At 46.6% G+C, this 66,032-nt stretch overlaps 1 protein-coding gene across 1 annotated transcript; it reads right to left on the reverse strand.

The window, feature by feature from the left end:
* Positions 1-17,908: 17,908 nt before the first annotated feature.
* On the reverse strand, positions 17,909-34,847 carry LOC125941329 (integumentary mucin C.1-like). The gene is made up of 5 exons (XM_049658358.1): positions 34,822-34,847; positions 29,034-29,134; positions 25,845-25,933; positions 21,740-22,040; positions 17,909-18,144 (listed from the first exon to the last, which is right to left on the reverse strand). Exons 1-5 carry the CDS (start codon positions 34,845-34,847, stop codon positions 17,909-17,911), a joined length of 753 nt encoding a protein of 250 aa, XP_049514315.1.
* Between the last annotated feature and the right edge of the window lie 31,185 nt (positions 34,848-66,032).

The raw sequence follows: 66,032 nt of genomic DNA on the forward strand, positions 1-66,032 counted from the left end.
ATTGCGAAGGCCGGAAACACGTCATGGACGTCGTGATTCGGACATCACTTACTCTGTATGTGTCGCGAGCGCGTGCGTGATGACTGCGGCAAGGCGACGACACGACAACGGTGGATTGACGTCACCAGTGACGATGACGTCATGACAGGGCGTCAACGGTTGCGCGCGGATGAGATTTGTTATAAAAGAAAGGCACTGGGGAAACGTCATAGGGGCGAGAACGTTCTGCGTGGTCGAGTGGTCTCACACACACAACTATAACGTAGTGAAAACGTTCTCTAAAAAAAAAAAAAAAAAAAAAAAAGCCGGCAGATCCCACGCCCTGTGGGAATCGATGTTATGGGAAGCAGTGTGCACGGAGCCTACCAAGTTATCAAAACGACCATGAGAGCACCAAGACGTTGGCGGCTCTTTCATGAGCTACATGACACGCATGTCATTACATTTATGTCATGAGCATGACTATGACTTCGACCATCAACCTTTAGCCTTTTTCTTCAATTAGTACCACATCCGAATCCATTCCATTGGTTTTTGAGCGTTAATCTTTTTTCGCTGAGTCATTCTCATTTCTTGCTGAATCATGGTCATGACTATGACATCTACCGCAATCCTTTAGTGTTTCCTTCACTTAGTACCCACGTCCGATTCCATTTTAGTGGTTTTTGAGTCTTAATATTTCTTCTCTGAGTCATTGTATTTTTTGCTGAGTCATGCCCATGATTATGACTTCTAGCATCATCCTTTCGTGTTTCCTTCACTTAGTGCCCATGTCCGAACCCATTCCAGTGGTTTTTGAGTGTTAATATTTTTTTCGCTGAATCATTGTCATTTTTGCTCAGTCAACTATGACTTCTACCATCGTCCTTTTAGTGTTTCCTTCACTTAGTACCCACGTCCGAGCCCATTTCAATGGTTTACGAGTGTTAATCTTTTTCGCTGGGTCATTGTCATGACCTACATGACACGCATGTCATGACATTTATGTCATGACCTATCACTTATGTTCGTGATACGTTCCTGTCATACTATGCCAATTTTGGTACCTACCAAGTTAACGAAACGACCACGAGAGCACCAAGACGTAGGCGGCTGTTTCATGACCTACATGATACGAATGTCAGGACATTCATGTTATGACATATCATTTATGTTTGTCATATACCCTTGTCATAGTATGCCAATTTTGGTGATTACCAAGTTAACGAAACGATCATGAGAGCACAGAGACGTAGGCGGCTAGATAGATAGATAGATAGATAGATAGATAGATAGATAGATAGATAGATAGATAGATAGATAGATAGATAGATAGATAGTGTCAAAGTAGCAAATGTTCCCCTAGAAATGCTTCGCATTAAAAAAAAACACAGTTGTAATAGCGAACATGACTTACGGCTTGTACGTGCGCTTTCTGAGGGTAGGCTTCGACTTTGCACAGGTTGCCAGGGCGGAACTTTCCCGCATATTTAACGTTTTGGATATCCGGATTCCTTGGCTTGTACCAACGCCCGGCCATCGTCGCTGACACGGCGAACATGGTGTTGATGCCCTCCGTCACTTGCAAGTGCCTAACCGTATTTAGGACGTCAGTCTGGAGAGGAAATAAATGAGCGCACCGACACGTTCTACACTTTGCGGATGGAAACGTAGCTGACTGTCAGACAATGTCTTTTAAAGCGGAGGTTTTAAGGTGAGTTCCACAACTGTGTTCGTGTGGTGATGAAGGCCTGCGTACGGTGGCGTGGCCGCTGTCAAATGTGAAATAAAGAACAGCCAGCAGCGCAACCTGGCTGGGAGTCCCGAATTTTCGATTTGAAACTTAATTAGCAATGGTTATGAAAAGAGTGTTACGTTATGCATACCGCACTAGAATCGGGAATTTTCATTTTATCATGACGAGTTTTACTGGTTACACTGGAAATAGTGTAGGAGTTTCTCCGGCTGCGCGGCGGTAATTGCTGACGGCGTGGTCCAGCAACGTAGTAGCAGACCACGCCGTCTGCGTAGTAGCCCCGAAGCGGCCGTATCAGTTATGACCGTTGTCGGCAAGAACCCGAAGGCGATTTCTATGACATATCATTCATCACTAAGAACAGTCAGCAAACATGGCATGGCCCCTGGCACTTCCGAAGGGTTGAGAACTCACTTAGACAACTTCGATGTCTTTCATGTATCAACTGCTCAAATTACCATACATTGGCGAAAGTTTCGTTTCTTCCGTTTTCCTTTCAAATAGCCAGTCATGACATCATAGGGGCTGTAATAAGCGCGCTATAGTCTGAATGGGCTCACATCTTATGTGCACATGCTCAAGGAGCGGCTTAGTTATAGGCGTTGCCACGAGTGTTAGGCGAATACATTCAAGTTTCTTTATAACGAAGTTAGTGGGAGCCGGAACTTGTTTCGGCATAAATACATGTCACTTCGTTCAAAAGATGCGTCCCGTAGTGGAGTAAATAAAAGCACACTAAGCTTGATCCACCGTGGTAGCTTAGTGGCTATGGTGTTGGGCTGCTGAGCACGAGGTCGTGGTATCGAATCCCGGCCACGGCGGCCGCATTTCGTTCGGGGCGGAGATGCGTAAACCAACGGTACTTAGATTAGGTGCACGTTAAAGAACCTCATGTGGTCCAGATTATTCCGGAGTCCCCCACTACGGCGTGCCTTGTAATCGGATCGTGGTTTTGGAACGTAAAGCGCCATAATTTAATTTAACACTAAGCTTGCTGAAAAAGAGAGTCGGGCTTTATCCTGTCCATGGTAAAATATTTGAAAAGTCATTGGCCATATTTCCCCCCCTCTGGCTTGGATCCCTTCACAGCGTCATTGGTGTTAATAATATTGCCACGTGTGTTTATTTCTGCTTTACCGTTCACATGTGCTATCGCTTTTCTGTCTACGCGGAGCCTCTCGATCACGCACGCGTCTCGAATATTCCGAGACGCAAGGTATAAAAAAAAATTTAGTCACTTTAGCATATATGTCAAAAAGCATGTGCTAGCAATAGTATATGCTAGCAATAGCATATGCCAAAAGGATGAAGGCTAAAGCCTGCGCGCTCAAGAGACATTCATTAAATTACTTGACATTGTCATTCGAATGCGTTGTTACTTCTTGTTACTTCTTTGCTCCGACCAAAGGAGCGGGTTAGAGTGCGTTAATTGACGCTACCGTAATTATCTTTGCCTTAACTAACCTCGCGCTAATTAACACCAAAGGCCGTGGATTCGACTGCCACCAAAGGTCGTGGGTTCGAATGCCTTAATTATCTCTATATTAATTAACTTTGACTCCCACATTATCAACTGTTTGACTCCCACATAAGCTCGAGTGTTTGACTCCCAGTGAAGGTAGTGGGTTCGAGTGCCTGAAATAACTTTCTCTTATTAAAACACGATGACGAGGGTGACCCGCGCACCATAAAAATTGTTGTGCGAGCGTTGATTGCTTACTCATAGAAGACGACGAAGACGGTGACCCGCACACCATCACAATTGTTGCGTGAACGCTTGCATATACGTAAGACATGATACCAGTTTGGTTTAGCAAGTGAATTACTACACCGAGTCGTCATGGTGTACGATTTCACTTTGACGATACGGATTTCGCTCAGGGATGTTGAAGGTTGACTGAACGATGAGACATATAAGGCTTTCGCCTTAATAAAGGACCACCGCTTGCGCTGGCTCAGTCCGATGAACGCTGTCCGCGCTTGCTGTTTTCGCCGTCGCCGAGTTGTTCGTTCGCTTGCTTTCGGGCACACGTTCGCCCAACAAATTTTCATTAATGCCGTAGTGTCCCTTTCTGTCTGCCCGTGTACCAGCCAGCTCGCTGTCACCTAGTGACAATATAGTCAAAGTGATATTACAGCGAAGCTATTATAGGCTATGTTATATAGGAAATTGCGTCCGTAGAAAACTGGACGTGTTGTGTACAACAATTTCAGACACGTCGCGCCACTTCGTGGAGTCGTATGAAAATGCTGGGTTGGCGGCGTTTTCAAACTTAGGATTGTAAAAGAAGTGTGCATTATACCGCGGTTCTCGCCGGATCTCACGTTTGCTTCTTCATTGCGGCGCCCGAGGAAAGCTGCATCGTTTCAAAGCTTCCGGAAGTGTAGTGTACAATAATTTCAGGCACGTCGCGCCACCTCGTGAAGTCGTATGAAAACACCGGGTTGGGGGCGTTTTCAAACTTAATTTTGTAAAAAAAAAATTGCGTAGCTTGCACTAGTGGCGCAAGGCTAAAGAAAGAGCTGAGCGGATGGGCACCTAGCACTACCAAGTCATCCCCAACATTTTCCGCAATTTATTGAGTATTGATCGATTATTGATTAGCTATTGATTGGATATTGATTGGCTATCGCAAGGTATTGGCCACGTATTTGGGCTAGGCTTAAACACCTTGGCTAGTTCACAGGGGTATGTTCCATTGCGCTTGGACCCTTTCTGCACACCGCTAGGATCGGCCCACATTTTCTCTTCGCTCTGCACGGACTAACCGTAGGTTGAAACATCTCTGCTGTTAAAAAGCGTGCATTATACCGCGGTTTTCACCGGATCTTACGTTTGCTTCATTGCGTCACGTAGGTCGCCCTAGCGACCACGCTTGTGTGCGCGCCGCGATTGGCGTAGCCGTCTTTAATAAAACGTCATATTTCTCCAACAATTTGTGTGTGGGTTCTTTGTCTGTGCATTAGCGCACATCGCTTTGGGGCGTCGCGCCACCCTTCGGCGGCCGTGGAAAGTTGCAACACCTTAAAGCGTAACGTGATGACGGAACAAGGCTCCTCAAGGTGCTCGAACCGGGAGATCTTGTTAAAACGCCGCTTGCTACCCCGCCGTCCTGGTCAGCGTCCATGGCATCTGCCGGAGATAACTGGCCCGATCGATCTGCATTACGGAATGCGTACTATCGGAAGATCTGGGCCGCATGGACAGGCCTTCTGTGATGATGACCTCGGAGCCGCTCAGGTCTTCAGTAATGGTGATAACAGCCGTGTTGGTCTCCCAGCTTACTTCAGCGAGACGTCGCTAGGCGAGGCGTGAACGTCTCCGAATTCGGCCAATGACTGTTGTGATGTCCGGAGGTATGGGTCCTACTGGTCGAGGCGTATGTTGTTCTTACTATCCGTCGACATATCGGTGTGGTCCTGTAGTGTTAGCGCTCTATTCAGGCCAGGACCGCTGCTTGACGGCTTCGTAGTTGTCCGCATGCCTTCGCAGCACCGCAAAGCCGTTTTGCTGCATGCAACCAGCCATATTTTGCGGTCTGGCCAAGCTTGACGATAACTCAAGGCATCGATATTTTGAGCCCAAGTGATGGCGTTCTCTTGATATCGACGAAACGCCAGTATTTCCACGAAAGCCGGCTGCTAGGACGTCGCAGCGCCTCATCTCCGCCAGGCTGCTTGTCCAGCTGCCCGAGGAACCAGGGGTGGTGCCCACGGACAGTGCGGTCGTTGTGGTGGTCACGGCAGCCAGTTCTATGACCAAAGAATCATCGATGGTATACCTTAGTAGCTTGGAGGTCGAAGTAGTGCATGGGAGGATATCCTCGCCACGAGCAGCGTGGACGGCGTTCCCAGGGCGTACGGGTCCATGACAGAGGGCCTGAAGCGCTGTCTCAGCGTAAGGTCGAAATATGGCGCAGGCGCTCGTCATAACCCGGAGCTGTTGTGTCATCTTGGTGAAGGCTTTGGAAGAGATCACCGGTGGAGTCTTTCCCCAGAGCAGCTGAGGAGGCTTGGACGCCGTCGTCGGATGGTGCGGTGGCTACTTGCCACGCCCGAGGTAGGGTAGCGGACCCCATAACCGAGGAAGCGTGTTCGGCGTTCCTTGGCAGGAGTGACCCGGCACGCCGAAGTACGAGTACGCACTTAAGGCTCGAAGGCCTTAAGGAAGGTTCGCTGTAGACTGCGTCATTGTAATGGAGAGAAGCACACGAGAGGGCAACGCTCCGAACGCCTTATTTACTTCCTTTTCTCTTGACGCGCCCGCAGTCCGAGCGCTCGAACCCAAGTGCGCCTCTTCGTCTTCATGAGATACATTACAATAAGTATATTACACCCAGAAAGCCGCTACCGAGGTTGTCGTTCTTCTAGTTTAGTTGTCTTATTTCGCAAAGTTTCATCAATCTATAGGGATCCTTCGTTGTCACTTCAAATACCGATAACAAGTAGAGCAAGCTTATTCCACACTAAAGATTCCTTGTAGCTGTAAATAAAATGTTTATTTCTTAATCACGTATCGGGTCTGTAGATTCAACGGAGGGGTTTCCTTTCTTCTTTTCACCGTCACATGAAGCTTGACGTCGCATGTTACGCCAAGGAGAACCGGAAACAACGCCATGAGTTTCAACGCTATAAATTTCTCTCACGAGTAGTTGGATGACAACTGCAGTTCGCCCGACCGTCTACAGCTATAAAACAGAAGCTGAAGCCGAATAAAAGTGTTTCGGTCCCTTTCCTGCAATAAAAAGGCTGACTGGCGCACTGAACCCGTATTTTTCATCACATAAAAGGCAGCCTCGGTTGCAAAAAATAAATAAATACGCAGCAATAAAATTACAGGTATTGTGCTTACGGACCAGACTTTCCATTGCGATCGCAGAAATACACCGCAAATGCAATAGCAATTTCTGTCATTACCATAGAATATATCCTGTATTGTGTCTTGGTACAGGTCATCAGCAGATCGAGTACATTTATTTTCGTCACTGGAAAGGTCGATAAAGTACTTCGGCGGTACACAACCATGCAATGTGTCTTACGCAGGAACTTTATTGTACAGCTGCAGCGCAAGAAGATCAGCACAAGTGGCCGATGACTGGAGCAGGGAAATTGCGGTATGCGGCGCACTTTTTCCCGTGCACACTGGTATCTATGGTGCCACATGATTCATGTTTCAAAGAGGGGTGCTTGGCACTCTCGTTTTCGGCATGCTAGGGAAAAAGAGCGTCGCGCGCTGCAATTTATCTGCTCGGGTGATCAGTCACTTGTCTGCTCGGGTGCTCAGTCACTTGTGCTAATCTTTTTCCGCTGCAGCCGTACATCCACTTTCAGGTTCATCATACTACTAATTGCAGGAACACCTGCTTTCTGAATATTTGAGACTCACCATCGAGTACATATAGGTCAAGTTTTTCCACTCCTTAACCTGCTTTTGCGGGTCTTCGTAGATGCTAGTCGGCAAGATGGTGCAGTCCGTGATGTTGTTGTCGTTGTAAGATATGTGGCCCAAGACCACGATACCGTCCGGTATGTACACAGTCCTGGAAAAAAAAAAAGATCTGACGTGGAGATCGACTGCACATGCGTGGTGGGCTGAGGCGGGCTTATTGTGTGCTTTTATGTCGCTATGGTAAGAGAGTGTAAAGAGATACGCATCACGTGACGCCGTGGCCATGTCAGATGTGCAGGCTTTTTAGCCGTGTCTACCAACCCATACCTTGATCGACGCCATACAATGAGTAGACATGCCTTTCGGATCCCCTGGACGCCCACTGCGTAGAACTGCCTCTTAAATATTATACAAGGAATGCTTATCATCAGGGGCTCTACTAATTCTTAGTGATTGGTAATCCTTAAAGGAACACTGAAAACAAATATTAAGTCCAGCTTAGATTAATACTCAGAAACGTGATAGAATTGAACATTTTCGAGAGCAGAGTTTCAGTAAGCGCGAGATTGGGTCTTAAGACACGATTCGAGGCTAACAGCACATTTTTGGTACACAGGTCCGATGACGTAACAACTCATCATTATAATTATGTTACTAGTACTGAACCAGTTATAATACAAAATAAAGATAATTGAATTGCATTATAAGATGGAAGTAAATGATTCTTGTCGAGTTCCTAATCGATTCGTAGAAAAAAAAAATAAAACTCATGGACGTTGCCTTAGACGATGATGCGGCGCATTAAGTGGAAAAGAAATGTGCTTTTTTTCCACCGTACGCCATCCACGCTCTGGTGTTTCGGTAGTTTCTAATTCGTGTAGCCCTGCGTTTCTTTGGCTGCCTTGCGAGGTTCGCGCTAAAGAGTCAACTACATGCACGCGAAATTCAAGCGACCATAACCCGACAGACGCACTCTGTACCGCTGTCGCTTCTCGCTGTGGGATTATTAAATCGGGGCCGACATCACGAAAAGAAAGAAATCCAGCCCGAACTCTCTTTGTTGCCCAAATAAAAAAATAGCAGTTTCGCCCTAAAGGCGAAACATCAAGTGTGATAGCAAATATTAAACTGCTATACGCAGTAAGTACGCAGGGCGGCAGCAGTGGCGAGCGAATTATTGTTCGTGCTGCCTCTCGCTTTAACGCAAACTATAGGCCCGTGAGAACACAGCGCACACAGTGCCACCAGCTTTGTGTGCACTTTGTGTATTTGGGGGCGGCTGGCCTTGGTACCCACCTCCGATTACCTCCAAAATGGGACGCGCGCGGCCGCGCTCAGACGCACTAAGCGCATCCGCGACCTGAGTAGAAGCGCCAGACGCGCGTACTCTTACCCTCCACCCGCACATCCCTCCTAGCGCACACCTTCCTCCCTTGCAGGCGCGCGAAGACGTCGCCAGATCAAGCCACCATCCTTCTCGGCTCACCCTCGCATGTCTTCCCTCGCAGCAACAACATACGGCGCGCTGCCGTAAGCTTACCGCACATGGACTTTGTACGGGACATCACGGCGACGGCGACAGGGACGGCGGAAATTCGCCTGGAGTGTCCCTATAATCATTATCGCAATAATACAATCTGAGTGACCGCCAAATTGCCAGTCACTATTTTTGCGACCAACTACTGCACACGTTTTACCTCTACCGTTCCAAATTTTGCAGCATGAATGGAGCACAATTCTTTGGCGATCACTCAGTTGCATTTCCCGACGGCTGATCGCACAGTAGCTGCCCCCCCCCCCCCCCCCCTCCCGGTAGTGGTTTCGCATTCATGTGCTTTCACCTGAGGCAATGTGCGGCGCGCCACGAAAAGCGCCTACTTGTTCCCCTGGCGTCAAGTACTCCGCGAAAAGGGTCTAAACTCGCCGTGCACACACACACACCGCACCGCGCTAGGCCTTCCTCAAGGCCGGCCACTCTGTGGAGGTCAGTAAGGTCAGTGAGGCCGGCGCGCCACTTTCGCGCCCGCGCGCACTCAAGGTTGACAGAGCGCATGCGCACTCAGATGTGCTTCTCCAACCCAGCTCCCCTCCCCCACCTCCCTCGACCTCCAGGGTGTTTCGATGCGCGCGCGCAGCGCAGCACCGTGTCGAACTCTAATCGAACTCGGGCAATCGACGCCATCTGGTAGAGGGCGCGTAAGTTGGACTGCACTTGGCGGCAGCACGGCAGAGGGCGACAGAGGCACAGAGACTCGCATCTCACCCTGTTTACGGCGACTTACACTCGCTCAATAGATCCTTAGTTGCTGACCATTGCTTCGTATTCTCGATATGACGAGGTATCATTCAATACCATTTTATTGCGATAGCAATTATATGGACACTCCAAAGCAGATTTCTGCCGTCGGCGTCGCCGTCGCCGTGAGGTTCCGTATGACGTCAATGGAGATGAAATCGTCGCCGCGCGCCGCCAAACGCTGTATGTGAGAGTGAAAGGGCGCGAGGGACGCGCGCTTTCACGGGGAGTGAACGCACGGCGGAGAACAAACACGCGCTCTGCGCCGTGCTCCCTTAAGGGCTGCAGAAGTAGGCGTCTCTGTCTCTTTCCTCCTTTACAATCACCATATATGTAGAGCAAACGCGCCCTCTTCCGACGCGCGAAAGGCGGGCGGGGGGGGGGGGGGAGGCGACGTTTAGCTGCGGCACCAAGTGCCTATTTATACCAGAGGCTCCGGCAACAGTCACCAACGCCGCACGCATTTTGTGCGAACGCGGGCAAAACGCCGACGGCGTCAACAACAGTTCTGCGTGTTGCCGGTGCTGCTGCATGTCCAAGTTTACACAGCTGATTAAGCTACTATCATTACTCCGTATAGCTCTCTACAAATTTGCTATCGCAATTGATGCTTCGCCTTTAAGGTGAAACTGCGCCAACTTTTTTATCTTCATACGGCATCTACAAGTGATCTAACCGACCGTTTTTACAGCGAAGCTGTTTATGACTAGGCTTCCATGCATTTTTGCTGTGCGTGTGCAAAAATGTGGGCCGATCCTGGTGATAGTGCTGAAAGGGTCCAAGCGCAATGGCAAATACCCCTGTGGACTCCGGGTGGGGGTCTCCGGGACCTGTACCGCGCACTTGAACTACCCTTGCCACACCTGGGACCCAAAGAGGTCACAGGAACAAGGGTAACAACGATCGGATCTTAGCCCAAAAGGCGCCGACCTGCGTCGGCCATGCCTACGTTCGCACTGCCCTCTCTTTGTCGGCGTTCCAACCGCTTACGTGCCTAGTTTCCTGCCGCTCTCCCGAGGCGGCGGCACTGTCGCGCACGTTTATTGACCGTTTTCGCGGAGCAGTTTGTTTTAGAGAAACGAGATGGCGCTCACGGCGGCGCGCCATACGTCTCCTCAGCGACCGCGCACGAATACGAAACCATTACCGCTTCTACCTTGCTTCTGTGCGATCAGCTGTCGGAAATGCAACTGAGTTTTCGACAACACACTGTGCTCCAATCATGCTAGATTGAATCAATTGGATTGAAGACGTGTGCAGTAGTTGGCTGCAAAAATAGTGACTGGCATGTTAAGGAATACAATGAATCTGTGTGGCCAAGTTCGCGGACCGCTGCTGCAACTGTCCGAACGTGTTACCGGCACTTCGAGATGTACGACTTTCCTCGAGGATACAGAAATTTGCTCATCCGCCAGCCTTGTATCGCTAACCTTCAGAGAAAGGGCTTCATCCCCAGAACGTCGGCAAGAGTGAGTACCACTCGTTAAACAATTACAAAGGGAGTAGCGCCGCTTCCTGTCATAGTAAGTTTCGCGCACGTTATCTATACACATCTGTCCCAAATGGCAGGAAAACTTACGCCCACTCTATCGCCGACGTATCAAGAATAAGTCAATGGGCGCACACTTGAATATATGCGCACTGTATACGCAGAATAAATGACGGACTACACCGATGGCACACGAATGGTCGAAGCTGAACGTTTCGTGACGGTCCACTAGAGTAAGCGAGTTACTAGCTGTAATCTATATTTGCTACAAGGTATTACAATGTACAAAACAGCTACGTTTAAAGCCTTGTGCGCAGCAAGAACAAATCTATCAGAACTGAGCACACCCGCGAGCGATTAGGCAGAAAATAATCAGATAGTGGCCGCACCGAGGAACTTCACTGAGTCAGAAACTGACAAGCCACTGCTTCAAAATACTTGCCAAATAAAGAACAAAGAGCAAAACATACTAATCCTGACTGAATTCATGAGCGGAGTGTTAGGATAGCTTGGAATACATATTTAGCCCCGCTTTTAGAACAAGCACCATATTACGCTGCTTGCGCCGTTTGGACATAGCTTAATCAGCTCCGAAAGCTCTTTTGCATGTTCTCTGAAGCTGTGCTCAAAGCTTCGTGTCGTCCACCTAGTCACCGTCTACGATACCGCCGAAAACAGAGGTTTTCTAAGCCGCGCCGGCGTCACACACTTCCATTGTAAACAAGGAGGCAACGGAGACAGTTGAGGCAAGGAATGGACGCGTCACCACCTGATCAAACATGGCAGCGCCCACGGGATCGCCGCGAAAAGGGTCAATAAGACAGGGTGCCGTTCTCCATTTTGAATTTCACTTCTCATCTGTTGTCGTAATGGGGAGGCCGCGTGGACTGCGCACTCCCGGCTGCGATTGCATTCTCGTCTCTGTTCCTGCCGCCGCTCTTCGTAGGCGCGTTGCTCCTCAGGAGTCCGGACTATACGCGGCCTCCCCCCCCCCCCCCCCCCCCCCTATTTTTTGTCACCTGTGTGTCGTGTGCTAAACAGCTTCTCTAATCACCCACATTCACAGAGTGGAATAGCTCATGATTTTTATTCTCGACGTGGTTGCAAGATACCCAGATCCCACATGCGCCAAATCCGCCTGAAATCTGCCGGTCCAAAGACCTTGTCTTCCAGAAACCGTAGCACCGTCTGTCGGGCGCCATTTTCATCACCGACAATAGTAAAGGATGGTGATGGCGTATCCAACGTCACACCTCGATCGTGGCAGGTGACTTGAGTCGCGCTAGAGGAATGCGGACCCTTAACACGCGATGTTCTCTTAAATTAAGCATTTTCCTGGCACAAAAGGTTCGCCGCTGCGGGGTTTCTGGAATGTTTTACCAGTCCACGTTGACATATTATTTGCCTTTAGTGTCCTTTTATTATGGATTAGCGGACATCTTTACAAAACCACCCCATTTAAAGGTGTGTTAGGTACGCCAAGTATATTCCTTAAAAAGACATTTCTCCGTAAAATTTTCTTTCTCTAATGGAGAGGCGTTACCAACAGCTGTTACGAATTTCTTTTTTTTTTTTTGGAATGATTCAGTGGAATCAACATATGAAGCTTAGAACGAAAAAAACAGGAGCGGGTTGGTAAAAAATTATTGTTTCGAAAATTTAGGCACAAAAGTTAGGTGGCGTTTTCTTCTCATTCCACTTGTGTCCGGATTTCTTAAGCCCACCTTTTGAAGACAGAGAACATTTGAAATCCGCTGTGATCCACAAAATAAATAATGAACTACAAATCTATCTATCTATCTATCTATCTATCTATCTATCTATCTATCTATCTATCTATCTATCTATCTATCTATCTATCTATCTATCTATCTATCTATCTATCTATCTATCTATCTATCTATCTATCTATCTATCTATCTATCTATCTATCTAAAATTTACGGTCAGTCGACAGGACTGCTCGTCGATTTGAGTGGACAAACTGAGGAACCTTACTTGAGGTGTTGGGACACTTTATCACAGCCAGAGGGGGCCGTGCAGTAAAGGCCCACAACCATCGAGGCGTTCTTGCCCGCTGCCGTGGCAATGTCCTTCAGCTCCTGCGAGCAGTTGCGTCATAATTGAAATCGTCAAAGGTTGCACTGTATAGAATAGCGCCGCATGAGAATCACTGCGAAAGCCTATGGGTCTTTCATTAATCAGTATCACCCAAGTAACTGTTGTAGCACTGTGCTTTCAATTCAAATAATTTCTTACAAATGTTGCCCGGCAAGACTGAAGGTGCAAACAGCACGAAGACAGACATGCAGGCAAGCAGGGCCAATGTTGGTTCTCTGAACGTGCCGTACTGTTTTCACCTTCTAGCGCTCTGTCTGCTTTCAGGCGTGGTGCGCAGATTTGCGGACGCCGATAGTTATTTTGACAGTTACGTTCACTTGCGGTCATCGACATCTTGACGTCAATGATACCTGCCGCGGCCGCTTAGTGGCTTTGGGGTTGCGATACTAAGCGGCCAATACCCGGCCGCGGCTGCCGCATTTAGATGAAGGCAAAATGCAAAAAAAAAAAAAAAAAATCAAGAACGTCCGTGTACCGTGCATTGAGTGCACGTTAAAGCACCGCGGTCGAAACTATTCCGGAGTGCATTAATTCTTTGATACGGCGCGCCTCATAATAAGATGGTGGTTTTCACACGCAAAACACTGGAAACAAATCTAATCTTTAACGTCAGTGAGATCTAATTCAATTACCGCCAACACTCGCTGTCACAACGCTGGCGTGATGAAGAGCGCCTGCTTCGGCGAGTGAACGGGGGAGAGACTGCGTCTCGCATCAACGCGTGTCTCACACGAGATTACGCGACCTCTAACGTTATATACCGTGCGGGCAGACGCCGCACGTGAAGCGAGTAGCCAATTCGCCTCGCCTACCTCTGCACCTGCCGCAGATTACCCCCAAAACACGCCGCGTGGCCCACGTAAGCGCTAAGCCTAGCGGAACAGACATGCGCAGCCACGGCCAGGGTTGAGAAGGAGCACACGCCTGCATAATTTCGCGAGTCACTTGATCATTAGCCTTAAGAGGAAGCTTTAGCTCGTGCCCAACTCCGATGCGGCCTATTCAAATACACGTAAACCGCGGAAACGTTTTTCTGAGATAAACCCTGGACCGATTTTAATGCAAATTTATGCATATGAGAGAGCAAATTAAATGCTAGTGACTGTTAGAAGCGGAATTTCGATTTAGTTTTTAAAGAATTAAAAAAAAAGTCACAGGCCTGCGCGGCACACTCAGCACAATGACAGCGTAAGCTGGTGGAGCGGCTCAAGAGTATAGCTCCAATTTGGCACCATGCACATCAGGGTCTTCGCGGCAGTCTCTTCGCCTCGTTTTGACGCAAATGATCTGAACTGTCCGCCCGGCGTCGACGGCGAGCTGCGGCTTGTAATGCTCTCTGCACAGCAGTCTGCTGAGCCCGATCAAGCCTTACAACTGCAACTTGTCGAGCACGGTGCGTTTGCAGGCACCTTAACTAGATGGTACCACCATGCTAGTGGAGGCTCGGGTCGTCTGCTTCTGCGCGCCTGCCTTCATAGGGCATTTTTTGGGGTGCCCGATAGCAAGCGCATGCTTGGCTCAGTGGTAGAGTATCTGGCTCTAACGCAGCGGGCGCTGCTTCGATCCCGGCGGGAACCGGGTAATTTTTTCGCATTTCTGGCGATAGCGGTTACGGCGGCGGACACCATCGGTGGCGGCACCATCGCGAACCTAAACGGTTATTGGAATGAGCACATAACAGCTTACGCTGTAAAATTCGAAAGCTCGATCGAAAAATATGGAAGCACGAACTTTAGAAATTAACAGCCCTGCATCAAAAACAGCTATTGCGGTTCTGTAAACGGCATCCATTAGATCATTGAAAGCCGACGAATTCGATATTCCAATTTATATCTTACGTGAATTCGTTACGTTGTTACGGGTTCTGCAAAAGCTGAATTTCCATATTACTAATTTTTTTAGATTAATGTGTAATATATCAATTTTGTTCGCTTTAGATGTACTATCAGATGCAATGCACAGAATCGTGACATTATTTTCATTGCTGAGTTACACAGCTCTAAACTTGATGGTTGCGTTTTCTGAAAATTTCCGGTTTTTGCCAATTTTTAAGAAAAAATTGACAACCTAAATAAAAAATTCGAAACCAACAGTAACCTGATTTTAAGTTTTTCTTTTAAATGGAACAAACTTCGGCAAATTTGGCGCAGTGGCTGACGTAGAAAACGAATTCTCTTTTTACATGCACTTAGGAGCACACGAGCGAAAGCTGCCTTTTAATTAAGATATTTGTTTTAGTACACTTACACGACCGTGAGCGTTCGCCGATGCGTGGGAATTCGCATTATCTTTAACAAAGAGCAAATGTTCTTTCAATCGTTCGCGGATGCATCCGACAGTCTTTCCAATGCACATCTTGCCGCTAGACAATGGAATACAATAAAGAACGCACGTCACACATCGCACGAAGGTATTTGCGTGTTTTATACCGCCACCAGCTTTTATCGACTCCAGGGAAACCTTCCGACATTATGTGAACGCAGGCAGAAACGCTGCCTAACTTCTGCGGAAATAAAAAATGCCACTTGCACACTGTATCGTCCTGGAACATCTTTAGCCGATGTGATAACTTATACACATGTCAGATGGCAACTAATTTGCGGTCCACCCGCCGTGGTTGCTTAGTGGCTTTGTCGTTTCGCAGCTAAGCAGGAGGTTGTGGGGTCAAATCGCGGTCGCGGTGGCCGTACTTGAAAGGGGGTGAAATGAAAAAAAAAAAAAATAAAAAAAAAAACGCCCGCGTACCATATATTGGATGCACGTTGAAGAAGCCCAAGTGGTCAGAATTAATCTGGAGCCCCCCACTGCGGTGTACCTCATAACGAGGTCGTGGTTTTTGGCACGTAAAACACCAAAACATAAAAAAATTGCGATCCAGTTTGTGTTGGTTGGACGAGCCACTTCAGCTTTCAGTTTGGTGACAAGCCGTTTACACAGAAAGTAATAACACAGGAATCGTACCGTGCTGCTTTTATTCCAAAAGTGTGAGAATCAAAGCTTACTTCGAGGTAGGAATACACGACTTACCGAGTGCCGATCTCATACGCGACGATAATATCCCGATTTTTATCAATTTAGAAGCTAAAAATGGGATTCTCAGATCTAGGTTCGTAGGACAGAGGTGTCTTCGTTCATTTTTACATCCTATTCCAATGAGTTCAGGAAAATAAACCAAATTCTGGCTGTGGGATTATTCTTGGGTATTCATATATCCTTTCTTTGGATAAGCGCATAATTAGCGTCGCTGATTTCCCGCACTTTCCATGACTCTGTATAGCAATATTGAAAAAAAAAAAAAAAAAACGTTAACAATATGTGCTCCTTTATGCTAACCTTGAGTACGGTGAGCGACGTCTTCAGGATAACTGGGGTGCTCCTCACGATCATCTCGTGGATGTTGAGGACGCCCCAGTGGTAGATCTTGTGCTGCCAGTGATCCTGGTAGTGCTTCTTGCCGGCATCGGATTTGACTTCGGTGGCGAAGTCGTTGATCGCCCTGTGAAGGGCAACAGAGAAATATGACGACATTTTGCTAAGGTAACCATTTAATACAGTCACAAACGTCCAGCGACGTTTCCCATCTGATAAACACTTTCCCTAGCACTTTCTTGGGAAAGCTAGCAACCGCCTAATGGACGACCACGAACTCCAGTGGTTGTACTTCGATGAATCATGTAACGTTGTTGTTCACTCTTGACAGACGGACGGACGGACGGACGGACGGACGCTAGGACGCTATTCTTTTTCTATTTTAAGGCGAAAGACATATCTCTATAGGTGAGGTCTACGTTTCAAGGACGTTTCCAAACCGCGTCATCGACACGAAATGGTCCTCTTAGGATAAGAGGCGATAATGCGCACAAAACTGCGTTTAAGGGTGGAAGCATGATCAAGCAAGTGAACTGATGTGATAATGGGTATACAGAGAGGTGAATGGGGGAAATTAAAAGTGAATTGACGGTTGATTAAGAGTGAATTGATATTGCATTAAAGGGGTTTAGTTGGGTGATAGGAACCAAACGAAAGGTAACGATGAGATACAGTGAGCTAAGATAATGAAGAGTAAATCAGAGTGAATTGATAGTGAATGAAGGTGCATCAAGTGGTGATAGGGTGAACCAAGAGTGATGAAAACTGGAAATTTGGAGTAATAGAGTAATTCAAGTGCTATGGAAGTAAATGCGATATAATAAAGTGAATCAATGTGAATCAAGCAGTGATAGGGTGAATCAAGAGTGAATGATGTGTGAATTAAGAGTGTATCAACGGGTTATAGAGGGGGGGGGGGGTGGAGTGACTTGCAAAAAATTATGTGAGATTTGAGCAATAAGTGAGAGGGACTCAGCAAAAAAAGTGCCGAGTCACTTTGAGAGTTCGGTGAATCATAGGAAGGATGAATTGCAAGGAAACATGATGACTTGCAAAAATTACTATAAATTGCGGTTTCAGAGTGATGATGACTCAGCAAAAAAAAAAAGTGGTCGTCGGGTCACTGAGTTAACGGTGTTCGGGCTTTCGCCTTCAAGTCGTCTTAGCTGTCGTCTTAGCTGTAGCATAAGGAACCCCTAGTAATTTTGTCTAGAGACTTACAAATCGAAAGGTTTACAGAAACAGCTAGAAAGTTTAAATCCATGGTCCTGCAGGCACTAAGATGTAAATCTGAGCTAGTCGGTAGTTCCTAAACATTCTCTAGAATTTGCAAACGAACGTCCTTTGACTCTATATAGACCGTCTATGTAAAGCGTTATTTTTTATTAGTTTTGCCGTGAGATATGTTCATCACTAAAAGACAAAATTCAATTGCTGAACTATTGTTTCTCACTAGTGACCCCATAAAATCCCTACATGGGTATGCTAGAGGGGAAGCTAGCAACACTGCTCACGGTGCGTGCACGGACATCCCAAAGTGAGTGTTGTGGGTGACGTTGCTCTCCTTGGCGGCGTCGAAGATCGGCTTCAGGTAGGCGTTGGTGAAGGTGCCCATGAAGGTGTCCTCGGGGCGAAGTAGCAGCGAGTCGTAGAAGATGATGTCACACTCTCCGGTCAGGGGCAACGGCAGACCGACGTCCAAGTAGCTCACCGTGCACACGGTAGTGTAGCGACGCAGTCCCGGACCTGTCGTGCGAAAGCCGTGAAAACGCATGCACGGTCAGGCGCACACACAGTCGTGCCTGGATACACAGTAAGTGACGTGCGACCTAGAATTGTATGCGCGCAAACCCGAATAATGTATTCCGCTAGGGTGCAGTACAGCATACAGTTTCCTACTAAATTTTACTAGAAGGGCCTTTATTGGCTCTATATCGCTAATGTCTAGGGAAGCTACGGAAGCTATACAAGTATTGCTGTTCAGCCAGGTGTGCTGTTCTGAACATTCGCGCTATGAACACGCTGTTCTGAATGGCCGCGCTCAGCCCAACACCTCCTATACATATTATGTAGGTGTTGCTCAGCGGCTCCACACGCAGCCGCTGCTGGAGTAGACTTTGAATTGCGATGAAATACACTTTGAATTGACACGCGGGTGTATTCTCGTTTATTGTACTTCAATTGTTTATATGCGTACATGTTTCGTATATTAGCTAGTACGTAGTTTCAGCTTCTTACGTCAGCTTCTTAGACACGTTATTGAAAAGGAAGTCGCCGTGACACCATGGGGTGCGTACACTCGTGCATGACCTTTAAAATTAAGTTCCGTCGTGTTACGCGAAAATATGACAATCTGATTAAGAGGCATATGCCGTGGCGGAGCACTCCGGATTAATTTGGACCACCTGGGGCGGTTTTAACAAGCACCCTAATTTAAGTAAGCGCGCGTTTTTCTCTCTTTCTTCTGTCTATTTTTTTAGGTTTCTTTTTTTTTTTTTTTGCATCTACGGAAATGCGGCCGCCACGGTCAGGATAGAACTTGCGACCTCGAGCTCAACAGCTCAACGCCATGGCTACTAAACTATCGCGGCGGCTACACACGACCTACATCCACGGTAAAAACGAATGTTGACAGCCTATAAGCTTACGCCGAAGAGGATGAAAGCGCGAAAGCCTGCGCGCTTAAGAGACATTCATCAAATTACTTTGACATTCTCATTCGCATGCGTTGTTGCTTCATATTACTTGTTTCTTAGGACCAAAGGTCACGGGTTCGAGTGCTTTAATTAACTATATAATAACTGTGCCCTAATTAACTTCGCCTTATAGGAAAAGGTGGTGGGTTCGACTCCCAAGTAAGCTCGAGGGTTCGACTCCCACAGAAGGTTGTGGGGTCGAGTGCCTGAATTAATTCTATCTTGACACGAACCCGCAGTGGTTGCTCAGTGGCTATGGTGTTGGGCTGCTGAGCACGAGGTCGCGGGATCGAATCCCGGCCACGGCGGCCGCATTTCGATGGGGGCGTAATGCAAAAAAAAAAAAAAAAAACCGTGTGCTTAGATTTAGGTGCACGTTAAAGAACTCCAGGTGGTCCAAATTTCCGGAGTCCCCCACTACGGCGTGCCTCATAATCAGATCGTGGTTTTGGCACGTAAAACCCCACAATTTAACACGATGACAACGGTGACCGGCGCATGATCAAAAGTATTGCGTGAGCGTTGCTTGCTTGACCCGTGCACCATCAGAATTGCTGCGTGAGCGTTTGCCTTATATTGACCCTGAAAAAATATCTTCCCAGCAATGCATTATTGTTTAAAAGTGAAGCCGACTTTAAGGGGATCGATGTAAACTTGGTCTTTGTAAGCTGTCTTTCCCACCTTGTGTGTTGCAGTGAAGCCTACTCATTAAGAAAAATGCGACGCGAACAGGCCCCGACACTGTCATCGCGTTCCACTATTAAAGGCAAAGCTTAAGCGTCCTCCAATTTTTTTGCATTTCTGTGCAACCAAAAATAAGCCGTTGTACAACTTTCAAATCATAATAATAAATAATAATAATAAAAACGTTGCTTGAGGTAGGTCCCCTAAAAAAAAAACGACACGAGAAGGGTTAGGCGTTTTATAGCGCGAACATGAGCTCCGCCTTTTTTTTGGTGCTATATTCTATATATATTATCTATCTATATCTATTATCTATTATCTATCTATATATATTATATATTCTATATGCTATATATTCTATCTCAGAAGTTGCGCGCAGCACTGTGGAAGCTGTAGGATGCTTTAGGTAATAGGAAGACCGAATGCCCCTCACGAAGTGTTTATCCGCACCGAGTCGTCTTCTCAGGGTCTGCTTATCTTATCCAGACACGGGTCCTGGCACGAGCTGAAGCCGCCATCATGAAACACAGCCTGGCAGCCTACGTAGCTTAGCCTCCCTTACCCCTTCTAATAATAAAGTTGACACTCACTCACTCACTATCTTGTCGATACACGTTCCGTGGTTGGTGGATTGACGCAACAAAACTCTTGGCGTTATGAAACCATGAGCTGCGTTTACATGAATGCGACAGATGGACTTCGCTTCATCGATATACGCATTTCTCAGCACTTGCTTGCAGCCTCCTTAGCCAACAGTACGGGCGAACGCTCCCATAAATGTTCACCCGCGCCGCATCGTCTGGTCGGCGTCTATTTGGCATTTGCTCGCCACAGTCATCACGTAGCATACTAGAACTGAGCAGTAAATTAATGATGAAGTGAAACAATTAGGCCTTTATAACGTTCCGCACCACGAACGCATCACCGGTGTTAATGCTGTTGCGCCATCCACGAACAGGAAATCAAACCAGTTCTACTATCCGGTGCCTCCACTGTAGACCTAGCGCCGTAAAAACAAACAGCTTATCTCAATAATAACGGCAAGACATACCGGATCATTTGCCCTCAGCGTGAGATTAGACTAAACGATGACGTATTTTACCATTTATATCTTCCTGTCAGAGCGGTCAGCCTGTGATAAGCGCGAATTCAAATCGAACCGGTCAGTCAGGGCTGTACGGGCGTAGAGTTATACTGTATATGAGCGCTGCCATGTTGATACGTAATCACAGTTACGGTGGCTATTACGGCTGGCGGCGGCAACCGCTACAGTAATTCAGTGGTATACGACGTACAGGCGTGAAGGTTCTAACATGTCGCAGCATTTGTCGCTTGCCGGCCACGTGTAAAAAAATGAAACTCACCATTCCCACCAATGATCAGACAGTTCGGCCCGTAACTACATTCGGCTGCACAATGATGTTGCCTGTGTACGTTTTATACGGTTAGTGCTGCAAATTACTTGTGAGATAGAGTATATAGTTCCGCCGCTGTCCCGTGTCCTGTCCTCCTACAGCGTGCATTCAAAACGTTAGTGACGTTTCACTTCGTGAACACGGGTCACGTTCGCCGTGAACATACAGAGTGAGCGCCGCGTCGTCAAAGACCGCGTTCGCAAGGGTGCGAACGCGTTCGCAAGGGTGCGAACGCGGTCGCTGCGTTGATCTCGACAGGTGTGACGCCTGATGCACCACAGGGATAGCGCATATTGCTACAGATGCAAGGAACAGATACAGTGCCTAGAATATACTTATATTATAGGCACTGTAGAACAGACGCCGCGAGCATGTACAGCGCGCACCGCGGCGTCGAAGCGCGGGCGGAAAGGGCGCGAACGCTGCGATTTTCAATCTCCACTACAGGCGCCTTCCTCTTCCGGCGCTCGCTACCCTCGGGGCGACAAACGTAATTTCGCCGATTTGACAGACGGGGCATCTACGCCTGCGCGTAAAAGGACTTACGTTCGGTCGTGGTCACCACGCCAGGCGTCGTCGTTGTGGTCGTCGTTGTTGTTGTGGTCGTCGTCGTCGTTGTGGTCGTCGTTGTTGTGGTCGTCGTCGTTGTGGTCTTCTTCGTCGAAGCCGTGGTTGGTGGCGGCGTCGTCTTTGTCGGTGGCGCTGGGGCGCTAGTCACTGCTGCCGGCGTTGTCACACTTGGTGTTGATTTAGGAGCGCTAGCTGTTGTTGCCTTTGGAGTACTAGGAACCGTCGGTAGCGTGGTAATCAGAAGCGCAGTCGTTGCCAGGGTCGTGCTAGCAGTCGTCTGCGTTTAGGAACAGAAATGCCTCCGTTGTGCTTCCTCTATATAAGAGACAATGTCGGCGAATGATGAATAGAAAACTTTTGTCCCTATACTTTACTGATGCAGTGATGAGCATGCAGTGCGCCTGTGTTCCTGTACTAATCTTTTGTTCCCCGATTCACTGCTTTGTACAAGGTGTCAAGAGTGCGTAAGCTACGACGACGCTGTCGACATCGACGTAACCAGCGCTGGCTGTTAACAGCATCTCCAGCGAAAACCTATACTCAGGCCTCGTCCTCACTTGTCTGTTTATTAAATGACACGTGGCACGTAGTGCGCTCTTGCACGTGACAACGCCAGCCGCCCAGACCTTGTACACGTTCATGCGTGAGCATGCATGGATAATCTGCAGGGCTGTCCAAATAGTGAAACTTTATAGACTCGAATGATTACGAATATTCGAGAAAAAAAATGTCCTTCGAATATTGAACATTTCTCCATGTCTCAAAAAGTGAAATATAAATTTTGTGAGGAATATGTTGTAGGTGCAGTTTATGCCGTTCGCAAATGGACGACTCGTCGAGTGAGGATATTTGTAACGAAGCAATAATAACTTTCCCTTATCCGTAGTGCCATGAAAATGACAGCTTATAAAATGAGAAAGCAGCACATCACCAGAGGCGCGTAGGCTGTTGTGTTCGTTGATGGCGATAAGTGTGGTAGTACAGCGCCGCACATTGTTTTAAAGGTGCATGCATGCTAAGACTGATTAAATAAATATTAATTGCCTAAACTGATCCAAATTCGTATGTAGGCTGCCTAAAATCAACGCTTTGTTAGTGAATGACGGCAAATCAGTTAGCATATATGTTATCTATCCCCTGGGTTCGCTCAGGAACTAGTGTCTGCGCTACGACCACGGATTGGCTTCTGCACAATCGTTCGGAGCAGTCTTTACTTGCATAGGGCCAATAAGGACAATGGCGAATGATGAATCGCCATTGAATCCTTTGAAGCTGCAATAATTAAGTGTTATCCTTCATATCTACACAGAAACGATTATTGGACAAGTTCGTCAATTTTCGAATCGAAAACGAAACAAACAGCGACCATTTTCGATTTGTGTTCGAAATTACGAAAGTTCTACACAGCCCCAATTCTAAACGTTCTAAAAGTTCTACACAGCCCCAACGCCAAAAAACGCGTTAAAATGCACGTTTTAGGCTATCCCTACATTTAACGTTCTACATTCAATTTACGAAAGTGATCTCATCTCATTGCTCCGCGCTTAAGCCTCGTAGGCAGTCCTTTATCTTGTCGTAGGATGAGCAATGACATCGCCTAGGTCCATGAGCATGGCCTCGGAGACTACCGCGCACCGCTTTGTTAGCAAACAGTGGAGTACTGCTATCTCGGAGGTCACGATAAACCTGATGCACACGCAGAACTTAGACGCAATTTTGCTAAAGCTGGACAGCACCACGTGGTTTCTTACAAAAATAACTAAAGGGAACTGCGGTGATGGCATGATTCATCTACAGTGTTACCGGTCAGTAGTAGTACACATATTTGTCTAATATGCGTGACTGTTGCTTCGAACGTTCTTCCTACATTATTATCGCGATAGTGCTAAAGGCCTCGTGTCTCAGAAAATCCGGTGTCGCCTTTGGCGGCGTTGTCCGTTAGCTAAAAATTATCCCGAACGACGCATCCGAACCACGTGAGCAGGCCCTCCGCGTGGTGCAAAGGCATAACTGAACTAATTGAATTGATCAAAGTAAAATGCGTCAGAAAATCCGTAAAGTACGACTTACACACAACCTACAGAGATGATAGCGTCGGATTGTAATTTGAATATGCGAGAAAACATAATTCTGTAACGTGGAAACTCAAGCCCAAGCTCCTTTTCCAGCAGCCGTTTGAGAGGTTTGTCTTAGCGGGAGCGGCGCGCCCTGCTCTGTTCCTTGCAACATTAACCAGATGGCGCTCGTCTCCACGCATGCGCGGCAGCGGCGGCGCCCGCCGTGTGGGGGAAAGAAAACCAAAACAACCAGAAAGCTGGCCTTCGTGCATAGCGTTCGCCGCCAGCGTTTCCAGGTAGACATTACGGTTACACAAGCTGCAGTTGCCGGGAAGCGTGAGAAGCAGTCGGGGGTCTTAGAATCTTATCGCGTTCCACTCTTAAAGGCGAAGCTTAAGCGTCCTCCAAATTTTTGTTTAGGCTTCACATTTTTCAATTTCAGGGCAATCAGATTTCTAAACACGGCAACGAAACAAGCGTCTGAACTCATACATAACCATTGCGAATACATTCTTTCAATTATGACGCAATATTTTGTTCGAAATAATTAATTAAGTTATATCGCGGAGCTGTGTGAATCCAGAAGGACAAAGTTTAGACAAATCCATGTAGTGCGGCCAACATTCCCGTGCTGGCTAAACCGCCAGAAATGTAGCTCCCGCAGGCAACATCGCCAGAGTTCCCTCGAGTGATGTTTGTGCGAAACTCTAAGGATAGTGCATAGCCTCCGAGATCGAACGGCGGCGCGCGCCAGATCTTGGAGGCCATGAACAGTGCTATTACTTTCCGAGCTTACCATGACGAGCAAGCCACGGCACCAAGAGAAAGCCTTTACGTTGTACAATTTTCCCTTTCATTCGGAATTGAGCTATTGGATTGTTTTACTCCGACGGAACCATTGCTCTAGGGTTGTGCTATGTCAAGCTCACCTACTCTATACAAAAGCAAAATGCCCTTCAGTTATTAAGGCAGAAAGCTGGGATACAAGGGTGTTTAAGTAGTCTGACAAATTTGCAGAGCTAGAGAACGGACCCGCACCATGACAGGATGGGCGCTGAACATGAGTTGGTTTCATGCGATATTCGACAATACTGAAAGCACGAATAGCAGATTGTTTCACACAGTAATAAATAATAAATGTCCAGTCATCACGTGCATGCCGACCACGCTGACTGATATTTTTTTCCCCTCTCATTCAGAGAGAGTGAGAAAGAGAGCGATAGGAGAAGCGACAATGCAGTTTCAGTTCCACATCCATTTAGAACAAAGAAAGGTTCAAGTATTACTCTGTTAATTTCCGTATGATAGTTGCCAATTACATGTGTACTTTCATAAACTGCTCCTCACTTGGCGGCCTCAACCGCCAAGTGAGGACCAGTTTCGGAGGGCTCACGAGCTTCTCAGAGCACACATAGTAATTATTGCCGACTATTATCTGGAAAACGGAAGATCTATTTTCCGGATGATATGAGAATGCATCTGAGATTAGGGCCTTTTCTCAGCATTATAAAGGAAAATTGGAAACCGCGTTATAGGGCCTTTTCTACCGCTCTTTCAAAAGAAAATATATTAAAGGCTCCATGGTCCACATGCGCGATGAATGAAGATTTTTCTTTTGATTATCGCTCTCAGCACTGCCTGTTTCTTAAACAAGTTGCATGGCCAACAATTCAGATGTACCCAATCTCACCACCGGCACACTGAGAAGTAGTGGGGAGTTGCATCTCACTGCATCATGCGCGCGCATGCACGCACGCACACCCACATGCATACATACGGACACACACAACACAGACAGATCTGCACTTGCACACACCGTGCAGTTGTGTGCAACTGCATCCTGCAATGCATCACAAACACGCGGATGTGCACCCACAAACATACTGTGTTTTTCCGTGAAGTTGCATGGCCCACTACCGTCTTCTCGCACATACACGTATAATTGGCGAGACGGGCTTTAATTCAGGCCGCGACATTTTGGACCGCATGGTCTCTAGTGCTTGTTACGAGCAATATAGACTCACCGGTGTGGTGTCCTTTCCCCCACCGCCACTACTTTTCGAGTACTTGGACGAGGCATCGTCCTTCTCGTCATGGCCGCCCTCTTCTTCATCTGCAGGTTCGTGCCAGGGCAAAACGTAGGAGTCAGTCACACGAGTCAGTGAGAAAGTACGGCGCCATACGACGCTGGATCATCGTCTGCGTCATGGAGCCGCGTGTATTCGCAGAAATGTCTTCTATTCGAAAGCATTGTAAATGATTAGAAGGAAAGCTATGGCTTAACAGCCGTGTTTTCAAACGAGCATCGTCTCGGAGCTCGTTTGAAAGAGTCTCGAAACCGAGTTGAACACAGCGTCGCGATTCGGCTAAAAACGTCACCACCAGAAAGTTTTTTCAAAAGATAGGTGATGTCCAAAACACGGCAGCCAGGCCTGTATTTCCAGCTGTGGATCTTGCTTTCTGCATTTGCAGTTACACTGAAGCATAGCCTTCGAGATAAGCTTCCACTCCGAGGCAGCCGTCTCGGGCAGTTGTGATTTGTCCACCAGCTGTATTACCTGGACGGAAAATGGCGCCGCCGTATGTGTGAGTTTCCTAACGAGCGCTTTGCAGCTTTGGGAATACCGGGACATCACTGTGCGAGGCTTCGTGCCGAGCATGGCTTGATCTGAATCATGCTCACGGCTGTACTGGCAAAACTTTCCTAAAATGCAGTTTCCATAAAAGGGTTTCGTTCACCCGTACTCCACCTTGCAATGAGGTTTACTTGCAGTGTGAATAAACAAACGAAGAACACAAAATGGGACGATTTGAATTGCCGCACAGCGAGTTCGTCGGTTTTGGTTGTCTTCCCTCAAACTGCAGCGGCCCGCCGCTACTTTTTAGATTTTAGATAAATTTACACCCCAATACGAGTCCTTATTATCGAACGAATTTATTTACCTAATAGTAACGAAAAAGAAATTGACTCGCCGTCTGGGCCCTGCGAAAGTGGAAGTCCAGCGAAGCTGTTGAAAACCACAACTACAACTGCTGAGGGGGGTATGCAATGCTTTAATTGTTTTAGAGTAATGGGAGAAATGGTAATTTTGGCAGTACGCTTCCGCTGATCGCATTGCCGTTTCTTTTCCCTATGCCGCCCCTGGTATTCACGCTGCTCCTCGGGAGTCCTAACTATGCGTTGCCTACCCATAGCGGTGCTGCAACAAAAGTGAGATCAGTTGCTAGGCTGGTTTTTTTTATATACGAAAGGCAACTGACGTCACTCCCCACGTCGCAAGCTGCCGTCGCCGCGGCTAGCTTGCGCAGCAGTAATCTTTACCGCGAAATGTATGCGGAAAGCGCTACGTGCTTTGCATGGGTATCAGAAGCGTCTTATCAATTATGTGGTTTGCATGCTTGGTTTCTGCTTATTAGTTGTAGAAACGAATGCTGTGCTGTAGATTGTATGCGTGATACCGAAAAACGTATAAACTTTTCGCTCCATTCACTGAATGCATTTTTTTGAATCGCTGAAGGTAATTTTTTTTCCGCGAGGACGCGCTGCGAAAAATCCCCGACCAACTAGAGGCTAACCGCTTCGCTGGAAAACTGAATTTTAACACGATAACGTTAAGGGACCCGTGTCGCAGAAAATCCTATGTCGGAGTCGGCGGCGTTGTCCGCTAGCGAAAAATCATTCTTATACATTTTATGTATCTACGCCTTGCTATATGGCATGCGGTATCTGCGGGTGGCCGGTTGTGGTTCGAGCACAACGGGGTACTCGTCAGTGAAATTCGTTCCGAGGAACACCGAATAACACATGACAAGCATCGCTTACTCCCATTTCCTCGACAGGGCCGGGAGGAACTGCTGATTCCAATACCCAGCCCAACTCGGGACGATAATATCATTATTTAAGTCGAAGAGGGCTTGTTTGTTCTAAATATGTGCCTTTTGCATGCTCACCATATTTAGAATATAGAGGGTTCCTCGTGATCTAGTAATGCTCTTTGGCCTTCACAGCCTCTGGCACTCCAGAATGTCTGGGTTATTACTGTGACCCAGACGCACGACCTGCGCGAATGCACTTCCGCGAACGTATAAGCGCCTGCCTGGAGGTGCAAATAGTGCAAGACGTTGTTCGCGTTATAGCCCTTGGTTGTCGACGTTATAACACTTGACAAAGCTAACAATCTTATCGTGTTGACAATCACTCGAGTTGGTACATGTTACATGTACCTTTCACGTGCTTGTTCTCTGAACTCGTGTGTTGCTAATGAGTGAACTTCCAAATGAGGCAATAAAAAAAAGAAGAAAGTGACCGTAGCCTAGCGGTTAGAGTACCGGACTTTTGTGCTTGATGGCAGAGATTCTATTTCAGCATTCGTCACGCGTAATTTTTGTTTATGAACGCGAGGTGAGATTGCCACCTACCTACCTACCGCAAAGTGCTCGGAATGAGGCAAAGAATTCTTGGCATGAGAAACGCTGCACATAAACGCCACTTTACGTGCAAATGCATTAAAAGATCCAGTACCCTTCCAGTACTGTGAAGATGGAAGCCAGCGAAGCTGTCGTGGGTCTGCTATAGTGAGTATTGCTATACTGAATTTATATATTATCATTATTGACTATATCGAGCGTCTTCCACATGTTCGTCGAAGAGCACGGACACCGGCGTCTTGTTTTCGCCCGGCGCGATGGCCAAGTTGTGCGCTTGCTGCGTCAAGTCCGCCACATCGTCATAGACTTGCGTATGAGCCCCAGCGTTCATAGCCGCGGCACATTGCACTGCATCATCAGTATATTGACGTCAGCATCCTGGTAGTTGTGGTTAAACGAGCGTCCGTCCCATAGCGAGTCCAGAGGGCAACTGCTGATAACAGCGCTAGCGCGAGCTCTACGTCACGAGACAAAGGGGCCCAACGATTGGTGGGACGTGCCGCCGCCGAGAATCGCGACACTTGTGAAAGCGGCATCGGCGGTGGCACGAGGTATAACAATGGGCCATCCACCATCCGTTTTGACACCTGTGCCGAGGCACAGCTGGCGGGAAACCGCCACGCACATGGAGCCGAAATTGTTGATCTACTTCCGGTCTATCTATCTACTTCCGTTGCCGGACCTGATCTCCTGGAACAACAGCTTCGCTGCAAAAAACGTCATCGCAGGTGCCGTGCAAACCGCAACGAAATCGCAAGTTTTGAAACTTCACGATGGGTCATTACCGACGAGCAAGTTGCTGGCCCCGTAGACGCCCAGCAGCAACGCAAGCGCGCCCAACGCAGCGCAGCACGAGAGGACCATCACCATGAAGCGCTTCTTGTCTCTGGACAGGTTCACAAACAGATAAACAGTGAAATGAAAACACAATAGGATAGACGCGCACTGTGCAGGGAAGCTCCTTAAAGGCGTTCTCAGTGATTTTTCGTGCGGTGGCGATGAAAACCTATAGAGTGGCGTTCGGAGCCTTTTGATTGTTTGTTCTCTGTGTTTCGCCCAAAGTGAATTTAGCCCCAAGTAATACTTCGACTTGTCTCACGGGCTTTAGTACTATGTAGTTGGAGGTTTAGTATATTAATTGGGGCTCCGCCGAATAATTGATGCGCAGGCACTACAGCGTATAGGCCTCGGGCGAACATCAACTTGTCGGCAGATGCGACGGGAATAACTGGTGCAACTTGTGAGAACCGGCCGACGGGGATCTTATAGGATATAAATCCGAGTCACGCTCGGTATCAAATTCCAATCAAAGAACGTGCCAGCAACGCAACCAGCGTCGAATCCCCGAAATCGGCCGCATGTCCAGGGCATCGGGGAAAACGCTCAGCCGGACGGGGGCGTCGGCAGAGCCGGGTATAGGGAGCCTACATGCCCAGCGCTGTTTTCGAATTCAGCCATGTAGATTTCAGGAGTGGCGGCATTTTGGGCCAATCAGGAAGGCCCAGAGGGCTGCTGCGGCCTCTGTGATTGGCTCAAAACGCAGCTATTACCAAATTGGATAACATGGTGGAATTAGACAATGTCCAGACTAGTACCCCCGGCGCAGCATGCAGGAACATATGTCGGATATAACGCAGTGTTTTATCCACGCTGTGGCATCAGTGGGTTCATGCCCACCACCACCCCCCCCCTTCCCCCCCCCCCCCCCCAAAAAAAAAAAAAAGAAGTTTCGGGGATTGACAGCCGAGGAAGAAAGACGTATTTTCTGCGGCAGTATAAGACAACCTCTTGGAGGGCAAGTTGGTATCGATTCATTTAACTATTTTAAGGCGCAAGAGAAGAGCACACAAGAGAAGACAACGGGACTAAGCGCCCACCGGAGTGGCGCTCTGTCCCGTTGTCTTCTCTTGTGTGTTGTGTGTTCTTCTTTTGGGCCTTAAAATAGTTGTAATGAACCCGCAGTATAATATCGACACATGTTTGTGTGTTCAGATGTTAGAAACGTGCTAGATGCGTCCAGCTAATGTATGCAGCTTTTCTTCGTGCAGTTAGCAGTAAAATTCACTTCACTGGTGTCAGCTGGAGAGTTCTATATATTTATAGGCAAGTGCAACTTTTGTTGTTAGGTATTCCTGTTTCCTTTAAGCTCTGTTTGCAAACATAAAATGTCATATACCCTCGGATATCTAGGAAGCGTTTTCAACTTCCAGGCAGATTTCGGCCAGTGTCAAAACAAACGCCTTGAACTTCTGATGGGCATGAGGACTGCTCTATACCGGGTGTTTGAGAGAAGACGTTCAAAAATGTTTAAAGGCTGCCTCTGGCAGATGGCACAACTATATTTTATGAGCTGGTGTACTCGAAGAGGCGGACATTACTTGCACAAAAAATTGAAATGCGTAATCGACTTATTAAAAAAAACACGAATTAAATTTCTAACTCATTATCTTATCGCCCATATGGCGATAAGATAAGCCCTGAGTAGTCGTTGCCTTGCCAACTCCACGACTATAATTTGTAAACTGCAATATGGGCCACAAGGTAATTAATTAAAAACTTTTCAGTGAATTTTGTTAATTAGTCAATTATGCATTTAAACCAGCTAATGAACTAGAATTTGCCGTTCTCGTACGCACTAGCGCCAGGGTTGTCTACAGTAATTTTGACAGCAAGCTTTATGCCGCGAAAAAATTAGAATTGAGTTGATGGCGAAGTCGATGATTTGGGAATGATATGCAACAGTCTCTAGAATAAAGCCTCTAGCTGCTGCCCTTTTCCCAGTTTTCAGGGTTTTGCTTAGCCAAAACATGTTATACATGTTTCGCTTACATAGTGGAAAGTATGTGGAATGATACTGAAAGCGTACATCAGCTGTGTTATTACCATTTCTTTTTTCTAAACAAGAAAGTTGGTTCATGAAACCGAACAATAGAAGCAGCCGCGGCCGCTCTCTCAAGTAATATCAACACTTTAAACAGTCGGCAATAAAATTTTGAGACTGCAGATACAACCCAGCGACAGGAAGGCGCCGATGCGAATAACCGCACGATACATGTTAATTAAATTTCGCTGTTTTAACTCCAGCGAGTGCAAACGGCGGCTGTTTACATCCGCCGCGTAGGTTCTTACCACACGGGCTACACAGTATTGGACTGTTGAGGTGGTTGTACTTACTTTCCCTCACCTGCATGTAGGAACGAAATAAAAGGGAATAACATGAAGGAAAAAAAAATTTCACGTATTTTGGAAGCGGTATGTGTGCACACACAGTTCTAGCTTTGCGTGATATTTGATACGCTGCCTTGAAACGTCACCGAATAAACTTCCTGTGCGCATGCGCGCCTTTCTATGGCGTGGCAGTATATCAGCGGTCACCACCAGTTAGCGTGCGTGATTGTGTTACTACATGGCGGCATCCAGACCGACCGTTTTGTCTTTTCTGCTCGCTTAATTTCCTCCGTGAGATCAAGCAATAAACAGTAATATGAACTATCGCTTAATCCCAGCTTTCACTGAGGACAAGTTATGAGCGATGGTTTTATACCGTTGATATTGATATTAACTGCTTGTTCTAATGCTGGTAGGCCTAACGAAACGGAACCGTGGGCCGGAAAAGAGCTTTGATTTCCGCGTGGCAGATGGCGCCACAACGTTAGCGTTGGTGATGTGTTGACTGTGCGGAACGCTATTAAAGCCCAATTCTTCACTGAATCTTTATTTGTTTAATGGTTGGCAATGGCATGCTAAAACGCTGATCATGTGGCGTGTCTACCGCGGTTCTGCGGAGATGCGGCGCATGCTAAGATGACTGATAACGTATCACGTGTCACGCAAAGTTAAACACTTCTTTAGTTATCAAACTTTTTAGTGGAGGGAGTAGGGTTGAAGGCGTGGATGGTGAAGTAGTAGAAGTGAGAAACGCACAAGATACAGTGTCGCAGTTAAATTGGCAAAACGCCCATAAAAGCAAATAACACATGGCCTTTTAGCTTAGCTGACATAGTATTTGCTGCACTGCTAGCCGAAAGTCAGCCAGAAAAAAAATTGCAGTGGCTTAGCTCGGCTATGCCAAGATATACGTAGCATGAGGCTCAGCTGGTTATTCTTAGCTTTGCGGGTTGTCTAGGATTAGCTTGATTATCATGCTTACTGTTTCTTCAATGACACACACATGGTATACGCCTTGACGTCATCGACGGCGTCTTGTTGCTGCTGCTGAGATGGTCGGGCGCGTCGCTCAGCCTCCTGGCGACGCCGCTTTGCTAGACGTACCTCCCTTTGCTCCGGTGTCTCCGCAGCACGTTTAGCCCACTTCTGTTCGTTCTTCCTATGCTCAACCACTAATTGTCAGGCAACGACTTCGGGATCCGATGAGTTAAGCTTCTCCGCTCTTCTGCGTCGCTGAGCAGCAATTTCGCTCTCCTTCTCCATGGCTATACCACACTGGCAAACGCCCCGCTATATGTATACCCCCATTGATACTTTTGCGCATGCGCACTATATGAGAGGCGCTATCAAGCGGCTCCGGCGCAGCGTCAGACTTGACTACTGCGCAATGGAGGCGCACAGCTGGGCACACGCCAGCGCCAGTGCGTCTGCCGCGGCTATGACGTCACTCCTCAGGAATGCGCAGACCGGTGAAGCGCGCGCGGCGGTGGCGGCTCCGGCGCGCCAGCTGTGCGCCGTGTGAAGTCACTGCTCCTCGCGCATGCGCAGCACGGCTCTCCAGGAGCCACGCGAAACTGCTCAGCCTCGGGCAGTGTACCCACGCTAGAAAATTGGAGGACGCTTAAGCTTCGCCTTTAAGAGTAGAACGCGATACCGTTGTCGGGACCCGTTCGCATCGCAATGCGCGCGCCCGGGATCGAATCCCGGCCACGGCGGCCGCATTTCGATGGGGGCGAAATGCGAAAACACCCGTGTACTTAGATTTAGGTGCACGTTAAAGAACCCCAGGTGGTCTAAATTTCCGGAGTCCCCCACTACGGCGTGCCTCATAATCAGAACTGGTTTTGGCACGTAAAACCCCATAATTTAATCGCAGTGCGCGGCTGTAGGTCTGGTAGAAATGCTGGAAAAGGGGTTTGAGTTTACTCGTAGCAGAATTAGGTTTTCTCGTACATTCAAATTACAGTCCCACGCCGATTGGTAAACAATCCGACGGCGAATCCGACGCCGATTGGTAAAGTCGTACAATACCATTTTCCTGACAATTTCACTGTGAGAAATTCAATTTTTGTTCACCAAAACCTTGCTCCACGTGGAGGGCCTGCGCGATTGGGCTGGTTGATTTTCTGCCACCCGCATCACAGGCCGGTTGCCGATGCCGGATTTTCTGCGACATGAGGCCCTTAAGCGATCGCGTAAAAAAAAAAAAAAAAAAGAAACATGCGTTTAAGGATATCAGGACATCAAGGGTATCAAATTATATCAAAGAATGTGCACCTGCGATACAGGTTGCACGATATCGGCGAACAGCGGGTTTCACCAGTGGGCAATTAAAGAAAGAGACAATTCTTAGTAAACAGAAGTTGGCAAAAAAGTAAATTTTCAAGGGATGTTCAATCGTTCATCATCGCCCAGATCGAGGCTCGGTACAAGGAACATACGATAGCGCAAATTTATTCGAACTCTATTTAGATTGTGAAAGGAAATTTTCGTGTTCTGGGTCAGAACCCGAGGGCTCAAGACTCTGAGACGGTTCTCGAGCAACGGTTCCCGTCGATATGTACTTACCTTCTTCCTCAGTTGCTATGAAACAGATGACAATATCAGTCAGGCATTTGAGGCGTATCAGACGACGTGAATATATTTTCTTTCTGCTTTAAGTGGCGAAGAAGTAAATGCCGTATTAGAACTCGGAGTGCGCAGTAATCTAAACTGCGCAATAAGACGAGACATACAGGGGTTAAATTGTGCGCGCGCTCACCTCACATCGCTTCTTTACAAACTAGAAGCGCCGTTCCGGGGGCACAACGGCTTTTACAGACCTATGCCAATGAGTTTGAGAACAATATCATACCCACAGGTACACTAGTGTATAGTTTATAAGGTGCGCTTGCCATAACGTAGCATTTAAATACACTAGTCTGCTAGCACTTGAGTGCTAGTACTAGTACTAAAGTCGCAGTTTCGCCGAAGGGTTAAACACTGATCGCGATAGCGAATTATTGGAGTGCTGTACACAGTAAGGTTATTAGCTTTATCCGCTATATAAACTGCTATAGACATTCACCTACTAATTAAATTAAGAAGCACGTCACGCGCACACAGGCAAACATGAACACATCTCACTCAGTGACAGCGGACATTCGCTGTCAGAATGCCGGCGTGATAAAGAGCGGCAGCAGCGGTGAACAAATTCCCCTTCGTGCTGACTCTTGATTCCTTTTACATTTTACTCGCAACGACAACAAAACAGAAACGCTTACTGACACAGTGCAACCACCTGCAGGAAATACCACCTTTCGTAAAGGTATCGCCAGAAACTACGCGTATATGTCAGTGGAGTGCGGCATACAACGCGCTACAGATCACCGCAAGTGATGACGTGAGACCGGGCTCGAAGCGTACACTCCGCTGACCACCGCCAACGGCATCGTCCCAGCCGCTCAATGCTACGCTTTTTTCGGTTTGACATTCCTCTCCACGTTTTACAAATATGAATGGCTGTTCTGCTGGAGAAGCAGCCGTGGGTGACCCTAACGGGTGTACGCAACCGCTCTACCCGATTTAGTCTGAACATGGCGGATGACACTGACTACGAAGGGGAGGAGGAAGATGTCGCTACTTAAGAAGGAAACCTAAAATGCCCAAGGACTTTAGCTAGTACTTAAATGTACCCATACTAAGGGAAGCATTCATCAGTTCCGCTAGTACAGATACTTTGAAGAGTACGTCGCCCGACATAAATATTTGGAAATTAGATTCACACATTCCGCAGTCGAACTCAATCTGCAATGAACTTCTCTACAACGAAATAATTGGCATGACGAAGCATTCTTTATGTCAGCGTCGAATTCCTACCATTCCGATGTATGCCTCAGCGTCAAAGAATACAACAAATTTGCCTGCTCAAAGAAGGAATTAGGCGCCCCTCGATAGCTAATTTGTTGCTTTACAACGAACGCACCTAAAGGAACTAAGTCCAGCGGTCGGCACTGGCAAACACTTTGACGAGTGGTGCTAGCCTTCCGCGATGCCATAAACTGGCTGCAGTTATATATTCCCTCGGCGAAATGTTACAGAACTATATTAGGGGCGGTCAGGTCAGGTTAGGTTAGGTTAGCATGGGTTAGTTTAGCTAAAAGAGCTTAGCCGGTTCAATTGCGAGCGGTAAGGCACACTGTCTGCATGGACGTCACCTGCAAGGAAGGTGCATGCAAGCGCGATTAGCCGCAGCTGAACCGGTAGACCTGCGCACGCATAATGCGGAAAGTGTTCGTTCTGCTCCCATCGGCAGCAAATGGACTTTTCGTCCACTCGTTTTTCTCTTTTTCCTGTTATTCCTGCGTTCAATTAAACACCGCTGTTTCATTTTGCCCTGTGCTTGCGTTGACTTTATATGGGTTATTGACTAAAGAAATGGGGCATATCGTTTTTTTTTTTCTTTTCGTTCACGCTATAGAGTCTTCTTGCATTATGGCGACCCCTGTGCACATATTGGGTTCCCGCCACTATCGATAAGGGTAAACGTGCGGACGAGAGCAGGACGTGCGTATAGGAGCTTTTTGAGTCGCGCAAGCTATGGTACAGGTCTCATCAAATTAGCTGCGATGTCCTACACATCGCGTGTTTCCTGCATCGCATGACACTGCGAACGCAAGCTTGGCTGCGCGCAACATGATTAAAATATGTATCCTGGCATGTTCCTGCGCTGGCACCACCAAAATGTCGTTGACTACTATAATTGGTAAGTGGCGACGGGAAGAGGCCTTAACTGCAGTTGCTACAAATTTTGTCCAGCGTTAAGGTCCTTCCCGATTCCATCCGAGCTGCTTGCACGACAATAGAATATGCGGCATGCCGCGGTATCCCACATATTGGTGCAGCAATGACCGCCGTCTATCTAGCAAGGCCGAAGTAGCATCTCAAGCGCTAGAGTGTTAGGCTACAAGATGGTGTCGGCTTGTTGCAGCCACCGCTGCCCGACAAATCCTTAGCCAGAGAAACGTGACCGCGCTGTGGCCTGCATGGCTTCAGGCGAGTGCCGCGTAGCTCACGGTAGCTCAGGGATAACGAGCCACGCGTGCGCTGTACACATTCCGTTTATAGCTGCACTTAACTGTTACAATTTGTGTGAAATACAGACGAACGGCCTGTAGCAGAGCCCCCCGTGCGGCCAACAAACTTCCTCCGCCAGCGCGCTGTCCTTGCCCGCACGTCTACCCTTCACGATGGTGGCGGGAACCCAACGTGTGCGCAAGGTTGTCGCCATTGTGCAACAGGTCTGTAAGGAAGAATTTTGCAAGTCCAAAGGTCCTCGTTTTAAAGTCAATTTACCACATTTGCCGCTATTCCCTCGCCCACAATGACAGCCAACCAAAACCGAATCTGCTTCGGTGGTCCGAGGCCATACTCGGCTTTCCTATGGTTGATATACGTGAGAGCTTTACGCTTTCCAGGAAGTTAGCCGTGGCTACTTACTGGAGCCGCTGGGATTCACTAGAAAGAAAGGAAGAAAAGTCATGTAAGAAAATAAAAAGAATCTGGTAGGTTGAGATGAACAAGGATTCGAAAATGACGACGCATTAGCCTTGGTGGTATCGACCGTATTTAGTAAGAAGTCGCCGAAGTAAGCTTGCAAATGACGATGGCTGAAGCCTCAGAAATTGTGAAAAGCTCAATGAAACCATGCAATGGCCAGTGGCACAACATGTAATCTTACGTTATATCCCTCAGTTAATAAAATTAGGCTCCATCAAACCTTCAAAACATGAAACATCAATGACAGCCATTGCTGAATTGTGCTACGGAGACTGGCGTCAGTCCTGTCTATAGCACAAGTTAGTCATCAACGTCTTCGACAGTTGTGTTTTTAAGGATTGTACACTAAGTAATCGTGTTCCATATACCATCATTTATTTACTCATTAAACACCCGAAGAGATTACATACGGTTGGTATGAACTTGTTCTTCAGTTCCTCAAAAAATTTACAACGTAATAAAAAAGGAACAACAAAGCAAAAAAAATGCAGAAATTAACGAATGTAGTTTGTTGATTGTTAAGTTCTGGTACTCCTGGCATTTTGTTGATTTCTGAAAATAATTGCACAGCACCCAAGCGCAAGAAATATCCTTCACGATATTTATTTCACAAAAAGTATCAATAAAGCTAAAATGAAGGACATGCTCGTACAAATGATATACTTAAGATTCGAGGTGCACTGTACCATTTACAGGGTACGAGTAGTTTTTGAATCGTACAAAACAAGGACTTAATGCATCGATTACATAAATATAAGTTCTTCATGATCATATCAGGAAATTGTTGCTACTTGCACAGCCCTCGGTCTCGAGCGCGTGACTTAAACATTGTAATAAAGAATTCAATACTCTAAAAGTGTTTGAAATAAAGTGTTCATTGAGCGAACAAAAAGAAGTATTGGAAAGGGCAGCAAGTTGCCGATTATCGGCAGAAACTTACGCGACACGTCCGTCCCAGCTACTGACTCTGAAAGACATATCACACAGGGACGTGAGAAGGCAGTCGCGATAACCAAGTCGCGTGTATCAATGTTTCGCAGCCAGTGCACCGCCCCACTAATAGGTTAGTGACACATTATAGCACCACCAATGCAGCAGTGTCCTAGCACCCTTCCCCGTTTGCTATTAAAGACTAGACAGTTTTAGTTACACGTACGTGGAGGCTTTGCGTACGTAGAGCTTCCACGTGTAAGCAGTGCGCATGAGCAGAACGTAGCGGCCGCGCGCTGATTTCACGGAGGTATGTACGTACATGAGATTCGATTTTTTTGCGTGCGTTTCTTGCGCACGTAGACAGCTTCGCGCGGGGGTTTCGCGAGATCACGAACAAGCGATAGCGTGCCGAGCGCGCGCAGGCGGCTTGCATCGAAACACGGCCTGGCCTCGGAAACTCCCCTGGTTCTTTGTCCCCGTGAATTGCAGCGTCATCCATGAAATGAATGCGAAATCAAAATCGATATTCCTTTTTTTTTTTCTTGTCGACCCTATCTCAACTTTGTCCTTTCTCTCTCGCCTTCTACTATCACGGCGCGGGTGGCGCGGCCCGCGATCGACGCCGGCTGTGCTGATAACGGCTATGACGCCATCAATTTTTTTTCTGGCATTATGCGGTCAGTTTTGCGGTTTTCGCCTTCCTGGCTAGCAGTGTGGTTTGTGTGGTACCATACCATTGCACTTTTGTCGGATTTTTCCCGCAATGTCTCGCAGCTGTCGCTGTTCGTGTATGGTTCGATGGTGTACGAACACATAAAGACGAAGTGAGCCATGCGACGTGAAATTCTACCGCATCCCTAAAGGCAACAGGTGAGCACTGTTCAGTTTGCTTCCCGGTTTTTATTTGATAGTAATTGTGCGCAATCGTAGTACATGGCTGTCCAGCGGTGAGGCAGCAGCTAGCTGATTTGAGAACACCACAACGATGCACTATGCCAGCAAACAGCGAACATAAAGCTCCTGATAAATATAGTATACCACATGTGCGTTTCGCAAGGAACACGTGTGTAGGTGTGCGCTTTGCACTTATTTCTAGCTCATTGGTCGCCATTGTTTAAAAATGCGTTTCCTGAGAATTAAAGTTGATATATCACAACTATAGTACTCTGCCGCGACGCGAAACGAGCTCAGTTTTGTATGTTGCAACTGGGATGTTATAATTTATAATCTTCACTGTTCTGGATGGAAGCGTTCTTAAACTACGCCGGAAGGACGGACCTAATGGGTTTGCCCACAGATAAGGTCAACAACCGCAGAATATGCTCGGCGCACTTCACGGAGGTGGATTTCATGGACCGAGCGAGAAGCAGGCTCGTGTGGTCAGCCGTGCCATCCGTGAAGGCGCCAGATGATCTTCCCGGGTCAAAAAGTAAATAAAACGACCACATTAAAACTAGCTTACATAATCCTGGCTTTAGAACTTTGTGTTCAGTAACAACTTGCTTTTGTACGCATTAACTCTTTCCCTACCATGGGGAAAATAGGTGTTTTTTTGTATGTAACGGCAGATGTTTTTTTCTGAAGGAACTACTACAATAAATATTTAATGTAATACATAAACAGAAAGCAAAATGAATGCACTTTTCACGCATAAAAGCTTTATTAACGAGATGTATGTAATAAAGAAGATATAAACTGTTAAAATCAAGATTGTGCGATAAAATTGAACAAAGTTTGTAAAGACACGCTTGGTATCTACTAAGAAAAAAAAAACGTTAAGAAAATTATGAGATATAAAAATGTATTGCCGTCTATTAAGCACTATCTCCGAAAAAAATCTAAATTTTTCATTGAACCGGTATCTTGCTACAAAAATTTAACTGCAAGCACTACAGTTGGGCGTGCGGCCGGCGGCCGCCGATGTTCCGGGCTGGTTTGCGTCGTCATTGCTTTGAGACAAAGCAAAGTCGGCGTCCTCTGACTCGCTGCTCACCTAAAGAGTATATATCTTGCACCGTGCATTGAACCTAGCATTCTTGATCAAGCAAAACAGTTTTCCTCCGCAGTAAAAATAAAGCAGCTAGCTCAAAGCGTACGGTTATTCCATCAAAATCGTTTCTCGCTTCCGTCGTCTGCATGCGCAGAAGCTGTCGTCTGCTTCATTAGCTAGGATGCGTATCCTCGGGAAACGGAATGAGTCATCGTATATTGGCGCCCACGCGCTTGCTTTCTACCCTGAGACAACATACGCGATCTGCCAGTGATGATCAGAGCACGCTCTAGGCCGCGTTATCGCTATCTCGTGAAACGCAAGTGACTCAGCCCGACCGAACATCATCGATAGCGTTGCGCGCGCCACAGGTATCCGCTTGCGCGACGCAAGCGCTGGCACTGCCTTCTCTTATGCACTTCGCTGCTTACTCGCACCGCGAGAGAAAACTTCAAGATGTCGCCTTGCGTACATTTACTTTTATAAATTAAGAAGTCGCCGTTGTCATAGCCTTTGATGACGCGAAAAGACATTAATATTGATTACAATCAACAAACGCAGTAGCGAAAAGTGCAAAAAGACGCAAAAAGTTTGCTAGTTTCAACCAATATTATTTCAAATAAACGTGTTTTTAATAAAAATGATGGTTCAAAACACAAATGCCAACACCACCCGAGAGCGATGCAAATGCTATGAGCACGCGTTGTGAACAAAAGATTTTCGTGGCCCCAAATGACAGGGAAAATGCGGCGATACGCAAGCCTCTCGACCGTCATTGCATATGGCCGCTCATTGCCATAATTCGCGCGGCTTGTCGCACCACAAAATATGGCGGAAAATCTCTGCAATGGTGGCCAAGCGCAACGTCACGCAACGTCAAAATTTCGTTTACGAAACAGCCCTTCCTGTGACGCTCCTCACGGTATATTCCTTCAGCCAATCAACAAGCTGACATGCCGGCTATCTTGGAACGCCACCACATATTCGCGAAATTGCAGGTGCATTGCACGCTACCAGTCCACTTTATTTTTAACGAGCTAAAGTCGCAATATAGATGCCAAGGACCACAAAAAAGTATTAGTCGATAAAATTTGCAGCTCTATATCACATTTCGTCATTCTGATGAAAACGCAAAATTGCATTTTGCAAAACTTCCCGGCACAAATTTCAAAACACGTGACCTCTGGACAGCCATGAGAGAGCCAAGATGGCGGATAATGGCGGCCGTGCAGCCTCCATGCGTGTCCAGAATAGAGCCTTTGGCTTCACAAAAAGTGAAGTCAGGGCCCCCCCTCAGTTTTTTCCTTCCTCCATGGGAGTATGACATCAGGGATGTTTTGGCCCTCGCTCCTGCTTTAAGGTGGTTTGTTGCACTGCCCCATTGGGCCGGCCAATGAGTGCATAGCGGGAATTTTTTCTTTCAACATATCGCCCAAACACGTGACTCAGCTGTCGGCGAGCTATGTGGCCCCTGTTCGAATCCTCTACCAACCACCACGGCTGGTGAAAAAAAAAAAAAAAAAAAAAAAAAGGGAGCACCTTTTTTTTTTTTTTTTTTTTTTATCCAGCGGCCGTGCAACCACTCTACGCAAATTTTCCCTCGATACGCTTGTATAGTTCTTCGGGTGCTTGCTGTAACGTGTACATTTATCTTATCGGAATGAAAAACTGGGAGAGTTGGTGAAGGTTCATTGTATGGTGACACCGATGCTGGGACAAGGACTGAAGAAAGTAGGAATAGAATAAGCGCTGAATACTGAACTAGTCTTTGTTGGGGAAAAACGTTAACATATAATGAATCACTCTGGTCGATCCGGAGCGGTGTGCCGAATCCACGAGAGCGGTATGGGGCGACTCAATCCAGATCTACAAGCAAAAAATAAACATGCTCCGTCAGGGAGCGCAGCAGAAATCCTGTCCCGCATCCAACCGCCAGAAGCTCTATTCTGGGCATTCCGCAGTTTTCTTCCGAGGCGTGACGTATGTGCGACGCGTATCAAATTGCGCTGATGGCCCCGATTTTTTTTTTTCGTAACGTGACACAAATTTGACGTTTCGCCTGAGAAACTGCAATGGAGGCAATTAACTTAGAGTTCTTGATAAAGCGAGATACTTTTCCTCCTCAGTAAATATAAAACATCCAGCTTCAAACGTACGACTATTCCGTCGAAAACATCTGTCGGTTCAGTAGTCTGCAGCGTACAAGCCGCCATACGATTCATTAACCAGGACGCGTGTTTCCGAGAATAGGAATGAGTCATCATATATTGGCGCCAACGCGCTTGTTTTCTACCATTAGACAGCATACGCGACCGACTATTGATGATGAGCGCACGTTCTGTCTCGTGAAGCTCACGTGACAGCCCGAATCGGCTGTCTGAAAAGCAGGCGAATACACCAGATAGCGATGCGCGCGCCACAGGTATCCGCTCGCACAACGCGATGAAGTCCCCATATCATCGTCCAATCGGAGATACAGGAGAGCGAGAAGCAGCGTGGTTCAAAGGATGGCGGTACTTCGGCGAAGGTATAGGGGTTTTTTTTACAACGCAAGCGTCGGCGCAGCCATCTCAAGTTCACTTGACTGCTTACTCGCATCTAGTCATGGCCTGCGAGATTTGCGCGCGCCGGCTGGTTTTTTGGTGTGCGCGAATCTTGGAGGCTATGATCGCGCGATGAAACTTCAAGGCACATAGTTTCCTGCAATAACTAGAGGGCACTCTGGCGCTGCGATTGTTCAGCCACAGTGGGAATTATGGGTAGTACATGAATTTGTCTGATCTTCGTGCTTGGGGCTTCAGACGTTCTTGTGGCTTCGTTTCTTATCTGGGCCTAAATTGGCCTAAATTTTAAAGTAATTTATACTTTTTTTTTCAATGCAGAAGGTAATACGGCTCTGCAAGCATGCATAATCGCTGCTAATTGCTGTGGTTCCGTTTGTCCATGCGTCCGCGGAGTAATGGTTTCGATATCGCGGGCTTCTGTGCTAGAGGTCATGTGTGCTAATCCTACCATCGGACAATCGTATTAATGTTGAATTATTTACAATGCAGTACTTTAGTAAAAATTATCACTTTCCAAAGTCGCGAAACCATTTAGAGCCAGAAGGACGATGTTTAGGCAAATCCATGATAATTCCCTTGCTGGCTGAGCAGCTCCTGTAGACACTAGCGCCACAGTTCCCTCTAGGAAATGCGTCTCTGCTCGGCGGATCAAGGACGAGCGCTCTGTCGCAGAGCGGGTTGAACCAATACATTCAAATGAAAAATGCATAAGTGAAAATTAGGAAGGGATCATGGTCGCGACTGCGCAACAAACAAAGGTTATTCTCGTGGTACTCTGCAAGCGCTCAGTAGATAGCGAGATGTCTTATGAATGAGAGCGATAGGCGCACACATGTCGCCTTTCCTGCTGTTATGAAATGCTTCCATGATATCTTCTTCTTCTTATGTCTGGGGGTTTTACGTGCCAAAACCAGTTCTGATTATGAGGCACGCCGCGGTGGAGGGCGCCGGATTGATTTTGACCACCTGGGGTTCTTTAACGTGCACTACAACGCAAGCACACGGGCGTTTTTGCATTTTCGCCTCCATCGAATGCAGAATCCGCGGCCGGGATTCGATCCCGCGACCTCGTGCTCAGCAGCGCAACGCCTTAGTCACTGAGCCACCGCGGTGGGTATCCATGATCTCACGGGCTTTTTGTGACAGCATCATTTCACCCCTTCATGGTCAGCAATTGACCCGCGTGGTTATTGAATGCTTCCATAATAGAAGGAAAGGTGACATCTGTGTTAGTAAAGCGTTGCACTCGCACTGAGAAAAAAAAAAGTTGATGTCTCACTGACACAAGCGGAGTACCATGAGTGTAAGCAGTATAACCTTTATGTTTGTTGCGCAGTCGCGTTCACGATCCCCTGCTAATTTTCACCCATCCATTTTCATTCAGTTAAAAGTCGCCATATGTTGTAGTACATTTATTGTCTTCGTCGGAACGTGCGAGATGTAGCAACAGCAGTCAAAGTCCCTTGCAGCGAGTTCCTGAGCGCGCCCACTATAGACCTTTTCACAAACCGACGTTTGAGCAGCGCCATTGGCCGACACGGGCGACGTCTACCGTCAGAACATGTTATGCCGCCATTTTGGACTGTGCGCCTTGCGAGAGCAGGCCGGCCGCATATCGGTTGTGTGATCTTCGCCGCGCATTATTTCGATTGTTTTCTTCCGCTTCGCTTGTCTTGTGCCGCTTGACTTGTTACATGTTTCACGTGTTCGCATGAGCGCTCAGTGTAGTGTGCCATGGCAACAGCAAGCCCAGCCAGTGGATGTGGTGTTTCGTCGTCGGTAGCGGCGGCAGCCGCCTCTGCTTCGTCGAAACCTGGCGTGCTAATCAGCGGTATATTTCATTGTTATTATTGGGCACATGTGACCGTATCGTTGATTGAATCTGATCACCATTACGTTTCGCGGTTGAGGGTTGCCTCATTTAGCGAAAGCAGGCGCGTACGTAGCTGTCAGGCAATGCTTAGAACCAGGCGCCGGCGGCCCGACGAAGCGTGTCACTGGTTGGTAGATATGCGGTGGTTACTCCATACACTTCCGACGCAACTGAAGAGCTCAATCATGCAAAATTTATTGGATCTGGTGCGGTGCAGGGTGCTTATAACCAAATGTCCAAGCATAAGCTCGGCGATCGAGCAGCGCGGTACCTGCAGCGAACCGACGCGCGACAGTGATCACAGATGCCAGCGCAACTGATACAGCCCAGGTGCTAGATTTTTATTTTTAGTATTTATTTATTTATACATACTGTCAATCCCAATGGGGATTATAACAGGACTTGGTATAAAGATATATTTGTTTACCTCATTTTTACGTTTGTTTACCTAGCTGGAATGGCTTTTCTTTCGAATGTCTGAATTTGGAACAAGCTTCGCTCACGGTGTACCTTAACGTAGATCGTGCGCGAAGTTTGTATTGAAGATATCGCGTACGGCAAGAATTCTTCGTGTGCGCTATCTCTGAAGCGAAATAAGCCAATAATGTTGCAGCGTTAGGGCCATATCTGCTCTTTCCCTTGTTTCCCTTGCACCGTCTCACTGTGCTATGTTCAAAGTAATGTCGAGTTTTAACAATTGTCCAATAAATACATATGCATATGACTGTAAACCGCTACTGACCATGAGTGAAAAGCGCTTAGTGGTCAGCGAAGTGGTCACTGCACGCACGTAAGTAGTTCACTTGATCGACTGCGCGAATAATTTTTTTTTCGTTACTGTTATTCTTGCAAGCATGATGCTATTGTCCGCGTACCCATGCGAATACCGTTTTTTACGTTCTTACTTGCGCGGGCTCATTTAGCGCGTTTCTACGCCGCGCACAGTTAGCGCATTACGGTTCCCGACCTCTAGCAGTGGCGCTAGGCCGCGCTGATGAGGTTGACACGTTCGTTTTTGCATTCTGTTGCTGCCAAAGCACATAGACAACGCTCAAAGATGGGTGAGCTCGATGGAGCACCACACTGTTGAAGTTAATTACCTTTATGGGCAGGGCCGCGCAGGGTGCGTGTGAACGCAGAGACCATGTTTTGGTGGACACAGGGTGTGCGTACATCTTCCATAGGATACGATTTTTCCAGATCGTTGCGAAGTGTATTTACCGACTAGTTCTCGCACAGAGGGCTCCGATTTGTCTTATACCGGTGTCACACGGCCACTTTTGATAGCGATCGAGACTGTTCGACCGCGATTGGCTCCCTTTCGCAGGTTGAGCAAAGAAGCCAATCGCGACGAAGAAATTTGGCCCATATCGGGCTCGATCACGATCAAAAGTGCGCCGTGTGACCTCCGCATTAGGCACTGGAATGAAGTCGTGTTTGAAAGAATAACAAATGTAGCCTCTGCCACTGCATACGAGAAGATATTGCATCGAAGAGCTGACAATTCTCGCAACCTATTGGGAAATGTGCCGAAAAGAGTTTACCAAAATGCGTTATTTTACTGATGTGTGCATTGGTTCACATTAGACTAAAATGCCAAGTCCTCAGGTGATGCAGGAAACCGGCGAAGCGTGAACATACTACATCGCGGCAGTGGTCTCGCGGAGTGGTCTCGCGGAGTGCTGTGTTGTGGACACACTTAGTCCCCAAAATCGTTATTTTCCGCTGGTTGTTTGTGCACCCATAAACTGCACAGTGCTGGCCTGTAGCCTTTTGATGAGTATATATGCCATTATTTACGAGCGTAAGTCATTCGTGACAAAAATAAACGGAAACATCGAAGGAAAGCTACCACTCCGCAATGCAAGCGCAAGGCAAGCTCACAGTCCAGGCCGAACGGGCAACACTGACACATACTCTCCACGCCAGACCATCGGAAGCGCCCTCGTGAAAACGTCTATAGCGCGGCTGGGGAACATACTTGACAGCATAGAGGTTACCGCCTTACCGGTTTCGATTCCGGTTGCCACGACTGCGCATGCGCGGAGTTTACCGGGCTCCAGCAAGTTTACCGGACGGCTACCATCGGTGCCGTAACCAAAGGTCGTAGACGGCAGGGGAACGGATATGGCGAAAACGTGTGTCAATTTTTGTCTCAGAGATGGCACCACCTGACTGTACAGCGTTGATTGACGCCAAATGCTGTGGCCTCATCTGTTAGATAGAAATTGGCCCACTTCTCCGCCTCGATGCCGTCCTCTAGACCTAGCATCGTCAAACCAAACAACCGACCTGAGCATTAGCTACAAAACAGCGCTTATACTTAGTCCCCAGCGCGAGGTGAGACTAAGCGACGGCCGATTTTCGTGGTATAGTTCTTTCTGCCGCGACGAAAAGCAAGTAACAAGGGCGAATTAAAATCGAAACGTTGTTAAACAGTTACGGTCCCGACGGTTGCCGTCCGGTAAACTTACCGAAGCCAGGCAAGCTCTGCGCGTGCGCAGTCGTGGCAGCCGTTAGCGCTAATGGTAAGACGGTATAACGCTGCGCTAAAAAATTCCCGTGACATGATCCAGGCGTAGGGCCGACCTTCCTTGGCTTCAATGTTTAACCGTGGTCCTCACTTCTAGTTCTGTGCCTCCCCCGTGCCTTCACAAAACCTTCATTTAGGTTGACGTTAAGGTCCAGGAACTGGGTAAACAGAATTTCTCTTACCCGCTGTTTCCATAGCAGACTCCATTATTCGAGCGGTGAAACTGCCAAGGAACCGGGTGACTCAGGAGAACGGGGGAGGCCGTGGGTGGCTGCAGACGGCGTGAGACTTTGGAGAAAAGGCTGAACCGCGGAGCGCAGAAACGGCCTGCTACTGGGTCCGATCTAATGCGCGGCACGTTCTGGCAGCATCTGAGCGATCAGTGCCCGTGGCCGCCGCTCGTGCTCGGCGCCCTTGATGATGATGATGATGATGATGATGATGATGATGATGATCCTTTATAACGGCTCGCACCCACTGAGGGGGATAGGCCAAGAATCGGGCGGCAGTAGGTAGCTGAAAAAATTCTTTTTGACAATGAGAAACGCAAAGTAAAAGAAAGCAAAACCAAAAACAAAGAAAATTTGGTATAACTAGACTAGTGTGCCAACGAGCTGTCAGACTAACTGAAGGGTGAAATTTAAATGAGGTTACAATCAAGGTTAGAATAAATAGAATGTTACTATCGAATTTGGAGAAACAATTTTCAGTGAAATAAATACTGATCTGATATAAAGTTACAGACCTGTGTATTTTCCTAATACAGGAACACCGTTCGTGAAGCTGGCTGCTACCTACCGACTCTGCTATTGCTGTTGCTATCTGCAGCAGTGAACTGCAACGTCACTCAACGTGCCTGCGCGGAAGTCAACCTGGTGTGCCACATCTGCACACATCTGGCTATCGTCGGTGGACCTTGCAGCCTATCTTCGACGCTTGGTGTCACCACAGTTCCTGGCCGAACGCTTAAAAAGCCCGGCCACATCTTGGAAGCAACCATATACGAGCGAGCGATCTGACGCTGCGGCCCTTTCGGAGTTGCTCCTGACCTGTGTATTTTCCTAATACAGGAACACCGTTCGTGAAGCTGGCTGCTACCTACCGACTCTGCTATTGCTGTTGCTATCTGCAGCAGTGAACTGCAACGTCACTCAACGTGCCTGCGCGGAAGTCATCCTGGTGTGCCACATCTGCACACATCTGGCTATCGTCGGTGGACCTTGCAGCCTATCTTCGACGCTTGGTGTCACCACAGTTCCTGGCCGAACGCTTAAAAGCCCGGCCACATCTTGGAAGCAACCATATACGAGCGAGCGATCTGACGCTGCGGCCCTTTCGGAGTTGCTCCTGACCTGTGTATTTTCCTAATACAGGAACACCGTTCGTGAAGCTGGCTGCTACCTACCGACTCTGCTATTGCTGTTGCTATCTGCAGCAGTGAACTGCAACGTCACTCAACGTGCCTGCGCGGAAGTCATCCTGGTGTGCCACATCTGCACACATCTGGCTATCGTCGGTGGACCTTGCAGCCTATCTTCGACGCTTGGTGTCACCACAGTTCCTGGCCGAACGCTTAAAAAGCCCGGCCACATCTTGGAAGCAACCATATACGAGCGAGCGATCTGACGCTGCGGCCCTTTCGGAGTTGCTCCTGACCTGTGTATTTTCCTAATACAGGTAATTTATCTCTTTTTTTTGTTCCTAAACCCTACTGGGCCGTCGCTCTCAGATCGCTCGTTCATGGCTCCTACGGTTGCTGCGCTATCCAGGGAGTTCGATGAGTTTAAGCTCTCTGTTGAAAATAAATTGCTCGAGCTTTCGGAGAAGCTTGATTCGGTTACATGTGCGACGACCATCTGCAGTCCTTCTGAAGCTAAGAAACTACAGCAAGAATTAGCTAATATTAGGAATTCTATGGATTTCATGAATAGTGAGCTTGAGGCTGTGAAAGCCGAAAACGCAGACCTGGCTGCTAAGAACAAGAACCTTGCTGAATGCAATGATCGACTCTCACTTAGGGTTTCTCACCTTGAGCAGTACTCACGCTTGAATAACGTTGAGATCAGGGGTGTCCCAGTGTCTCAGGGTGAGGACTGCTCTAAAATTGTCGAAATCCTGGGTGTAAAAGCTGGTTGTCCTGTGTCTGTAACTGATTTTGACACTGTTCATAGAGTCCCTACTCCGGTAGCAAGCCAAAAGAACATCATTGTTCGATTTTGTTCAAGGCAAAAGCGAGATGCTTTTGTTTCTAAGGCTCGCAAGGCTCGGCTTACAACCTCTTCTCTTGGGTTCTCTGGTTCTGGTGAAAATGCCATTTTCATTAATGACCACCTCACACCTGAGAACAAAAAGCTGCTTTCCAAGGCGCGCTCACTAAAGAATCAGAGGGAATGGATGTTCGTCTGGACAGACAACTGTGTCATCAAGGCTAGAAAAACAATGACAAGCCGCGTCTTTCGCATCAATTCCGAAGCTGATCTAAAAATATTCGACGTGTGAAAACTAATATAGCGCTGATATAGTAATTACCATATTGACCATGGACGTTCTTTCACCGATTGAACTTGCTAATGCTTTACCGAAACATGACAATTTTTCTGCCATTCACTTTAATGCACGCAGCCTTAAAAAGAATTTCGATCATATTCACACTCTTCTTCATCGCCTTAAGCATCACTTTTCTGTTTTATGTTTTTCTGAGACGTGGCTTTCCTCTGATGATCAGAATTTATATAGTATCCGTGATTACCACTGTGAATTCGCTAACCGTACCAGTGATGCCCATGGAGGCTCTGCAATCTTCATATCTAAACAACTGCCATACACCAGGCGCACTGACATTGAAATCAGTGTTGCGAAATGCGAATCCGTTTGGATTGAGCTTGAGCCGGTCAGCACTATTAATAATAAGAAATCAGTGTTTGCCTCCATTTATCGTTCCCCATCTTCTGACGCCGCTGATTTTTGTAATGCTCTTGCTGTGGTACTTGATAAATTAACCTTCGAGAACAAGAACGTATTTGTAATGGGCGATATTAATATTAATCTACTCGACACTTCAAACCGTGTCTGTATTGATTACATCAGCTGTTTCTCTAGTTTTGGCTTACACTCTCTGATAAATGTGCCTACTCGTCGTGTTAACGACTCGATTTCGTTACTTGATCACATACTCTCAAATTTTGATGAACATATCTATTCTGGTGCACTCGATTGCGATATCAGCGATCACCTAGCAGTGTTTTTTTACCTTACTAAATCTGTAGTGCCCGTTCATCTGCCTCACCTGCGCACGTCTTTTGATAGAAATGAATTTGTTCGTATTATCTCGATCACTGAGTGGTCACATTTTCTTAACTTCACAGATCCTGAGGCTGCTCTGTCTGAATTTTATTCTGTCATTACTGATGCGATACAGAGATGCACAAAAACTACATCATCCAAAAGGCGATATCGCGCTCCACGTGCCCCTTGGATTACTCAATCTCTTCTTTCTTCTTTACGGAAGAAGGACAACCTATACAAAAAAACTAAACGACAGCCATTCAACTGCAAATTAAAATCGCGCTATGAAAAGTATTCGTCTGTATTAGCCACTCTTCTCAAAGCAGCCAAGCGGCACTATTACAGTATGCAGCTGCAGGACTGTGGAAAGGATTCTAAAAGGAAATGGAAATTGCTCAATCAGTTTTTTAACAAAGGAAAAACACATAAGCAAGTGACTTCGGTTGTTCAGGATGGCTTATGCATTAATGATGCTTCAGGGATTGCAAACGCTTTTTCTGAACATTTCTCGTCTGCTTGCTTTGATACCCCTTCCTCTCCTTACTCCTGCACTATTCCACGTTATCCTCATTCTTTCTTTTTATATCCTACATTTCCTGAAGAAGTGCAATCGGTTATTACCAATCTGCGTGCCACAGGCCCGGGTTTGGATAACATTAATGGTGCTGTCATAAAATCAATCAGTCCTTTAATAGCTCCTGTGCTCTCTCACATGTTTAACTTGATATTTAAGACCGGAGTGTTTCCGCAACAGTTCAAGGAAGCAAAGGTATTGCCTGTCTTTAAAAAAGGGGACTGTAAGCTTGTCGAAAATTACAGGCCAATTTCTGTGCTTCCTTTCCTAGACAAGGTATTAGAAAAAGTAATTGAAATCCGCCTTAGTAATATCTCACAAAGTTTCATATTCTCTCTGATTCTCAGTTTGGTTTTCGTGAGGGGCTTTCTACTAATATAGCTATTGCTAACTTCACTGACTCAATTAAAAGATGTATTGATAATGGGATTTATGCTGGAACTATTTTCGTTGATTTTGCAAGGGCTTTTGACTCTATTGACCACAACATACTTCTTATAAAACTGGAGCGCTATGGCATAACTGGACCAGCCTTAAACCTTTTACGGAGTTTTCTGAACAATAGGAAACAATGCATTTCTATTAATGGTGCTAACTCCGACCCAATTACTATAAAATGTGGAGTTCCTCAAGGCTCTATTTTGGGACCGATTCTCTTCTTAATCTTCATTAATGATCTCCCCCAGTGTCTATCTTCTTCACAGTGCATATTATATGCGGATGACACCACCATTATTTCTTCCCATACTAAACTTGACAACCTAATGTCCAACCTTCAAACAGATTTACATTCTCTTCATAATTGGTCTTTATAAATAAACTAACAATCAACGTAAAGAAAACGTGCTTTATGCTTTTTACGTGTCCTCAGAAAAAAATCCAATTCCTCGTACTCTATATATTCAATCACAAGAAATCAAAACTAACAGTAGCACTACCTTTTTAGGTGTTGTTATTGACTCTAACCTAAAGTTCCGTGACCATATCTTGTCTGTTATTAGAAAAACCGCACCAGGACTTCGGGCACTAATTCGCGCTCGATCTTTTTTTGATATCACAACACTTGTCACTTTATATTATGCATTTATTCACAGTCATATCAATTATTGTATTGAGTCCTGGGGCAGCACTTATAATATCCATCTATCACCTCTCCTAACCCTTCAAAAGCAAGCTATTCGTATTATTTCTTTTGCACCTCGACAATCTCACTCACTCCCGTTCTTTCTTAACAATCGCGTACTACCTTTATCCCTATCCTATTACTATAATCTTGGTCTATTATTTTTCAAAGTTTTTCATCGCTATCTCTACCTCGATATAATTCCATCATCTGTATTCGTTAATTCTAACTGCACCCGTTTTTCTGTTAACGGCAATCTACTTTTGCCTAAGGTACGCACTAACTATGGAAAACAAACTATTCTTTTTTCTGCTATATCACTCTGGAACTCCCTGCCTACTGACTTAAAACAATGTAACTCCCTTTCCAAATTTAAATCTGACTTAAAGGACTACCTATTTGAATCAAAAAATAACTGTTCTAATTAACATGCTATTGCCTTTGAATGTATTCGTCACTTTTTCAAATTTATTGTGCTGACATGTTATACCATGGTATTATTATCTTTTCTTTTTTTGTTGTTATGTTGTTGCCGGTTTTCTTTTGTATTTTTGTACAGCTTTCATTTTGTAACTTGGTTTTTTTTTAGTATATGATTATGCATGATATTACTGTAATTATATTGTCTTTATTGTGCTTGTTAATTTTTCACCTATGCAGTGCTAGTTTCGTTTCATTACTCGATATTTAATTCATCGTAAGGGGTCCCGCCTGCAGTTTTTACTTTGGGACCCCTTCCTGTATACTAGTCTATGTACTAATTTACTTATCAATAAAAATGAATTGAATTGAATTGATTATGCAAGGGTTCACGCACTCACTTCGCACACCTGCCCTGCGATAATGGCGGCACGGCATGGAATGCAGCTGGGGCATGCGCATGCGCATAGCTGAATGGGAAAAAGGTCCATTCATTTGAGCCTATAGGCACTCATCATCATAGATTTGCAACCGTTTTCACTTTTTCACATTTGCTCTAATGATGTCACTGACGCCTACTCATGCTAACATCGATTCATGCCCGGTCATGTCAGAAATTTCACGAGATCGAAGCGGGTTGTATATTTCACTTTTTTTTCTTGACCAAATAGACATGGTGGGCACGCCATTCAAAAGCATGCAACTGAATTTTGTTTCAACAGAACCTAACGCACTTTCTCTATGTCGCAGATTGCTTCAAGATAGGGAAACATGCCGCCGCCGCTAAACACCCCCCACTTTCTCACCTCCTCCGCTGTGCCTAGCGCGCGTCAGAAGCATGCTTCTGCCCCGCCTTTCTCCCTCGCGCGCGTGAGATTGGATTGAGCAGCAAACGTCGGCTGACACTTGCAAGCTTTCACTCACACATACAGCGTATGGCACGCGGCGACGATGCTAGCGTGTTTGGACTTTATACGAAACCTTAAAGCGAGGACCACGGCAGAAATGGAGCGTCCATAAGAATGTATCGCAACAAAATGTGCTTCTGCGCGATTACTACTTGAATTGGATTGGATTCGGCGGCGACAGTGAGTTCACACCTCCTACCGGCAGCTTTTTTGTGTTACCAGAAGCCAATCTCGAAGGCCATGCTCCTGTGCGCTGCATTCGGCAACAGCTGTATGAGCAGGAAATGCGTCATGATGGCCATGTTTTAAGGTCCCTATCGCTGGCAGCTGTTGTCCGGGTGTCGCAACTCGGGAATCGAACATCTCCGCACATGAAATTTTGCCAAATTTGTGCCTGTGCGTGTAGAACTAGAAAAAGAATAGTATGCAATAACCATTTGATGGCAAATGTGTGACTACGGCTTAAGCTGTATGGCATGGGGTTCAATAGGGGCTGGGTGGGGGAATCTTCGCGACTACATTTAAACTGCAATTACACATTAAGCGGGTACGTATTAACGAGTCTTGACTGTACCCGAGTCCCTTGAGTGTAGGGAGAAATAATTACCTATGTATTACTGCAGCGTCATTGTACAGGTCATGTTTGCAAGGTACCATTGTGTGGTATGTCCCACATAATGTTCCTGACAGACATTTTTGGTTTATATACCCCGGCAATGTGTAATGGTTACATTATGCTCTTTTGATAGCATGGGACTCCTATATTGCTTTTGAAGTCTTAAATCCTTACCTTTTATGAGACCTGGCAATTCAAGGGAAAAGTTGTACATTTTCTTTTGTAGCTGACATGGACATATTCACTGGAGAGGCCATCGATGTTGTCATCGGATCCTCAAGAGATGACGGAAAGGTAACTTTAAAAGTCGTAGAACTGTTTTTAAGGATCGATGTTACATTAATGCGCTGAAAGGGCTCATACATTTCAGAGTGGGGAAAGAAACTGAGTTATGTCCCATTTGTTTTTCCTTTATGGATGTAAGTAGCTGTGTATGATCCACAAACTAGATTTATGGCCGAGTACCATATTTATTGAAATCTAGGCTGGTCTCACTCCTAAGCCAGCACCTGAAGGTCTGAAGCCGGTGAAAAAAGTGTTTTTCTTGAATGTAAGCCGGACAAGTTAGGGCAACAGACACAAAACGCGAACAGCATTTATTAGTCACGACCCGTCCCAGCCCATGCAGTGTTGTCGTTGCTGCTAGCCTTGTTGCTTACGTTCTTATCATTGTCAGCATAAAAGAGCAGACAATTTTTGGTGCCATTTAGTACACTTTAGATGCTGCACTCCTTGAAAGCACGCAATCAAGCTTCCTGGTGTGTCCCATGCTGCAGTGACCGAGCTCGCCACTTGCGTTAGTTATGTGCATTTAGTACAACCTGTTGCTGTTAGCTTATACGCTTTATGACTCGGCCAGATCGCGAAGCATTTCCGCAGGCAATTCATCCTCAAAATGCTTGTTGATACAGATGTCAAGTGGCTGAGGCTGGTCCGTCATGCCACCTGGTATAATAGCGATGTCCATTCAAGCTTGGGAGAGCACAGCCTGCATGCTGTCAGTAAGGTGCCCACAGTACATATCAAGGACAAGGAGACAGTTCTTGGATGACGTTGCCATGTGATTCTAATCCACTAGTCAAACGTGGCACTCGTCATCCTCCTGTTCGCATTTGCCTGTGTGGCAGCATTTCTGGGGAAGGCTTCTTAAGCCGGCAGTGGCTTCCTCTTATAAATTATGTATGCAGGCAGCTTATGTCAATCAGCTGTGCCATGCAGCATCATGATCGTATGTTGCTTTCCGCAAGTGGCCGAGCACATGGCGCCCCTTTGGTGCTATTGTCATTGGCTTGCTACAACCCAGGCAAACCAAAATAAATGAAAAGGGGTCAGTTTACAGCACTCTACTGCAGCCACTTTTGGTTGGCTGGAGTGGCCAAGTAGAAAATCTGACCCTGATAATATGCTTGCTCTGGTATTTTTGTCTCACATAAATGTTTTAGTTGGGTTTATTGTTGCTTAACACTATTGCCACAATTTCCTGTGTAGAATAGTGTCTCATGAAAGCACAACTATGCTTGCTCTCAATGCATACAAATGTACGAGAAGTGTTTGCAGATTATCTGCATTTGCTGGTGGTAGTAAAATTAAGAGTGTGCAGAAATGACAGCAGTGGGATAGTGGGCATAAAGGAACAGCTGTGTGCGAGACTAGCTTGATAGCTCCTTTAACTAAGCCGCCATAAAGCGATCTCGATGCCTGTGGAGATGGCCATTTTCACTGCGTCTTCCAAGCTCATAAAAAATTGTCGCCACACAGAAGAAATAACTATAGAAAATGAAATTGTACTTCTACTATAAGTTAGATGGTGCACTGCGCTCGTAGTGACGCAGGTCTCCAAAACGGTGCTAGAAAACAGAATTGGTGGACTAATCTTTTTCTATGGTAATGGTAAAAGCACAATACAATTCACCATTGAAGAAGTTGATGGTCGCCTGGCTTTCCTTGACGTTGAAGTCATGCGTACTGCATCCGCCGGCCTTTCAACAAGCGTTTATTGGAAGCCTACCCACACAGGGAAATATCTGCACTTTGATTCGACCCATCCCATTGGACACAAACGATCTGTTGCCTCTACACTGTTCACCCGTGGATTCCGATTGTGCTCGACTACTGATGCACGCAGAGCTGAGTTGAAGAGAGTGACGCAGGATTTGGTCAGTAATGGCTACCACGACCAGTTTGTAAAGACTGAAGAAAAGCGTGTCGCTGAACCCCCTATCAGGCCGATGAGAACAAGGAAACGGGCGGCTCTCCCCTACGCACGAGGCATGAGCGAGTCAATGTCAAGAATTTTTAAAGATTATGATGTACGAATCTGCCACGTCCCTTCAAGCAAGCTAAAACAATAACTCGTCCGAGTCAAAGACTGCCTCGAAAAAGAAAAATATCCCGGCATCATCTACAAAATTCCTTGCCAGGACTGCCAGGCAGGCGTGCTACGTGTGTTCTTCAGTTGGCGAGTGTACGTTTATTCAGGCATGTCACTTGTTTGAACGTTTTTTTGTGTGTGTGCATTAATGTTGATGGCATAATTATGTAATCATGCAGTCCTTGGAACGCAATGCTTGTGCACATTTCTATATTGCATCTAGTGACCGCACAGATCAACGAAAAAAAAAAGAATGGTCGTACAGACAACACATGTATTTGAAATTCGGCTACCCAATGTCAAGGTAGATGTTAGTGAGGTCATCTAGCTATAGATAGCAGTGAATATTCTTGCAGATCATTGTCAATTTAACAAATTTAGTGATTGCTATTTATGCTTGGGAGATTTTTATGTAGGAGTGTCTAAATGATTTGTTAAAATTTTACTGTATAATTTAGTTCTGCTCGTGCAGGTCAGCCCACTACAACTAATAAATGTGCCAGAATGCCAGAAAACAGTAGAGTTGAGAAAATGCATAGTGTATATCGTCCAGTATAAAACCTGTGAGCTACAAGATATATGTATGTGTTATTATATATTGCAGGTGTATGCTGGATCCGGGCAATGGATAGAAAAGGCTGCTTGGGGGACATTGTTGCGGTCTACGTCTGACTATGTTCTGCCGTATGGCGTCCACAATGTATTGGATGCCAGATGAGCTTAAGAACAGAAGCGCGACCGGGACTTTGTCCATCAAGTCGCGATCCAAGGGAAGGACTGAGGCCGGACCAGCCGTGACACCACAAAAGTTGTCATCCTTGAAAAGTATATGAACATACTGTTCCAATGAAAATAATTTTTCAAATGTTGCAGCACTGAACTGTTACAACTACTGAAGGTGCTGCTACGCTCGACAAAACAGTGCACTTAACCTGTATTAATGTGCCATCCTTAATGATAACTCCTCAGAGTAGTGGGCTTTTTACTATTGAATGTAATATTGCTATAGAAAACGTCCAAACTAGTGGCTCGTATCAGCCAAATTTCATATAAAGGAGACATTTAAAAACATGTTTGCTATTAATCTACATACAGTTGTCGTCTGTTTCATTCTGAAGAAATTACAATTTTATGCTGTCTTGATGTACTGTGAGCACAAGCATAGCAGCACTATCCAGTGTGCCTGAGAATTCCTTGACAACGATAAGTGCAGTGAAATTACATCAGCAAAGGAGAATGCGGATTTGTAGGAGCACTACTACGGTGCAATTTCACTTGACTTTCTGGAAGATGATAAACGAGCAACCCTAAGTGTTAACAGTTGAGAGCCCCAGTGCTGATCAGAATGCTTTAGTCTATCATTAGCTTTTATCCTTGCTGGTTCTGATGGGTGCTAGCTGTGTGCATTAACTGATCTACTCATGTATAGATAGCACATGCAAATAGCCACAGTTAAAGCAAAGCTAGTGCTAAAGCACTGTGTTGCGATCATCTGCTACTGATATATTTCATGTTAAAACTGTAGAAAGAATTTGAGGCATGTGAGCGAACATGCAAAAAGTAACCTGCAGTTTGGTTATTGAAAATGGAGCTTTGCAAAAATATTTCATTCAACCGTGGGCATATTGTTGGGAGCTTGCAATGTGCATGCTGGAAATAATTGTTTAGATGCTTTCATTACGTTTGTACTCGTGATTGCTTTTCTTGCGCAGGCCTCCTCCAGATCTTCATGGGCAACAGTGTCACGCCGGAAGACGAGAAAAAAAAACATTGAAAGAAGTGCGCAGGCAATTGGCGCAGAAACTCGCTGACGTGCAAAGAAGTTAGTGCTACTGGTACTGATAGCTACGGGGCTTATCCCAAAAGTTTGTGCAGTGAGCCAGCAAAAACGCGGCAGAGAAAGTAGTGACATGAACTGCTCAAACTTCTGGGACAGACTTTGTATATTGACCTTACCAGCTTAGCACTTCTACCTTTCTTTGTGAAGTTAGTGCTTACCGTATTTACTAAAAAATAGGTCCAACATGAGTATAGGTCGACCACTATATATTGAATTAGTTGAGAAATTTAGAAAATTTTAGTTTTAATTAAGTCGACCAATATCTTTCTTTAGCAGTAGTAGTGTAAACTTAAATTATTTCTCTTAAGGGTCCTGGGTGGTGGGTGGGTGCCTCAGTTTAGAGCTCCATTGGTCTCTGTGGCTCGCTGGGCTGGATCGAGAAGAGCTCTCTGGCTCTCTAGATTTTGGTAGCAATCCAAATGTCCCGCTGCCTGTCACTTGGAATTTGCGCCGTTAGGGGGTGAATTTAGAGTTTGTAAGTCGTTGCTTACATACCCACATTACATTGACGAGACTTGGCCGCTCCCTACACCAAAGGAAGTGGCAGGGTGTATGCATCTTGCGAAGTATTTGGATGTATGGATATGCGTGGAGGACCACACAAATACCGATGGAACGAAAAATATTAGGTCTATTTTTAAGAGACGGGAAGAGAGTGTGGATCATAGAGCAAATGGTGATAGCCGATATTCTTGTTGACGTTAAGAGGGGAAATGGAACTGGGCAAGCCATGTAATGCGTAGGATGGATAACCGGTGGATCATTAGTTACAATATGGATACCAAGAAAGGGAAGCGCAGTCGAGGACGGCAGAAAACTAGGTGGGGGGATGAAGTTAGGAAATTTGCAGGCGCAAGTTGGAATCGGCTAGCGCAAGACAGGGGTAATGGAGATCGCAGGGAGAGGCCTTCATCCTGCAGTGGGCATAAATATAGGTTGATGATGATGTGTGTTCGTTAGAAGTGCCAGTACCTGGCCTGTTTCCCTGTACGGTCTGGGTGTAGGTGGCTGTATTTTTGTCTCTTTGGTCTTCCAGGATGTCGTGCTGGTGGATCAGGGGTTCCTCGTAGGGACCCTCGAGCAGTTTGGTCGGCCTTCTCATTTCCCTTGAGCCCAGTGTGTGCCGGGCACTACATCATTGCGTGGTGCCATTCTAGGGTGGTGCCTAGCATGCTGTGGATTTTGCGTGGAATGGTGCCCGTTATATATGAATGGACAGCTGCCTGGGAGCGCGTCAGGACCAATAGAGATTGTTCTTCTGCCTCTGCATCTTGAAAGGCCAGCACTATGGCTGCTGCCTCTTCCGTGCAGGCCAAAGGGGTCCGAATGGAGCCAGTTATCACTGTGGACTATTGAGGCTAGTATTGTGAATTTGTTGCCATTCTACGCAAGTCCGTGTAGTATACGTCTGGATTTCTTCCATGTTTGTTTTGTAAGGTCTTTGACCGTGCTTTTCTTCTGCTTTGGTTGTGTTCCATGCTCATGTTTTTTTGGGATTGCTGAAACAACTTTTCCCTCTTCTGTATGTTAAGCAGCAAAACTGTTTCTTCCCTGCTGTACTGCCCACTCAGGGGCATCCCACCTTTTACAGCAGGACCTTTTCTAGTTCTGTTGAATTCATATGCTCTCGGTGTGCCACGACCACCACCGTGGTATATTCATATGTGACGTAAATACCAAGAGCTTCCACTTCTTGATGCTCGTGTGTTTTGGTAGCTCTAGAGAAGCCTCGTATGCTGCCCTGATGATGGCACTCACTTTGGTCGTCTTGGACTTTTTAGCTTTTGAAAAGGGAGGCAAATCAATGCTGCAAGCTGGATCCTCTTTGTACTTGCCAGAGAAGTCATCCTTGATGGATGCTGCACAGGCGTCCTCGGCACCCCAAATGACGATGTCTTTAATGCTGTCGAGTGTGCTGTATATGCAGCATCATTTAAAACCAGTCTGAATCTCAGCTGGCAGGCCCCCTCGCACATTCTTAACCCATGTTGAGACTTTGCTTGTCTCCATGATGGTCCCCAAACATACTTTATTAGATTTCTTAATACTAGTTTTGCTTTCTACTTTGTTTTGTATATTTACTACAGGTTACAAATAATGTACTAGTAAAGCAGGCGCCCATGTGCTGCTTGAACCCAGGCGTGGCAGAGGAATGCCATTGCCTCGGTACTTTTTCTAGCTTTTTTTCATGAATATAGGTAGAAATTCGTTGGTAACATAGATTGGGTAGCTTCATTAATTTCGAGAAAAAGGACCTATGTACAGTAAATACGGTATTCTTGTTTGCATGTATATGATGGCTGCTTGTGAATCACTGTGCAATAAAACTTTGAAACCATCAATCAAAGGTGTATTTTCTATTTAGGAACTGTCGGACAGCATAATGAAACCTGCTTGATGACGCCACTAGGGATCGTATTCTCGGAAAATCACATTCGGAAGTAGTTTCACTTACGCGAGAATCGGCACTGCATGCCTGCGCACAAGCGTCGGGAAAATGCAAGAGCTTTCGTGGGCCGAGCCATGAACTCTCGCGAAAGTGAAACTATCGCTGAAAGCGATTGCCAGAGAATACTGCCGCGATTGCGGCCTGTCGGAATAGAATATTCCGACAGGCTTGCAAACCGACAGGCAGACGCCGACAGGCCGACACCGACAGGCCGACACCGACAGGCGGACGCCGACAGGCTGACACCGACAGGCTGACGAGCCGACAGGCTTACAGGCCAAAATAACATATAGCCGACAAGCCGACAGCCTGTCGGATTTTTTGACTGGGGTGGTAAGTATGAAAGTTCAAAAAACTTACCAGTCGTCTTTCTGTCAGAAAGTTGGTCTCACAATTCCTTGTTTGTCTCTATTGGCATCATAGTGACGTCATAGAAATTGAGAAAATTAGTTTTGCGGAGTCCCCAAAGCTGAAAGAGAGTCCGTGGGAGAGAAATTTATTATCCACTGATTGTAGCATAATGCTACAAAAAAAATGCGTATACAGGATTCGTCAGAATTCGGGCAGAACCCATCTCACGAGGACTTTCAACGTTAGTGCGATAAGTATAAGCGCCAAAAACTGTCGAATTTGAGCCCTGTACTGCAGCCCGGCTCGTCTCTCGTGCTTCTCTGTGGACGTGCTGCGCCGTGCAGGGGCAAGCGTGCTAAGTCCCCATGGCCTTTAAAATTTAACCGGTAATGCGCCCATGTGTGCAAACACTGCGAAAGCAACCCTTCGTGCCCATGGACTTTCGTGAAAAAGTGCGATGAAGCGTTGGGCGGCCGTACTTAAGGAACTCGTGTGATGAGAGTTTGATTGCACGCAGCATCGGATATACGTATTCGTTTTTAGCTTCAAGAGTGGCGTAAAGCGTTAGATAGGCATACAGAAACTACCTGTAGTGCGTTATGCTTGGCAATCACCGTTGAAGAAAATTGTGCAGTTCACAAAATTTGTGTTCGTTCGATACCAGGAAAACATTTCCTCCACGTGACCGAAGCTGAAGCCAATGTGGAAACATACAGCCATTTTTCAGGAAGAAAGCTTCTGTGTTAACGAAACGGTCTTCCTGCACCGGAAGCAGATAAAGTGCGGCAGCATGTTACATTCCTGTAACATGTGGAGGCGAAAATCCTGCTGCACACTTGGTAATGAGCTGTCTCGCATCATCGTGTTGCTGCTTTCCCAGTTCGGCTACTTCGGCTCGTTTTCGCCGCTTAGCTGCAGCCTCGCGCGCTAGTATAGCGGGGTCGGACTCGTGCCAACGACGTTTCTCTTCGACGTTAGTTGCATCTTCTCAGCAGGGGATCGAAACATATGCCGGTCTGTGTGTTGTGTGGGTAATTTCAATGAAAGTATGCACTGTTCGCTTCACTTTGCTGTGCACTTGTAGCCTCATCCTTGTGAGGGTATGAGCCATGGCATGTTTTGCTTGCTTACGGGGCTATGGGCCATTGAGAAGGTCACGTTTTTTTGTATGACTCGACTAGAAGCCGAGTTTCTGTATGCTCTATGCCCGATTCCACTGAATGTATGCACTGTTCGTTCCAATTTGCTGGACGCTTGTAGCGTCTGCATTACGAGAGGGATGAGACATTGCATTTTTGCTTGCGTAGGAGGGCATAAGCCATTGCTGATGATGACAATTTTTGTGCCACTGCACCTTTCGAGGCTACGTTGGGTGGATGACTTTGTGCCACTGCACTTTTTCGAGGCCATCCGTGAGAAGACCCACTCAATGCTTTCGCCTTAATGATTTGTAAGAAATTGAGAACTCTTTTTTTATTCACGTACGGATTCATTTTCCAGGAGGCATTGGTGAGGCTACGTTGGGTGGATGACACTATTCCCTCTCAGAGCAAAATAGGCTAACCTCTTCCAAAAAATGGCTAGCAATTATTGCACATGAACCGGAGTGTTGCGCGTCAATTTCGTGGCTTCATTGCCAGCGCAGCGATCCGCGATACCGAGCGAGACAATCTATCATGACGCCATGACTGACGCGCCTCCTTCCTACCGAAACCAACAGTTCTTGCTTGAACTAATCAATATAATAAAACCTTGGGACATTTTTACGCTTCATACAAATTTTTCAAGGGGTTTAGATGGCTTGTACCATCCTGTAACGCAACCAAGGCCAAGTTAGAAATGCAATATCAGCAAACCTTCACCTGAGCAGAATAAGCGCTTCAGTAGTGCTTTGATTGCTCCTAAATGTCAGTGAAGGTACAAATGCCCGAAAAGAGCCACAATGAAGGCAAAGACAGGGATGAGCTATCTTGAAGTGAAACTTCTTTTTGATAGTGTTCTTTCCTTATTTCTTTGATAGAATAAAATACATCGCTGCTCCGCTCAGATATATTTATTCGGAGGTTTAACAGCGGAGCTGTTTAAGCCCTTGGTAAGGCCACATAGTGCGAACAAAAAACTGCGCCTGGTGATGTCATCGCTCGGTGAGGTGACCACCCTCTCCCCGGTTACCCTCGCCACAGCGCGAGGCGCGGCCGACCTATCCGACGTTCGTCGGCATGCCCCGGCTGCAGCCGGCGTCTAAATGCGCCATGCTGCATTTCGTGCCTGCCTGGCCACCCAGACTGGACCGCATCCGCGTCTCGTCGAGCTAGATGGGCTGGTGGAGTGCTGCGCTTTCGCTGGCTTGGCGTCCACGTGCCGAGCGCGCACGCGCATCAATGCTATGTCGGATTATAAAATGCCCTTTAGAAGACTGCGCGCCGATCCCGAGTCGGCTAAGGGGCCGGCTAAGTTTGGCTAAGTACCAGCCACGCCAAAACAAGTTAAGCAAAGGAAAGGTAAGAATCAGCATTACAATCAGCATTAATACTAACAATCGGAATTAGGATATAGGCATGGTAGAAATATTGCTCAGAAATATGTTCGGAGTTATTCCAGTTGCAAAATGGCAATTTGTTTATTTCCTCTGTGTGCCAGTCACGAATACTAACTAGTGAAGGCTCCGGAACATAACGGAGACGCCACGGAGCAAGAAAGTAGCACGGACAGCGACGCCATGTCCCGAGCGGGCCTCAGCGGAGTTCTCATTGACTGCGACGCCATGCTCCGAGCACGGCTCGACGGAGCAGAGCGAGTGAAAGCGAATACCTGCTGCTCAATAGCGCGCTAGGTGTTACGTGAGGGGAGAGGGCATCGCCGCGACGCCACCTCACCCCCACCGTCACTCTCGGAAGCCGATGCGAGGTCCGTATATCTGTCTCACACACCCTGTGGGCTTAGCTGCTGCACGCGCCTGTCAGCCTTGGTGGCCGCGGCTGCTTTCTCAGTCTCTCGTCGCGGAGGACGTGGGTGGCATGCGGCGTTGGCGCCGCAGGCTGGCGCTGCTTGCTGGCTCGGGCAACACCTACCGCTATGGTACATTACTCGCAGCGCAAAACTCTAATGACCATTCACCGGCATTCAAATGGACATTAATGCTTTCGCATTGAAAACTCATAAGTGCTTAGGTCTCCCCGTATTTCTTACGGCTGTTGAATTTCAATAGCTTTGCTATATTGTCAAAAAAATTCTTCCTTTAACTGGGAAAGGAAATTCGAATGAACGAGGTGTGAGAGCGACAGATATAAGAAAGAGGGGAGGGTTGATGGGGGGGACAAGAAAGGCAGGGTGGTCAACCAGATGCACATCTGCTTTTGCTGCATTCCATTAGGGGAAGAGGATAAAGAAGTGAAAAGAGAGAAATAAGGGAAGACAGAGGGAATTGCACTAGTTACGAGCAGACTTGAAAGAGCCCACTAAGTCTACAAACGGTTGTAGAGGTCTGTCGACTTCATGTCCCGTGGGAACCTCCTGAGGAGTCGTAGGAACGTCCCTAGCCGTCCCTGAGGAATCGAACATAGGTGGGTTAGCGATTCCAAAGCGGAACAACTATGCCTTCGTGGATGCAACCCAATTTAGGAGGCTGCATTAAAACATTTCAGTGAAGCGGGAAATTGGTTACGGCAGTTGTAGTGCCACAGAATAATCGAGTTTTTGTAGGTAGCGCTTTGGGGTATCAGGAGACGCCCAATTATTGGGCGTCATAGTCCAAGCCAGGAAAGAGTTTCCTTGCAGTGTCAGGTCTTGATAGTGGCAAGAGAGCGGTTTCGGTTCTTTCATAACAAATGTTATCCCAGTAATGCGAAAGCGCTATTTCACATCAAGTAAAATGACATCGTCTTCACCTTTACTTCTGCCGATGAAAAGTTCATTTCCAAAAAAAACTATGAATTGCTATTTTTGGTGGTCTAATTAGTATTGTACTCGTAGTTATATGTAATTGGTTGGCTGAAGTGCCTAATGCTGAAAAGTCGCTCAATCATATCATGCAAGCTACTATATGCGATGGCCGAAGTTTTCTGTGCCTTAATCAGAATTTTGAGGTGTCATACTCACAGTAGAATATATGATACGTCGGGACTTAAACAGTAAAGAAGCTTACAAGCCAGCTCTAAACTTGCAGTGACCCCAACACTGCAGCTATGCTAACAAATATGCGAAATACAAAGAATTATCCAGTATCGTGTATCTGAATGTCTTTTCTATATCAACTCAGTATTTTGTACCTCTGTATCGATATAATTCCCAATATATTCGCCCAACTCGGATATTCCACGAACGGCGGCGGAAATTTTGATTGGGGTTATACATTGGTTCTATAAGTTCATGTCGCTGCAGTGCTGGTAGGTCCGCCTAATAGAGAAGTACGAAAAAAATTGTCTAATAAAATATTTATCACATTTTCTCCCAAGCTACGCGCAAAACAGTGGTAAATTTATTGGTTTCAATACAACAATACTAAACAACCTCAAACTATTAGGTATTTTATAATATTGCGGTTGCACTTTCAATTAATACCCCACGAGCACAATTTTCTATTACAGTCACTTAGAACGGAATCTGGATAGGGCAGTCTGTGCAAAATCTCCAACCTAAGCATCACACCAAATGCTGTTGGGCTTCTTTTCGCTGTATTTATCTTCAATACCTGCTTTACATTGCTGGAAGGTCTCAAGAGGTCTTTGACTCCCCTTGCAAGCATGTGAGGAATTTCAGACAGACGTTTTACAGATATATAATCAACGAAAATGACGTGCTTGTCGTGCATTGCATTTTTTTGCTGCTTATTGCGGCTTTACTTTGCGTGGCAGTACATTTAACAGCGGCGTTTAAATACGCTTTTAAATATTTTAAAAAATGGCCTAGGCCATAGTCCTGGCCGGTGAACTTTTTTTCCGCTAAATATCACGCCTTAGGGGACGGCGTGTTTTTCGCCTCTATGACCTTTGAATCCACTACAGCTTCTCGTGTTGTGCTTGAGCTCTGCTGAAGCTTATATCATCCTAAAATAAACTTCGGATGGTGCGCCATCGCTTTCAATAGGAAGAATCATGAAGTGGCGGGCCTGTCAGCAAATGCAGCTGGTGCCCTCATTTCAGTGTCCATTTGACAAAGCCACCTAATCTGCTACATCTACGTAAGGTTTGCTGCCTTCGCTTTTGTTTTGGTGTGCGCAGCCTGAAACTCGTGGTCATTTTCTACGCTT

This window comes from Dermacentor silvarum, chromosome 11 (assembly GCF_013339745.2).
Source record: "Dermacentor silvarum isolate Dsil-2018 chromosome 11, BIME_Dsil_1.4, whole genome shotgun sequence".
Lineage (NCBI taxonomy): Eukaryota > Metazoa > Arthropoda > Arachnida > Ixodida > Ixodidae > Dermacentor > Dermacentor silvarum.

Excerpts from the sequence above, each read along its gene's own strand:
- LOC125941329 (XM_049658358.1), bottom strand. The coding sequence starts at position 34,847 with ATGCCGTTGGCGGTGGTCAGCGGAGT. Across the intron at positions 25,934-29,033 it reads GGCCAGCAACTTGCTCGTCG|ATGAAGAAGAGGGCGGCCAT; the intron begins GTAATGACCCAT and ends ACGAACCTGCAG. Across the intron at positions 18,145-21,739 it reads CGTGGTGACCACGACCGAAC|GTCCGGGACTGCGTCGCTAC; the intron begins GTAAGTCCTTTT and ends TTCGCACGACAG.